The sequence below is a fragment of the Zonotrichia leucophrys genome, chromosome 1 (assembly GCF_028769735.1).
Source record: "Zonotrichia leucophrys gambelii isolate GWCS_2022_RI chromosome 1, RI_Zleu_2.0, whole genome shotgun sequence".
Lineage (NCBI taxonomy): Eukaryota > Metazoa > Chordata > Aves > Passeriformes > Passerellidae > Zonotrichia > Zonotrichia leucophrys.
In genome coordinates, this window is record NC_088169.1 from 17994709 (window position 1) to 18066217 (window position 71509).

Sequence of the window (71509 nt, forward strand, 5' to 3'; positions counted from 1 at the left end):
CATAGAGAACCTTTAGTAGTGCAGTCAGAGGAGTTACATGAATTTCCAAAACCCCTTTCTGTTTTCTAAAAAATCCCACAAAACTCAGCAAACAATAGATGAAAGATACTGTTGGGGAAAGAGTCTGGGAAGGTATTTGGAATCTGTGGATTGTTAAAGCCCTATCACAGCCGTGTTGTATGGACTGAATTATTTCATGCCCTAAACATAGGCAACCTCTTCTGTAAAACAGAGTGATGTTGCTACCTGAAGCCCATACCTGCTCTCTGTGATAAGAGCATGCAGTTTGGCTCTGTGTTTCTTAATAGTGGCTAAATTTAAGGGAGTCTTTGAACATTTCATGTAAGTGTAATAAAATAAACTAGGATAAATAGCTGGGATTTTTCTAGCTAAAATAATCACTTGTGCTTCATATCATGCTGAAAGACAGGATTTCCCCCTGTATTTTCAAAATAATTCAGCTGAGCTTGAGCAGTTCCCCTCAATATGGTGCAAGCTGCATGCTCTTATCATCACATTGCCATTAATATGGCTTGTTGCTGCCTGCCTGTGCTCACTTGTCACTCTCTGTCTCATGCTCTTGTCCTTTTAGTTGCTATGATTTTTCCACTTCTCCCTCTGTTTCCCTACTCTACCATTACATAAAACCTTTCCTCAGAGCAGGCTCATCTGTGTCTGAACTGTGACCCTCCTTCACATCAATAACAATTGCAGGCAGGGGTGGGGAATTAAGAGAGAGGGTAAACCAAGCATATATTTCCTCTATCTGCTGTTTCAAGGACTGGAGAGGTAAAAGGGATTGTCTGGCTTATTTGGCTTCTTGGAAAAAAAAAATCAGAGAAAAGGATTTCAAAAGAACTAATCTCTGTCAGACAGTGAAGTGACCAGGTTTTCAGAGGCTTCAGCATGTTCAATAATTTGTTTTCTTAGAAGTCTGTCCAGAGCTTACATAATGGGAACCCTGTTGCCTAGTAAGCTGTGTTGGAAATCTGACCCCTAGGATGGTGTCATCTTCTCATAAATCTGGCATTTTGTCTTTAAAGGCCTTTAAAATGCCATGTAAATACCTCAGTTCAGATAAAACCAAAAGCACGTGCTCCAGGCTGTCCATGCTCAGGGTGTCAGGGAAGGGGAGTTGGCTTACAGAGGAGATTGAGTACTGAGTTAGACTCATGCATCATTTATTGAAGTGAGAGATGTGCTGAATTCAGTGCCTGCAGTGAGCTGGCTCAGACACACTGTCTCCCAACCTTGTGTTTGCTCTTCTACCCTTGCAGCAATAGGACACCTCCCCCTACAGCAATAGATTTGCCACCTGCCCAGGGCAGGATCATCCTCTGCAGTCTATCCTGAACTCGCCCAAAGTCTCCCCTTATCCCCCTGCAGCAGGGGCCATAAAAATTGCCTTGGGAAGAGTGAAAACAGAGCCAGCACAAGGTCTTTTCCTGTATTAATTCCCTCAGGAATTAATTTGTAGCTGTGGGCCTTCCTGAGCTGGATTTGGTATTCTTGTATGTTTTCTCTTCCTTTAACTTTCTCTTCCCTTAACTTCCTTTAACTTAAGGTGTTGAGTCACCCCTTGGATTCATGGAAATTTTTAGCTGAATTCTCTGAATTCCTCTGGTAATGAGTTTCACATATCTTCTACTCCTCTCATTTCTTTTGAACCTCCTTAGTAACTTTTATGTTCTGTCCCCACAGTTTTATGTTAAAGAACATTCCTTTTTATCAGTGTGAGAGTAGCCAGAGGTCAGAGGTTTCCGCTACTACACCCCAAGTTTATTTTAACAAGTCTGTAATGTGAAGAATCTCCCAAAGGCCTATAAAATTTTATTATTGTTAATATCTCTGTCATTAGCAGTTACTCTGAATCAGACTTTTACTGTTGTCCTGAGTCAGATTGTTACAGTGCACGTTGTGAGATAGGAAGAAGCAGTGCACCTGACCTTTGAGTTGCTTGTCCTCTGAAACCGCTGATGCTGCAGGCCATAAAGTACAGCAGGTTTTTCAACTATGAACTAATTGTTCCCAAGGTCAGAATAAATCTGGAATTAAAGGAACATCGTGACCTCATATTTGTTTATTACATCTTCTAATGATTGTATTTTAGATAATATTTTTTAGGGTTTTTTTTAATGTAAAGAATGTTATTCAACCACTGTTATGTTTTTGGGACAGCTGGAGTCTGGAAAATTGAAAGCCATGCAATTGTTTGATCTAGAAAACAAAAGTATAAAATACTGGGTAGGAAGGTGGCTGCTAATGAAGTTTGAAGAAAAAAAAATGCAGATTTGCAGCATTGAGATTACCTAAGGAAGTAATCATGAATATTCTGAGGAAGGTAATAATGGATGTTATGAATGTCTCCACATTTGGAGGCTATAGTTAATCTAAGACTGATCTGTTTCTAAAAATATGTTTTATTTTGTACAGATCATGGGGTGTGATCTATAACATACATTGCAGGGTCAGATTACATGCTTAGTGTAGACCTTTCTGATGTAAAAAAACCCAAACAGATTTAGAGATTTTTTCAAATTTTGTTTTGCTCCAGCTTTTCTTTTGTACCTTCTAGTCATGTTGCAGAATAAGAAGGTGAAACAGTATTTAAAATATACTTAGAATATGTCTACTTAAGGTTTTCTGGTCTCCAATTCTGAGCTCAAACTGCTAAACTAGGGGTTCCAATCTGTGGGTTCCCCAGCTATTTAGATACACTCATCTGGTGTATTTACTACAGCAAGGAAATACACCAGACTGTGCCTTTACGAGCATAACCTATGACAAACTTCTAACTAAATATGCAGTTTTCTTTCTATGGAATCTTTGTGAAGTGCTGCAGGTCAACAGAATAAGATGATCTTTTCTTTCTTGTTTTTAGAAAGAATAAAGAGTCAACAGAGAGAGAAAATTTAGAAGAGAAAGTTGAAGTGACACTAGAAAATGGGATTCCTTGTGAAGCACTGGATTTAAAAGCAGGCCACATTAATGGAGTCTTTGCAGCAGATGATGACCGGTTCACATCCCTATGAAATGCTGCCACTGCTCTCTGGTGGTTTTCTGAAAGACTCCTGTGCCTGCCTTTGCTCATCACTACTCCTGAATGTCAGACATGAAGACAAGAAAAATGTCCTTTCACGTGATTTTCCTTGAGGGAACCTTTTGCTTGGGTCATCCTCCATTACAGTTCTTTTTCATGAGCAACACAAATAAGAAGGCCTCAGATAATATCCAGAAAAGATTTCCTGGAGATGTGTGGCAGAACAGGGTTGGAACCTGCCTTGTGCCAGGCATCTCATTTTTAATGATTATTTAAATATGTCCATTGTTTGTTTTTCCTGACATAAATGTGGAACTGCTTTATTCCTGAATGTCACTGGGGAGATCATCTGTCATTGTTAATTCTTGATGGGTTTTTTTTCAAGCCATATGGAAAAGTTTCTCTGTAAAATTACTTCTGTTTGCTGCTATGTAGTATGCCTTTAGATGGAACAGTCATCAGTGCATGAAAGTTTTCAGTTATTGAGACACATAAAAGCTTTCACAGCCTCTGTAAGACCAGGTCAGAATACCTGGTTCTTGTATAGCTCTGGGGCTAGCAAAAATCTGGTACTAGAAGTGTTTTTCACTTAACTGTCAAGGTTACAGATTATGTGAGCTGGAAATTTGCAAAACTCTGAAATTTGGTGAAATTAAAAAGGGCAGATTTTCCACAGATGCAATCAGTGTTTTGTGGCCCAGCTCTCATTAAATCATAGAATCACAGGCCAGCCTGGGTTGGAATGGATTTGCAGACCATCTTGTTCCAATCCCCCTGTCATGGGCAGGGACACCTTCCACTAGACCAAGTTACTCAGAGCCCCCATCCAGCCCAGCCTTGAGCACTTTCAGGGGTGGGGCATCCACAGCTTCTCTGGGCAACCTGTTCCAATGCCTCAATAACCTCACAGGAAAGGATTTTTTCCAAATATCTAATCTAAACCTGCCTCTTTCAGTTTGAAGCCATTCCCCCTTTTCATGTTACTACATGCCTTTGTAAATAGTCTTTCACAGCTCTCTGGAAATGTCTTGCTTACGGTTTTTAGTAATAAAACTAGAGTAGATTTCCAGCATAGCCAGCCTGGGGTCAGATGAGCCTTCATGATCATGTGATAGGTAGACAACTTTTGAAAGGATTCAAAAGGTTTTGAAACACCAATTGCTGAGTTTGGTGCACCTGATCTGGATAAGTGATAAAATTCTGGCTGTCTTCAGAAGCATTGGTCAACAGAAAAGGGGAGTTTTGTGTGTGGGTAACTGTAAAAAGATAAAGGAAATGTGTTGTAGCAAAATATGATATCTGCAGTCACTATATACCTGCCCACATCACTGGAGGCAGGATTTGACCATTAACCATCCTGTTTCCAGTGTCATGTCTAGAAGCATATTAGAAAACATCTTTTCTTATTAGGATTGTTTCATCAGACTCCTCACCAACAGGAACAGGCTTAAACAAAGTAAAAGGTGCTTGTAAAGGACCATCCAGTGTTCTGAAGGGTACAAAGGTTTCTTGTTTCCCAGGGTGGAAATCCTTCAGCCCTTTGTCTGTACTGAGCACCTTTGACTTGTCTCAGTACTGGCTCTTAGGACCAGTGTCAGCAGAAAGGAAGGAATGGGAAGGAGAAGGGGAAGCAGCAGGGTGAAAGGGGCAAGCTGAGCAAGGGAAGCCCAAAGCTAGTGGAGGCAGGAGAGAGGAAGGCAAAATACAAAATAAAGCCATGGAACCCACTAATCATTTGCATAATGTGGTCTCATTTGTCACAGCTGTCTTTGATGTCCGGCTGGTGTGTCCCTCTGGACAAGGACTGCATCATCTCTGTGTCCACGTGTGGGCTGCTCCCTTCTGGAAAGGATTCATAAAGTTGGTTATTAGTGATAATATCTCATTGCTTCAAAATTACTATCCGCAACATGTGGATGTATTTCTCACAGGAATGTTGAAGATGAAGCTTGCCAGGGTTGGAGGGGAAATATAGAGTACAGTGTTATTATTACTGTTGTTGCTCCAAGGTCTCTTGTGCAGACAAAGTTTTATTCAGGTAATTCAGATCCCATCATTTCTAAACATTTTTCCATTCTTTGCATGACAGATAGCTACACCTCAGTGTGACCACAATGGATTGCTGTGTGTGCAGCAACTTTGCAAGAACCTGTGAAAGATTTTGGTGAGAACAGCTTAGTAGTGCAAGAGCAACATCAAGCTACAGATTAAGAATTGCTGTTTTCCTGTATTGTACTATATGATACTGAAATAAAATTCTCTTGAGATGAAAAAGGGCCAAGCTTATCTGAGCATACTTCTCAAGGCCTGAGAGAAGGTTCAGTTTAGCCTATGGCACTGGCCACCAATTTGAAAACAGATTGAAATCCTCTAAACAAGATATTATGCAATGTGGGCTGACTGTGGTGGTATTTAATCAGTGTCTTCCTGACAGCTCACCTTTTACAGCAGTTTGGCTTAATTTTCTGCTAATGATAATATGGGAATCACCCAGAGCATACACCTAGCTTGCCTCTCTGCTGACAGAAAATGGCTTGAGAGAAGCAAATGATACATGATCAGCCATATACTACATTTAGCAACATTTTGAAGTCAGTGTAGGTATTAGCTCTTTCACTGAAATAGACACTCCAAATGAGGTTAATCAAGGTCACAGTGCTACAGAAGAAATAAATCTCTTTTCTAGTCTGTGCAGTAGGATCTTATTAGAAAACAAAGGAGACTTTTATTTGGTACAGCCTGTCCTCCAGAGCCTGTAAATAGTACAACAGTTTATATCCCTTGAGGATCTGGCCCACATGTTTTATGTAACTTCCACTTTTTTTTTTTTTCTTTAAACCACCTGTATCCAACCCATGATAATAAACAGGAAAGTGAGTAACAAATAATATAGACTGTATAGTGAACTGCTTCCCAAAACAATGAGTTGGTTCTGATTTCAGTTACATTGTACTGTGCCAATGAATCTTGGAAAAAGGTACATGATGTGCCCAAGACTGAATTGTTTCATTTTCAAGAGCTGTATTTAAGAAAAGAGACAAAAAAAGGAAAATTCAATTAAATGAAGGAATAAACCCAGAGTAGTTCTGTTTGAAGAAAATCTGTAGTGTTTACCACTAGCTTCACATCCTCAGCAAGTTGACATTTCAGAAAGGACTTTCACAATTCTGTTCAGCTTACTTGAGAGAGAGCATTGATGCCTACACCAGAATGAGCACAAATCATGCACGAGTAAGTTGTTTACACTGGCAGTCATTAGCCAGATATTTGGAGTGCTGAAGAGCATTGGTGTAAAGAGTCTGTCTGTGGTACTCAGCCCTGAACATCTCTATCAGCTCACCTTGCAGCCTGATAGTCCCAACTGGACCTGGTATTCCCTTGGGGCTCAGCCAGTGCTGAGGAGCCTGCAGGGATGAGCTCAGGGGCCCCGTGCACACTGTCTGCTCCTGTTGTCCAGGTACAACATTTGCTTCTGGTCATACTGATCTTCTTGGACAACTCTTTCCTAGCTGAGCCTTCATAAAGTAGCACCTTTATTCCACATTTTGAGGGAAGTCAGTCCATTGTTTCTGCTTTTATTCACTAAAAGGATGTGTGAAATGGGCTCAAGAAATCTCAGGGCAGTCTCAAGCCCTGTTCCTTCATCACTGTGAGTATGAAATAATTCCCAAATTAATACAAATCACAGTATTAGCACAAGAGCTTTTGGTTTGATAATTTCTTTCAATAACTGGATTCCAGTTTTGACCAACCAAGGAGAGTTACCACATCTTGACAGAAAGAGTTTTTCATGTGTAAACTCCCACCTTTGGGAAAACAAAAAAATTTACTTTTGAGGTCAGGGAAGAAGTGCAACAAAGACATGAAACAATTCAGTGAAAAGTGAGAGTTTATGATTCTAGATACTCTTAAAACATGGCTCAGATGCTCTCAGAAATTTGGTCGGTTCATCAGTGCGGTAACCTGTGACTCATGAAATAAGCTGCTTTAAATATGCTGGGTTTTTAGAGAAATGCATGACCAACTGTCCACTAGCAATGAACAATCTGTGCTTGGCTTTCTATGCGCGGCTCCTTTTGGCCTCTCATGGTTTTTTTTCCTTTTAATGTGGCATGCAAGAAGGGAGGTGTGCAGTGGAGTGACACCACAGCTTCCTACAAACAGACAATTGCTAATGAAAAATTTGCACAGATAGATATGCCTAATTGGATGGACTGAACTTGCTATTTTTCAAACCACATTAAACTAAAGTACCTCGACAGTGATTTGTGGGTCATTCTTGCCAGCACAAACACATCAGTACGTTCAGTTTCGTAAATACATTAAGCACTGTGGATGCACTTCACATGGAAGCCTTGTGTTTTAACTGGATGTTTTGTGTCTGCATTGATGTTTGCATCAGTCCAGAGTAATTCTGCCCTTATAGCCCAGATCCAGCTTTGTTCTGAGTAAAGTAAGCAGGTTCAGTAGGAACTGAATTTGATCTAAGATGAAAAAGTAAAATTTGATTTTGTTAGTCTGTCCTCTTCCTTCCTACCATATTTCCCTTTCCCTTAGAGGTGGCAATTTGAAGCTGTCAAAGCATCTTGCTAGCTACAGCAATGACTAAATGGAAAGCATTTAATTTTGGAAAAACTGCAAGAGGTTCTTGCATTATTTCTCCATCATCTTTGCTTTTCTCCTATAATTTGAATTATACTTACTACAAATGACAGTATGTAGCTTTTATCAGTTGTGGACCAACAGGAATTTTAGACTTTGGACTAACATTCTTGATGATATTGTATCTAAACAACTTTGCAGGTGCTGATGTGTGAGCACATGCTGACTGTAAAATGAACTGGGACCACTTGCTTAGTAAAACTGAAGTGAGAAACACACGTTACCTGGATGCAAAGCCGTGGGCAATGTGTAAGGGATGTAGAGTATTGTGCACCTGAGTGGTTGCCTCTCCTCTGCCTTTATAATGTATGGGTTTGATTTTTACTGTAACCTTCAAAGTAACACTTTATGATACCCTGATTTATCCTGACAGTTTGTACACTCATCTTCCTAAAAATCATTCAGCTTCTAAGCTTTCTCCTAAACTTTGCAAACCTACTTTGGTTTCCTGATGCTTCAGGAAACTGACAGCATCTTTACACAGCTCCTGATGTCCTCAGATCTCAGGCTGGTCCCTGTGCACAGGGCACTGTCCTTTGGTAATGCTGAACACTCTGACTTGGGAAACAGCCATCAGCCTGTGGCAACCTGGGAGTGCAATGGAGCTGAGTGAGGGTGACAGCTTTTTTAGGTCCGAAAAAGAAAAGCAGAGAGCAAATGGGACAGGAGGTTATGGAGAGGTATGCATTAGTTGTCCAAGGCATTAGTCCCAGGCTCGGAGCAGTGGGGTGCAAAGCCCCCTGTGCCCCAGGAGGTCACTGGGGGGTGGCTGGCAGTCAAACCAGGTGGGTACTCTGCAGGTAGCAGCCTCCCCTGGCTTCCTGCCCTCACAGACAGAGCTCCTGAGTGTGGTGCAGCAGGTGGGGAGTCTCTGGCTGCCTTTACCTCCATTGCTGCTGGGCAACAGGGAATTAATCCAGCCAGCCACTCATCTGCCCTTCCTCGTTCCTGCAGAGGACGAGCCAGCTAAGCCCAAACTGCTGATGCTCGAGCTGAGGTTTGGTGCTGGGATGTGCCCTTGATGGCATGGATGGAGCTGGACAGGCAGTGTGTGCCTGCAGAGGGGGAGAGGTGTCCCCATCCCTGTCACACAGCTCCGGTCCCCTGAGACAGCGGACACGGGGATCTCATGAAAGCCTCCTTTTGCAGACAGGGATGTGTCCCTGTGTGGGGACACATCCCTGTGTGGGCAAAGCCACTGTGGCATGGGCTGAAGCTCGCAGCTGGAGAACAGGGAGTCGGGGAGTTGGGGAGCCAGAGAGTCAGGAAGCAGGGAGCAGGGGAGTCAGGGAACAAGGGAGTCAGGGAGCCAGGGAACCAGGGAGCAGGGAGCTGGGGAGTCAGGCAGTCAGGGAATTAGAGAGTCAGAGAGCAGGGAGCAGGGAGCTTGGGAACAAGGGAGCCAGGAAGCAGGGAGCCAGGGAGTCAGGGAGCCAGGGAGCAGGGAGCCTGGGAACAAGGGAGACAGGGAGTCAGGGAGACAGGGAGTCAGGAAGCCAGCATCCCAGTGCCAGCACTTTCATCTGAGAGAAGGCGGATGGCAGGCATGCAGAAGGGTTAGTCATGTGGGAAGAAGGCTGCCCAGGGGATTAAAAGGACAATTTGCCCAGCCCCCCGTTCAAAGCCTCCCCCCACGAGGAGGAGGAGAGGACGGGGGATTGGTGCCCAGGTGCAGCTGGGGCAGCACGGCTCCTCGCCAGGCGCTGCTGCAGGGACATGTGCGGAGGGGCTGAAGCCACCCCTGGGCCGTTCACTGCCTCCCCAAAGCCACTTTACAGGAGTCCTCGGAGCAAGGATCTGCCAGGTGTTCCACTGAAGCGAGCTGCTCTTTGGCAGAGGAGCTGCACAGAGGGGCAGCCACAGCCTTGTGCAGGCAGTGAGGGGGCCCTGCCACGGCAGCTCGGTCTCCCTGGGGATGCTCCAGGACAGGCAATCCCTGCGCAGCCACAGCCTTTCAGAGCCCTTCTGCACAAAGTGGCCGCTGAGTAACGCTTCTGTGCATCTTTTATGCACTAGGCAGAACGACAAAGTGTAACAGAGAGCTTAAACAGTGCTCCTGTGTGGAAAAAATTGCCCTGATAATGGCATTTAAAGCCATTTTAAGGGTGTGTGGTGCCCAATACACAACACAAGGGTTTTTATTGAGGCATGTCCTAACTGCAATTCTCTGTTATTGCAGTCCTAGTTTCATAGCACAGCTCAGCCAACAACATGAGTGGTGAGGCAGAAAACTGCTCTAACAGAGCCAGAGCACAGATGAACATTGGTGGGCAGCTCTCTCAGCAGATGTCAGCCTGCTCGAACCCTGGGGACAGGACTGGGAGCACCAGGTAGGAGCTGGGAGCCACAGCTCTGCTGCAGACGGGAGGGCTGGAGGGGAGAATGGCACTGGGAGGAGAAGGAGCCTGTGCCAGCATGCCAGGCTACAGCAGCCTTTGTGCTGTGGCAGTGGCAAACTCACTCAGCCCTTTGCTCCTGCCAAGCAGGCTGGCTGCCATCACACAGAGCAGGATTCCACTGAGACACGGTTTAAACCTCCAGCTGCTCCTCTCTCACCCAAACCCATGGCTGCTGCCCTTGGAGGTTTGAATTTCCTGAAAAGGCTCCAGGTACTTCCCTTCCTCAGCTGTTTACTGTGTCCTTTTTGCTGTGCTACAGCTGTCTTCCTGCTCTCAGCAGCCTTCCACAACAGCATGAAGGTCCACCACAAGAAATGCTCCTCATCCAAGTGTGGATGTCCATCCCCATCTCTGGCTATATAAATCACTCCCAGCTGAGAGCCTGGCCACTCTGCAGAAAGCCTGCTGTGCTAGTAAGGCTGACACGATCGAGTCTCCATCACCCCAGGGGTGGCTGGGCACTGGAACAGGCTCTCCAGGGAAATGATCACAGTACCAACCCTGCCAGAGTTCACAAAGGACTCAGACAGCACTCTCAGGCACATGATGTGAGCCTTGGAGCTGTCCTGTGCAGAGCCAGGAGTTGGACTTTGATGATCCTTGTGAATCCCTTCCAACTCAGGATATTCTAGGATTCATAGATTCTATGAATCTAGTGTCTCCCATATGTCTTCTCAATGGGAGCAAATCCATCCATGAAGGTTTGATGTGCTTGAGGCTCAGTGACTCCTCACTGTTCCAACACAGTTTTTCAAAATGTAGCTTTGTGCTAATTCATCTCACAGTTTATTTTTTCTCTTGTGCAAAGGCAATGGCAAGAAAGGTGGAGCGTAATTATTTTATTGTTCCTCATATATGATATCAAAGTTTGCATTTAGGTATGCAATAGAAAAGAACTTAGAACTAGGGCTGAGAATTTGCAGCATAACTCAGTGTGACTCTGCCTGCTCCATTTCCAGCTCACTACAGTGTTTGCACACACATTTAAATGCAGGTGCAGAGGCAAAACCTATATAGCCCTGCCCTGGGGTATCCCCCAGAATTACTCCTGCTATCTGGGGGCTCCTGGGTCGTGCATGTATCCCTTGGGGCTCCAGGCTGTGCATGGACAGGTGGCTGCAGCACGTGGGAGTGAGGAGCAGAGGTGACTCCTGCACCATATCAGGGAGGTGACAGCTACCAGAGCTGCCTCTGGACAGGCAGAGCACTGTAAAGGGGGGAAAATGACACTTGCATGTAAAAATGGAGTTTTGAATCAGCCAGCCCTGTTTCAGGACCCTAAAAATACCCAGTTCACTGATTGTGCAATTAACTTGCCAGCACAGAAGAGAAAATAGGAGAGTTGAAGTGAAGGGTCAACATAGTTCCTGTTCTCTGCTGAAGAAGAAGAAATCAAGGTAATAATAGGCATAATTCTCTGCTCTGACAGGCAGCAGCTGAAACAACAGCACAAAAACCTTTCATCATTTCACCATGTGACAGTCTCACTGGCAAATTGAGAAGCGATGAGCAAGACAAGAATCACAAAAGGCACATAATTACTTAGAAAACAGGCTTTGTGGTTCTCAGTCAAGAATAGGGGCATTTTAATACCTCTCCTGGGCCTTACTGCATCCCATATCATCTGGATGTGGGAAGAGAAAATCCATCTATTAACAGGTTTTTGGGCATTGCCAAGCACTGCCAAGGGAGTCCTTCAAAGGATTACAATTCCAAATGATCATAAAATTTTGAAAAATGGACTGAAATCACTGTGATGCGCTCCAGCCCAGACAAATTGACAATGCAGTAATTGGTGCCATCCTGGAGCCAGATGTACAGAGACAAAAAGGAATGGCTGAGCAAGTAGCACTACCAGGAAGGTCTCAGCTGGAATATGAATTGATGTTGGCTGATGTCACGAGAAGGAAAGTGTGTATCAGAGAGGCCCTGTGTGTAAAGTGTCCCAGTGATTGGGTTCCTGGTCACTGACACAGTTTCAGTTGTTTGCAGATATGGACATCATCATCACTAAGGAAGCACAAAACTTGTCAAGTCTGGATGGCACCAATAAGAGCAACATGAAATTCAGGGAACATGACCTCTGGGAAAGTGTTGAGTGAATGTTGTTAACTTTCACCCAAAAAAACCAATTGTTAGGGGATTGCACATGAACAAGAGAGATCAGTCACCCCTGGCCCACAGGATGTGGCTACCACAGGATATTGAAGCTGGCTGTTCCCTCAAGCTCCCTGGTTTCGGGCTGTGCTTGCCAGGGGCTTGTTGCTGGTGTTCCTGCTGAGGCTGTGCTGGGCTCCCAAGGGCTCCTGGGGGCTGCACCTCCTCCCCAGGGTTGGGCAATGAAGGGCCAATTCCTGCTGCTCCCGTGGAGGCAGACTCGTGGTGGTTTCAGAGAACTCTGCTGGGAATGGGAAACGAAGCCTGTGGATGTGGCTTCAGAGTTCCATCTCAAAACAAGCCCTGACAAGACCCAAAACAAAACCATCCAAGTGATCCTGAGCAGAAATAGGCTAATTTAAAAAATACTAAGGCATTGTCTGATCGATAACACTCAACCCAAGCTGCATTTCCAGAGCTAATTCACACATTGATTTTCCCATTGATTTGCAGTAACTGCTGGGTTCCTAGCTAAGATTAGCAAAGGTATTTAAATATTAAGATGGAGTCATTTCAGTAGCCTTAGTCACCTTACTACTTAAATCCAGTTGATTTATAGCTCATATTAGGTCTCTACACAAGATGCTGTGATCCCACAGTCTCTTGCTGCTTTTTGATGGCTCAGTGAACACATTTAAAATTCAGGTTTTATATGCCCCAATTTCTTTGAAAATGAAAATGAGCCCCAAATCACCTGGGCTTTCAAAGCCTTTAAAAACATGTCCCTAAACACCCAACCAGGTACCCTATCTCAGACTCACTGAGGTTTCTTCCTGCCTGGGAGTTAAGGTTCTTGGCTTGGTGTTTCAGTGAAGTTTCTAAATATTTTTACAGTTTATCACCAACCTGTTAAAGGATTGACAGATTCTGAGCTACCAGAGAATCGGGTAGGCTATAGATAAAGTGACCAGCTGTATCATTGACAGCACATTTGGGAAACATTAACCAAAAGTAAAAGCCTTTTATAAGAAGGCCATAAAATGGCAGGAGTAATTATGTTTTTCCAAAGTTAATCATTGACTTTTGTTTATTTGGCTTTTTATAAAAAACTTTTTCCTTTCTCTCCTATAATGAATAAAACCTATAAAAGGTCCAGGAAATTGGATTCAGCCTTTCCTCTTCACGGTGGCCATGCTTGAAGGCTGATGAGGCAGAGACCAACAGAGAAGCTTGCCAGAGGAAACCTACTTCACTGAGAGGTTCTCATCCTGAACATGAATATGTTGGTTCACTTCTGGCTTCTTTGCAGCCTGAGCGCTGTTGTGACCCCTCAGGATGTCACTCAACAAGCCCAAACGTTTTTAGTAGAGTTTAACAGGAGGGCAGAAGATATCAGCTATGAGAACTCCATTGCCTCATGGAACTACAACACCAACATCACTGAGGAGAATGCCAATAAAATGGTGAGTGCTCCATCCTGCATCCTTACTGTCCTCTTAGGAATCTCACACTTTCTGGTTTGCTTTGGTTCCACCAAGCTTGTCTGAAATTTGAGTTACTTCTCTGGTAGCTGTGCTTCATTTTTGGGAGGGTAGAGGAGCTTGCTTTAGTGTAGCAATTCTCACTGGATGTGCCGGGGCCCCTTCCAGCTCTACAGCCTTGGGTTAGCAGCTGGAGTGCCTGCACTGCAGAGGGATGTCCAGAAGCTGGACTGTCCCTAGCCACCCCTTCAGGTCACTCCAGTGAGTGGAGGGAAAAGGCAGGGGAGCACTGCGTGTTCATCCTGAGAATCTGTGTTGGATGGAGAGAGATGCTTTCTTCTGCTGAGTGCAACACCACCAGTGCCTCCTGGTGTAGTTTCCCTGTGGGGTTTCCCTTTCCAAGAGCAAAGCATTTCCCTTTCCTCTGGGAGAGGGCATATCCTGGGGGTGAAGATCCTCTCCAAGGGCCTGGAGTAGAAGCTGTCTGTGGTGCAAGGAAACAGGATCTGAACCTTGCACGCACATGAGCTCAGGTCTCCCACTTTCCCTAAGAGCAGACAAGCACTGGGCTTTTTACTGACACAGGCAGTTGTTTCACTTCTCAGTGAGTATGCAAATATTTCCTGGATGCAGGCATTCTGCTAAATGTTTGCTGATGGGTTTATAGGCCCACACCAGTTACTCAGTGGTGGACATTTTCCCCCGTCCCCATCACTTTTCTCATGGTCGGGGATGTTGGTGGATTGCCTGGAGGTATTAGACCAGGAAAAATGAAGTGAGATCACAGACTAGCAAATGCCAGCAGTGGAGTTTCTATTACAGTGGTCTTGTGTGTTGGTTTGAAAGCCCATTTCTATCTCTGAACACTTTTATTTATGCTGTTTTCCAACACAGTTCTTGCTTCTCAACACCAGCCTCTGTCTGCTCCAGCCCTGGGGGGGTCTCAAGCAGGAGCTTGTCAAGAGCAGGCTGCTATGGTCTGGCTGGTTACTGGTATTGCCATGCCTCAGCTCAGTATCTTGTAAGCTCAAAGCCTTTCAAAATGAACAAAAGCACCTTGAATTTTGCTTTGTTTTGAAGCATCACAATTTTTAAAGTTAACTCAAGCCTTAGAGAAAACAATTCAGAGCATAAAAATGAAGCTGAACATCCTACATCTATTTTGCCTAATGGCTGGTCTTTCACTTTGTGGTCATATAACTTAATTAAAACATGTTTTAATTATCATATTTCTTAATTAAAGCAAGGAGACTGGTTGCTGGAAAAAATCCTAATGACTAATCATTGTCAATCTGGAATTTTTTCTGAGGCACCAGACACTTAAACTGTAATGCTTCCAAATACATAAAATGAAAGCCCTATATAGTATTTTCAGCATTAATGAGATGATAATAAAATACATGAGGAGATACCAGTAATAAAACCAATTATCCAGTGTTCAGAGAGAACTTTTTCTCTCTCTTGATCTCTTCAGCAGCGCTGGCAATAAACCCACTGGTTCCCCTCCTCCCATTCTGCTGGAGAAGAGTTAATGAATACTGTCCCTTCTGACTCCTTCACATCCATTTGCCTTCTAAATTGTGTCACAAACTCTACAACTATTTCTCTGACTTACCAACCAATTCCTCTAATTGTGGAAATATCAGACAGCAAGATAACTGCTTTCCCCTAGCTTTTGTGGCCAGCGAGCCCCCTCTTCTGCCCTGCCCCTCCTGAGGCCCCTCTCTGTTCCTGCTCAGGACAGGGAGCTCAGGAGCACGCTGGCACAGCAATGCTCTTCTCTGGGTGCTTATCAGGCTCTTTCCCACTGGGCTCTGCAAGCTGCTGAGGAGAGTCAGGAGAGTCCCATGAAGGGGAGAGTTTGGAAAGCTGTCACAGACATCTTTTATGAGAAATCCTTTCCTTAGGATTTTTTCCTCCTGAGAAATTCAGAGGCCTCAGGAACAAAATGTAAACAATGGCTATCTTCTGCTGTGGACAGGTGCACCTGTGATTGGCCCATGTTGGTTATTTCTAATTAATGGGCAATCACAGTCAGCTGGCTCGGACTCTGTCTGAGACGCAAGCCTTTGTTATCATTCTTTCTTTTTCTATTCTTAGCTAGCCTTCAGATGAAATCCTTTCTTCTATTCTTTTAGTATAGTTTTAATGTAATATATATCATAGAATAATAAATCAAGCCTTCTGAAACATGGAGTCAGATCCTCGTCTCTTCCCTCATCCTAAGACCCCTGTGAACACGGTCAGAGAAAGCCTCCCAGTGATGGCTGCCCTCCTGCAGCTATGATGGAGGAGATGTGGGGATGGGATTACCATGGGTTTACAGCTGCCAGCACCCCTCTGTGCTGGAGCCTGGAGCAGTGGGTGCTGTGCCCCTGTCACACATGGGGCTGAGCAACTTGGGCACAGCCCTGCAGAGAGTGTTGGTCCTGCTGTGTGTCTGCCAGGGGTGAAGGGTGCCTGAGAGAGCTCCCCAGGCACAATATGGCATTGGAGTTCCCTGGTGCCTCAGCACCAGAGATGGGTGTTACAGGTGCCCTATCCACAACCTGGGAAGCTCTGCTGTAAGCACAATTAAATAAACTCTCGCAAGGACCCAGGTTAATTAGTACTGTTCTTGTTGCCATTTGGAGTTGCTGCTGATGTGTTAAACTTTGTACAAACACATTAGAAAAAGGTGAATAAGACCGTCCCAACTCTGAACTGTGCTCTAATGCTGCTACTTTGTGAACTGAAATTAGGGGGTTTCACATATCATGGTCTGTAATTGCAGAAGTGTTAAAAGCAATCTCATGCAAAACGTTGAGATTTTGCACACCCAATTTGGGCACCAGTTTAGACCCTCCTTTGCCCAAGTATAATTTTTTATTTGCCAACATTTCAGAAGAAAGTGATATTTGCCTTAAAAATAGACTCAGTATCACTATCTTGGCAGCTGAGTGTTCCTGCTACTGCAGCAGAAATGGGGACTGACATCTGGGTCACAGATCTCTTTGTGCCCTGGCTTATTTCTTCACAGGTGGGTGAAGAAAAGCACTAAGGGAAGAAAACGTGATTTAGAATAGCAGGAGACACAGCAAAGTGATGCTGGATCAATTATAACAACCAAGGTGTGAGTAGACAGTCATGCTTTTTCCTGTTCCCAAAGAAAAGTGGTTATCTGGATGTGTGAATAAAACAAAGCCAAAAAGCTCTCTAGCCATTTCACCAGGTGCTTTAAGTGCTCAGCCCTCAGTCCAGGGCTTTTCACAAATGAAGTTCTCATTGTGTTTTTCACAAATGAAGTTCTTCCCAGAAGTGATGTTTTTGTTCACTGAGTGCATCAGGCCACTCCAGTGCCCTGGAGGGACTAACTGAGGGTTTTGTGACCCCTTGCAGAGCGAGGCGGGTGCCAGGTGGGCCGCGTTTTACGATGAGGCCTCCAGGAATGCCAGCAAATTCCCAGTGGACAGCATCACGGATGAACTCACCAAGCTCCAGATCCAGATTCTCCAGGACAAAGGATCATCTGTGCTCTCACCAGAAAAGTATAACAGAGTAAGTTGTTGAACCTAGCTCATCACTTTTGGGGGTGAGTTCAGCTGCCTCTCACAACACCCCCGAGCCAGGGCATGGTGCTGTCACCACCCTGCTTGCTGTGGGATGATGCAGTGGATGGTATGGGAGTGTACCTGTTCTAGCTGCTCACAGCAGTACAGGACTGGGGGTAGTCTGGGCTAGGAAGCTGTTGCCACTTCTGTCAGCAGTTTTGCCATGGAATAAATTTCAAACACGCCTCAGAGCAGTCCTTGCACTTATAGCTGGATTAGCCATAAAACCAAGAAAGAACATGTGGTAAGTGCTTGGTGAAGTCCAGACCTAGGGCAATGAGCAGAAAGAGATGGGTACAAGGACATTCAATGAGTCAAAAAGGTGGAGATGGAGGAAGTCTTTCTTTCTCTGAACATGGTACCTTATCACACTGGGAAAAAGAAGGAATGTTTCATTGCACTGGGCACCCTGGGATGCCTGAAAATGGGGAGGGCTCCACAGAAACCTGCTGAAGGCCAGCAAGATATGGCAAGAACCACAATGAGATTTGACATTTGCACTGACAAGCTCACCTGAGAGGCAGACATGAATAATGACTATATGTGAAATTGGAGTGAGCAGCTATGCAGACTCAAAAGGGATTTATATCCAAACACCTGAGAGGTAAATTACTTTCCTTTGGCTGAAGATCAGATTGAAACATAGCACTGAGTCATGGGTACCTACAGTCCAGGACCCTACAGTCTTAATTACAGAAGAATCCTGAGGTTTTTCTGCTAAGGTCAGTAGTGCTAATCACCATGCAAGGGAAGCAGCAGATTGGCTGGATCTCTTGTCTGATCCAAATCAGATGCATTTCTGAAAAACAGATTGTGTTGGTGGGAATGCTGGCAGTTCATACAAACAAATATTTATTTTGGATCACAACAGTGCGCTAATGGTATTGTTGTCTTTGTTGAGGAGATATGTTCTTCAGTACCCTCCTTGTTTAGACACTTAGAATTTCCTAGATAATGGCCTTTGGGGCTGAAGTTGTTGATTCATATTTGAAAAGTGACTTTTTTATACATCCTGATGGGGTTCCATAGGAATATCCAAGTATTCTTCACTGGCATAAAAATTTGCCTGGGCACTGATTGATTTTAATGCTGACAGAGGTAAAGTTAGAGGTACTCACTAATTACCCCTCCCACTGACAGCTCTTCAGAGTTCTGATTTAAAGCTCTAAGAGAGAACTTGCATGGTCCTGAAGGGACAGATAAAAGTGGTACATGTTATCCTTGAGGCATGAAGATGTGGAAATATTAAAAAATATTTAAAACAAAGCCATGTAGCATAGGTTCTGAGATGCAGCTGAATTATTTCAGGTGCATTTTGCCTTTCAGCTGGCCCAAGGCATGAGCCATGGCTTCTCTGTGGTGGAGTCCAAGCAAATCCATGGCGTCAGTATGATGTGAGCACCCACAGGCAGCAGTCAGCCTGGCAGAACCTGCCAGAGGGCTTTTTGTGCTGCCACTCAAAGCCACAGCCTCCCGGCAAAGTTTGTGTGGGTTCATGCTTTTGGAAGCACATTGATAAACTTTTTGTTTTTATTGCTGCTGTGTAGCGACAGCTCTCTCATGGCAGTCAGTGCTCACTGAATCCAGAGCTCTGTCTCACTGGATATTATGAACCTGTATGTTATAATCATATATTTGGGAGATTATCTGTCTTTTCCAGCTAGATCTGGTTCAGTAATGCATTTAGACAAATTCTTTAATTAATCTCTCCTGAGCTCAAACATATGCTTAAATATTAAGCTGGTGGGTGAAGTGTTGATTCTAGCTTTTAAGGAATTAGCATAATTGGCTGTTATTTTGCCCAGAGTGGGTTTCTAACAGGCTGTCTTGCATCTAACTTGCAGCTGGGCACTGTGCTCAATACAATGAGTACCATCTACAGCACTGGGACCGTCTGTAAAATCAACAATCCATCGGAGTGCTTGGTGCTGGAGCCAGGTATGACACGAACCACTGCCCTACCGTGTTCTTTACCCTGAGGATGCAGAAAGAGAAAGCCAAAGGGTGGCCCCTGACTGCAAAAGAACAGGCTGTAATTTCAACAGATACTTCCTGCTATCTAAAGCTTAGTCATAATTTAATTGCACCTTGCAGTTCAGGCACCTCCATTGGACCTTCTGCCCACGAGACATACTGTCTCGTTTGCAGAAAAAAAAAAAAAAAAAAAAATTGGGGAGGGCTGCTCAGCTTGTTTGGCAGCCTGCCTGTCACCTGGGGTTTGCCTACATCACAGAAAATCTATTTTTTATTCCCTGCCTTCTGTGATGTTGAACTTAATGTTGCATTGAGGCCCGTCCTGAGAATTCTACCAACTTAAGGGAAGATAATGTGGAGAGGGCATTTGAGAGACTATGATTCTATGAGACTATGGATGTGCTCCATGCTTCTTAAAGACAAGGGGGAAACCTTAAATTAGGAAAGGATGCACTGAAATAATGGGATCTTTATATACTTTCAGTATATCAAGTACAAAGTGTTTTCTTCTCTGTCCATGTATTTCTTTCACCTTGGTTTGTTTGCCTGTTATGAAAGAAAAATTCTGCTTTTTCAAAGGCTAGCACCTAGTTTTTTGTTCTGACAGGTCTGGATGCTATTATGGCTGACAGCACTGATTATAATGAGAGACTGTGGGCCTGGGAAGGCTGGAGAGCTGATGTTGGCAAAATGATGAGACCATTATATGAAGAGTATGTTGAACTTGAAAATGAGGTTGCAAGGCTTAATGGTAAGTAAATTTTTGTTTTCTTTCTGTTTCTTTTTATTTTCCCCTTTTGGCTTCCAGAAACTAGTAAATATACTGCAGTATACCAAATCTTCCCAGGAATTCAAAACACATACATAATTTGCACATAATTTTCTCTTAGTGTGCATGTCTCAAAGTAAGAGGCAATGCAGACAGCTGCCATTGACCAGTTCTTCCCAGCCTGGAACAAGAGGCACCTTTTTGGCCAAGTTGGTCCCCTTCTTGGTTGGCACTTTTCCCAAAGGCCATAATGCATCAGTGCCCCTCATTACATAGCACCCAGAACTGCACCATTTGTGATTTATGGACAAGCACACTCCATCTAAACAGCTTCTGAGTGTTGCTGAGTTTTGGCAACATCTCTTTCCTATGGGCATTGACCTTCTTGCAGCAGCCACAGTACATCTATAAGCATTTTTCCCTAGCTGGAATGATCAGATTTGGTAGGCCTGGGACAGCAGGTGCAGCTGGGTGTTCAAAAAGGATTTTGTACTAAGGGAACTGTGCTTCCAGTCTGAGATCTCCACACAAATCATATGGAACTCTTTTCAAGGAACAGTAGCAGCTGCCTTCTGATTTTCTTTTGGTGTCTTCTAAGGTAGCTTCTGAAGTAGCTTCTGTCTCTTGGCCAGACTGCAGCTCTATCATCTGCCTTCCCATCCTCCTTGTTTTGCAAAAACTGTCAGGCTGCAGCTGGATAAGAAAATATGGCCCAAATAGTAAGACAGGGAAAAAAGCCAAACATTAAGAAATGGTCATTATGGCCTTCCTCTGTAGCACTAAGGAAGAGATTTCAGCTAGGAGCCATTTTTACTCCAGGTTTGATGGAGCTCAGTGGACTGGAAGATGTACTGGAAGTGGGAGCTGAATTTCCCTGCTGGTGTCTGCATCTGTCCTGGTGGTTTAGTTTCTGGGAGAGGGGGCCCATATTCAATGTCCACAAGTTTATTCATTTTGTGAGAACCTGTTAGTGTCCAGCCTGAGCAGAGGCTGCTGTCTCTCATAGCCCAGGAGCTCCAGTAAGGATTCCTGGTTTGCTTTGACCTCCATCTCTGGACTGAATGACCCTAACTAGCAGATAACCATGACATCAATTTCTGAATTTCTTGGAAAACTCCCATACCTGCATGTTCTTGAGGGAGACTTCAGGGAGACTTTTTCCTCTCTGCTAAACGCAAACTATCTAGAATTTTGCTGCTTTGCTTTGGGGAAAGGCTGCAGATCTGCATGGGATCTGCAGGGAGCTGCATTTCTCCTGCAGACCTAAGCAGTACCACTTGTGGGGTCCTCATGTGATGCATCCGTGCTTTACAGGTTATTCTGACTACGGAGACTACTGGAGAGCAAATTATGAAGCAACATCTCCAGAAAATTACAAATACAGCCGTGACCAGCTGATTGACGATGTGGAGAAGACATTTGAACAGGTAGAGGCAGGAAGAGCTCTCATCTGGGTTGCAGGGTTGTGTTTTGAAATGGGCTCATGTGCTGATGTTATGAATGAAGATGAAACCTGCTTTAAACTGGCTGATCTCAGTCTTTGTGGGTTTAACCGAAACAGATGTGAGGAGACACACATGACTTTTCTACCTCTGCATCTGTTCAAGGACCAGCTTGGTCCCCAAAGGCTGGGAAAGAGGGAGCTCTGCAGGTCCATGGGATAGATGGCATCCTTGATACTCCAGCTCGAAAGTTAGCAATGCTCCCTCCCTCATACCTGATCAGAACTTTTGTGGCTGGAATCTGGATTCAGTCCCTGAGCCCTGAGGCAGGGGGCAAAGCTAAGCTGCAGGTTTGGGGTGCAGTTACCTGCCAGGAGCTTTTTGTCAGAGAGAGCTTCAAGGCTCTCTGTTTAAGAGTAATGAGCAGAATAGAGCAAAGTGAAAAATAAAATGGTTTCCTTTTCCTCCTCTGCCTCCAGATAAAACCTCTGTATGAGCAGCTGCATGCCTATGTGAGACACAAGCTGAGGCAAGTGTATGGCCCTGAGCACATCAGCTCCACTGGAGGCCTCCCTGCTCACTTGCTGGGTATGTCAATGCATCTGTGGCGTGCAAGCCTGGCTTTATACAAAGGACTGTCACCTACAAGGCACATGGGTGGAGAGCAACCTGACTGTTTAATCAAGATATTAACAAAAAGGTTACAGATAAAAGAAGGGTAGAGGAGAAATGGATATATTCCTAGCAGAGATGACACAAGTGCTCAGCAGCAGTGGCAGGAAGGGAGGGCAGGTATTCTCATCCTCACCAAACCTCACATAGCACAAAACTCTGGCACTTGGCTGGGACATTTCCCTCCCCTCTGCAGTACTTGTCTTCCTTAGAAATGAGCGTTTCAGAGAGACATGTGTTTCCTTTCAGATTTTACTCTAAGATCCCACATTTCATAACTTGGCTTTCATTGGCAGCATTAAGCTGCCATAAGTGTTGTGTACCTGAACATGGCACAATGATCATGTAGACTAAGAAAAGGATGTTCAGTTTTCATACACCTTTAGGAATGTCATCAGTCCTGAAACCATATTATCCAAGAATTGCTGATATTGGGTAATAAAAGGATCCTTGATCTGAGTTTATCCTATGCATGATCTTCCAGAACTGTTCCCCTTCACATCACGCCCCTGATGTTCCCCCTTCTGGATCAGGCCTGGTTAGATGAATAGGAGTCCCTATTTTTGACACTGCACGATTTATAGACCTGTCTGGCACCTTTGAGCAATACATAATGAATAATTTAAAGTATTTCTTTGTTTCTCTCTTTTTCTGAAGGGGATATGTGGGGTAGATTCTGGACCAATCTGTATGCCTTGACTGTTCCCTATCCAGCCAAACCAAACATTGATGTAACTTCTGCAATGGTTGAAAAGGTAAGACATGCCTTTATGCAGTATGCATTATGTAACAAATCTAGAAGGTATAAAAATTACATACATTCATAAAAATTATGTACCACATATCAGCTGCTCTCTAGAAATCCATGGCTGCCCTCAGGCAGACACACTGCCAACAAAGTGTTTCTTTTTGCATCGTTTTTTTTGCTGTTCACTTTTAAGCATTTATGCATTTTTCACTGTACTCTTGGCTGTTCTCTGTTTTCCTCCACGCTCTTTGACCCCCTTAATCTTGTCTCCAAGTCTATTTTCCTCAGAGACTCTTATCCATTAAGAGTTATATTTTGTACTTATAAATATTTCAGGACTCCTGGAGTGGGCTGGTATCAAATATGACCTTTGCCAGTCATTACCATAATCAAATAGTTTGTATATCACAGTTTGTTTTATTTTTGTCAGCCTTGTTTATTTGGATACAGCTGGAGAAACTGAAATGCCACCTGTTATCTTTTGATAACTGCATAGCAGCAGAAGGTCTGTGTTTGGGATCTGTAGAGATAACAGCTGTGACACCACCTTTACCAGACCAAGAACATGGGTGAAGATAATTCCCTGTAGTCTTGCCAAAGCCTTACTCCTTTTTTAAACTAAAGGCAGTTTGATGGAACTAGATGAAATTTGATTTCTGAAATGCAATTATTCACCTGAAATCTACTCTCCTCTCGTAGGCAGCATTCAATGAAAATGTTATGCTGATAAGAGAAGGAAGAGTTGAATTTGATTCCTTAGCAGTTTGCACAAGTCTGCATTAGTCTCACCTCTGTTTTACACTACTGACCCACTTGTAGTCATAAATTTGTGTCTGTTGAAGTACCACTGCAAGAAGGGAATCATTATTTACAAAACCTTTGAGCAGTGGGAGGGCTCATCCTTGTTGGTGGGTGTGCCCCATTTGGGATTTTCATCCAAATGAGCTGTTTGCCACCCAGGTGTCTGTGAGAGCTCATTTTGGTAAATGCAGAGCTCCTGCTGGGCAGAACAATAAAACTGCTAATTGGCAAAATTGTCCTGAACACAACTATGCACTCCTAATCTGATAAGCAGCTCCCATAGATACATTTGCCAGGTTTTATGGTTCTGGCTGAAGTCTCTCATGCTCATCTGCTGGGAATGTGGCTCCACTTCCTCAAATGTGTTGTCACCAGGTTGAATGAAGTGACTGAAGGGTCAGATCACAGATCTGATGTACAGGAATGCATTTTTTATCTTACTTTATCTTTTATTGAGAACTTCTCTAGCCTGGGTCAGGTGCTATCTGCTGAACCTCTGGGTGCAGAAACCTATTTTGTTTGCAGGGAAAACACAATTCCAGTTCCCAGCAGAATTCACAGAAGTGCCAAAGGCAGACACTACTGACTTGCTCTCGATAGGCCAGGTGCAGGTGGGAAGCTCCTGGGAAATATTTTAAGTCAGCTGCCCTGCATCAAGCAGAGCATTGGGAAACAGGCTGCATGCAGAAGCAGAGGTTAATGGTGGCATTGTCTCTTTCAGAAATGGGATGCAATTAAAATATTCAAATCTGCTGAGGCCTTCTTTGTTTCCATTGGCCTTCATAGCATGACTGAGGGCTTCTGGAATAACTCCATGCTCACAGAGCCGACCGATGGCAGGAAGGTTGTATGCCATCCTACAGCATGGGACATGGGCAAAAATGATTACAGGTACTGGAATTTCCATGACCCCTTTTTGTACTGCCTCCTAGAACAAACATATCTTCACTACAGGTGCATCATGCTGTCTTAAGTTATAATTTCCCCTTTATTTTTTTTTTCTGGCTCAAAAGAGGGGGAAAGATGACAAGAGAGCAGGGATCCTGTGGGACTGTAAACCTTTCTGCATAACTTTTCCTGTGAAGATCTACTCAAACTTACTCATAGATCTACTCTCAAATTTTAGCTGAGAAGTGACTAATATTTTTATGAATTGGAGAAATAATGGCTGTGTTCTGGGGCTTAAGAGATAAGTAGAAATGCAGGTGGATACCAGTGATATTTATGAACAACTACACATTTTGCAGCAATGGCAGTGGGTCCCTGGGTAGCAAGGGAAAATCTCCTGACAGTCCAATGTCTGTCTTCAGCAGAGTTATCCTGTTTCATGAAAATCCATCAGTCTCTTCCATACTTGGGAAAGAAGTGGGACAGCAAGTTCCCACATAATGAATACTTCTCACAGAAATTCTGACCCCTCTTGCAGCTCCCACAGTTACCCAGGGAAAGAAGCTGGTGCACAGCAGAGCCTTAGTGAAACACATCAGTGTTCCACCTCAGCACGCTGGGGAAGATGGAAAGAAACCCTTTTTGGAAGACATTCCTTTAGTAAACGCTACACGAGGATGAAGTAGCAGGAGTCATCAACACGCAGGGTTGTAAGTAAGACAGTAAGACATTACTGTCTTACTAAGACTGGTGGTGGTTACTCACTCCCACACATACAGTGAGTTTATTGCCAGGTTTTAGGGAACAGCTGTTCTCACAAAACAGCAGTTTTCTTTTACTCCCTGGACAATTTCAAGGTGGCTGAAGGTGTTTTGCTGAGCTCCCCATGAAGTATTGCTGTAGCAGGAGGATCTGCACTGCATACCAGGATGTAGCTGCCCGGGTTTTGCAAAGGGCATTTGCAAACTGTGGAGGGGCTTTGCCCCATGGCTGGGGCACACAGGGCTCAGCCAGCCTTTCTCTGGGCCACTCTCTGTCTAAGCACAGACACTTTATTCTGCTGTGTAGGATCAAGATGTGCGCCAAAGTGACCATGGATGACTTCCTGACAGCGCACCACGAGATGGGGCACATCGAGTACGACATGTCCTACGCGGTGCAGCCCTACCTGCTGAGGAGCGGGGCCAACGAGGGCTTCCATGAAGCTGTGGGGGAAATTATGTCACTCTCTGCAGCCACGCCCCAGCACCTGAAATCCCTTGATCTGCTAGAGCCAACTTACCAAGATGATGAAGGTAAATAAATGCAGTAATATTATGCATTTATGTGAAAGCACTTTCTGGCCTTATTTTGTAGCACAAGATCGTGCCTGCAAACTCAGCAATCAACTGACAGGCTTCTTACTCCTCTAATTTACCAGAAATACTATTTTTTCCCAAATTGCATTGTGAAGCAAGGATCACTGCTTTACAGTGCTGTTATATAATTTAAAAAGAAGTAGCTAGCACTTCACTACCTTCAATTCTGAACAACTCATCCTTAAATCTTGATAGTTCATTTAGATGAGTCTCCAAAACTCTTTTTAATCTCTATTGCATGAATCCATACATATCTCTATCAATATATGTATTTAGTACTTCAAATGAAACTGAAACCTTGAGATTTGCATCTCCCACTTAAGTGTACATTCAGTGACAACATAGGTAGGCCCTCATTATAATGCAGTTCACCTGGCTTCTGAGCACTGCCTTAGATGGATGAAGATGCACTTTTAATACATTTTGAGATGTCTTCAGCTCAGAATTTTGCAGAGACTGGAGAGGTTCTCAGTAACTAAATGTAAATGTCAAAGGACTAGGTTATTTAAGAATTTGTGGGAAAGAAACAAAAAAGTTTACAATTCCTAAATGATCTTGTGTTTTTTTCAGTAGTATTCTTCCTTCCATTTTTTCCTTAGTGAAAATCTGTAATTCAAACAAGATGTAAGCATGAGCTGTTGAAGGAAACAACCATTCAAACAGATACTAATTGCTACCATAACCATTACCTTAACTGCTTCTCTCTTCAGAAACTGAAATCAACTTTCTGCTCAAACAAGCACTAACCATTGTTGGAACAATGCCTTTTACTTACATGCTGGAGAAGTGGAGGTGGATGGTGTTTAGGGGTGAGATTACAAAGCAGGAATGGACCAAACAGTGGTGGGAGATGAAGTAAGTTTGAGAACAAAGGGGATTTTTTTTCATATGAACCTGCAAACTCAACCCTAGTTAACGTACTGAGTTGTTTGTTCCCCCATAGGGATCTGTGTCTCTGGGTTTTTCTGTAAATACCAATAGAGTGCTAGATAGAAATACCCAACTGTGGTGCAGACAATGTCTCATAATGCCTCATGTCAGCTTCCTGATAAAGACAGCCCATGGCCTTTGCATGGCCTGTTCCAGATCAACATTGCTGTCTGCCTGACACATTCCCCAAGAAACCTTCACAGCCAAAGTATAGCCCTTCTCTAAGTCCCACTGGTCTCATTGTGCTCTGGTTTGCTCCCCACATCCTTAAGGACAAGTGGAAAGTGAGGTACATTGTACTTGCCAGAGAAGCGTGCAGATCTCAATTCACCAAGTATCTGAGCCCACTTTCCTTCAGACTGTGTAGTGCTTTTGGAGGAAAATTGTCTGAAAGATTTCAGACTGAATCTTTCCTTCCTTGTGTACCAAGATATCACCTTTCTTGGTACAGAAAATACAGTTCCCTTGGCAAGTAACAGCCAGAGGTGCTTTTTCAAATTGTGCCCATCAATCAGTCTATTTTCAGCACCTTGGAGCACAAGATTAAAAATAAATGTGATTCAGACTGGAGTTTGTAATTTCCCAGGTTGGTTTTAATATGAGGGCAAAAAAAATGCAAAGAAACCAAACAAGCCCCGCGCTGAAAATGGAGCCTGAACTCTAACATGAACATGAACAGCAAGCCTCCATCAGCAAACAGAATCTATAATAAAAGTTGATATATGCAAGCCTCCTGACCCACTGTAAAAATCAATCAGCTTCAATGTATTCAAAAGTAGCAGAGATGTCAGAGAAATAGAGAATGACAAATTGTTTAGGGAAGCTTATCACATCTGTTGTAGTGGCACTGCAAAGCTCTCTGCTTGAAATACAGGTTTATGAAAAATATTTCCATGGAAGCTTATTACCATTTTCAGAACTCAAGGCATGGGTTCGTTTCTCAGGAAACACAGTCTCAGGAGAGGAAAATAAAGAGAAATCTTATCTCCAGCACAGTGACACAGGAGACCATCTACCTTTTGGGTTGCCTAGTCTCTGCATACCCTTGCCAGGAAGGTCTTTAAACTTGGGATGGCCCAGGGTATGAGGTGGTTGTGTGAATCTCATGTCTTGGAGATTATTTCACACCATTAATTGATCCCTGCACATCTTGCCATCATACAAGTCCCTTCCTTGCATTATGAGTTTCAAACAGCTTCCTCTCTGTGGTCTCCAGCTGTGGAGCAGAACTCTTGGGGTTACTGGGAGCTGTATGGAATTCTTCTGTTTGCAAGGGAGAGGTTCCATATGTATCAGACAAAACAGAAGAAAAGCTGAGCCAGATTACCTCTGCTTATTGTCTATAAACAGAAACCCCGTGTTATTCCTTCTTCTCCAGGAGAGCCATAGTTGGTGTTGTGGAGCCAGTCCCTCACGATGAAACCTACTGCGACCCTGCCGCGCTGTTTCACGTGGCCAATGACTACTCCTTCATAAGGTAGGGCAGTGTTTAATTCATGACTCAAGTTTTGTCTACAGAACAAGCCCCAGCTACCTAAAACATCTGCTGGATAGTCACAGGACCCAATCTTATTTTGTTTAAAGCCCACACTGAAGGTTGCTGATTTCACTGGGAGTTTCTCTGCACGTCAGGGGGTGTTCCACAATAATCTCTGAGCAGTGAGGAAGCTGCTGACCTTTTTACTGAACAGGAAAGTTTCATGCTGCCATCAAACCTGCAGGAGCACTTCTGTATGAGGTGTTTGCCTCCTGAGGGATCAGTGTTCCCCATGTCATTTGGGCCATGTCATGCAGCTCTGGATGTCCCCTGTGTCCCAGCCACCTCATTTTAGAGGGCTCAGAGCAGAGAGCTGGACCTTAAAAACTTTACTCTCTTCTGATTTGTGTGGCAGCAAACAGATTTGGGGCTCTTCTAGTCCACTTGATCTTGGCATTTGCTAGATTTGCGTTAGCCTAGCCTGTAAGTATCAGCTGCCCTCTGTCCCTGCAGTGCAGGAGTGACAGCTGATGCAACAGAGCTTTACAAAGGCCAAAAGCTTGCAGGTTTCCTTGACAGACAGCTCATAAAACCTGTTCCTCCCTTTTCCTTGCCCTTCCTTTAGGTATTACACCCGCACCATCTATCAGTTCCAGTTTCAGGAGGCACTTTGCAAGGCAGCCAACCATGTTGGCCCTCTTCACAAATGTGACATTACCAACTCCACTGCTGCTGGGCAGAAGCTCAGGTAACAAAGCAAATTTCTCACATGTAATAAATCAGAGTGCAACAAAGCTTCTGGAGTAAATGAGTTTGTATCAAGAATAAGCCTAGCTTGGAAATTTAGCCTATACCTGCTCAATTCATTTTGACAAGTTGACTAAATTTATGTACATTAAGGTTCTAAACATCAAAGGTTTAATTATTTGTTTGTGGGAATAAAATATTTTATTAATAGGAGTAGTGGGAGCAAGGAGTGAATTCAGAAGCAAAGAACACCTTTGTACTGATCACAGAGTGTTTTTCTCATCTAGATGAAGCATGGCAATAACATATTTCTTGTTCCACATATACAGAGAATTGCTGGAATTAGGGAGATCCAAGCCCTGGACTGAAGCACTGAAAAATATAACAGGAGAGAAATACATGAATGCAGCCCCCTTGCTCCGCTACTTTGAACCTTTATATGAGTGGCTGAAAAAAAACAATTCTGGAAGATTCATTGGCTGGAAAACAGACTGGACACCATGTATGTATGGCTTGAGGGTGATTCAAGGACATGAGTTATTCTTCACAACCCTGGGTTAGCAAAGTGCCTCTCTCTTGTAGCTCTTGGAGGCTATTCTCCCTAAAAAAGCAGGGTTATGGGAAATAAACACTGAGCTGTAAGTTTTACTGACAGGAAAACCGACTGTCTTCCTCATGGCCAGAGCTGAAGAAAGTCAGCATGTGTGTTTGTCAGAGCCTCACCCAGTCCTCAGAAATTGAGGTGTCTTTTTTTTCATGATGGCAGCACTCAGAGTGTGGGATGGCTCTACAGAAGGAGAAAGATTCAGAAGCTTGGTCTTGTGTGGCGCTTTCCTGAGAGCAGTGTGCCTGTATTGCAGAGCTGTCCAGGGAGCTAGGTGTAGGGGCAAACCAGTACAAAAATATCACTGCTATGGGTTTGCTGACATGTTAGTCAAAGAGGGGAGCTCAAGGGGAGGAAAAGGAGGAGACTGTAGAAAAATGCATTTTTCAGCTTATTGTGACAGTGAGTGATGAACCAGACAGGTTATATTTGTGTAATCATTGCTGGCACTAGAGAGCATTGTAACTCTTACAGCCCTGTGCCAGTCTGATAGTGGGATTCACCTAACCAGGCACCAGCATCTGCATCTAAGCTGCTCATTCCCAGTGATGGGAGAGAGGAATTTTCCTTCTATCTGAAACAAAACCAGACTTGGGAACTGACAGCTCAGATGAGTGTGTTTGCAGTAGAGGTGACCGAAGGGAAACAAAATCAGTCAGGTCAAGCTCTCCAAGGGGAGCAAAGGAACCTGTAAAGAAGCTTTAGCCACCTCAGCATTTCCCAGGAGCAGACTTTCTGTTGCAGCAGCTCTAACATGGCCCTTGTTTCTTTCTGAACAGATTCCAGCAATGCCATCAAAGTGCGCATCAGCCTGAAGTCAGCTCTGGGGGACGAGGCGGTGAGTGTGTCTGTGCTGTGGCACCCTCCTTACTGCTTGGACAACAGAGGTGGTGTGTGATGGCTCAGAAAATGACTCAGGGCATGGCTGATCTTTGTGTCTGAAGGGTGGCATCAGCTCAGCTGAAAGACAAGACACATATAAGGTGTCTTGCCTAAGTTTGTGGTCAAGGCTGCCTCTAAAATTAGTGGAGGAACTTCTGAGTGAGCCCACCCATTTAAGGAAAGGCATCTCAGCTAGGTGAGTTATTCTGTAGAGATACCAATCATGATTTTCCTCCTCCTACAGAATAGACCTGGAGGACTAACATTGAGGAACTTGTGTACATGAATATTTTCCCCAGATTTGCTGATGTCTCCACTTAAAGCTTCTACCTAATTTCTTCTCATTGCCATTATTGTGGCTATGGTGGCTGCCTTCAGAAATTATTAGAGCAGGTAACTTCACATTTAAAAGCAGGCTGGTGGATCTCACTCTCTGTCTTAAATGCTCTTGATTTCAAACTGAAACACATCTGTTAGCATTTCTCCATAGATTTTTGTTTGGCTGTGTGCAGTAATATTTCCAGGCCCTGATGTGTTCAGCTGCCTCCCTGCCCTCCAACCCTGATGCAGAGACATCTTTGTTATTGAGATTGCAGGGCACAGTGCAGTGCAGCTGCTTCTGTTCCAGATGAGGCGAAGGGCTTTCATTCCCAAGAGCTTGTCTGCTCTGCCCAATTAAACCAGCTGGTCCAATAAAATGTATTACAGCAATGAAAAAATCTCATCAAAGCTGAAGATGGCTTTTATGATTTTAAACAGAGCGTTGGCTTAGCCCATCTGCTTAACCCAGGCTGCAAATTCACTCCTTATTCTAACTCTTCCTCTTTATGCTAATCTCATGGAGGCAGTGTAGAAGGTTTAAGTGCGGACACTTCATTCCCGGTAATAGCCATTTTCACCTTGCAGGACATTAGTAATTTTGCAAGAATGAGTGTGTCATCAGGCAGGCCATTTAGAGCTGCGTGTTGGAGCCTATTGCACTAGCAAGGACACAAAGCACGGGCCCATTTTTCATGAATTGATGCTCTTGCTTCTATCACTCTCTCACACGCAAGCCCCACTGGAGTTTTATTGCTTCCTAGACTGCCTAGTCGAGTTAGATACAATTCAAAACTGATACCAACAGCATAAAAAGGTTCCATATTACAACATGTTTATTAGTCATTATGGTTAATGTTTAGCTTAATATCATTTTTATGCTTGCCTTTAGCCATCATAGTCTTTTGTTGTGCAATTGAGCAGCTGTAAAACAATCTCATACAGATTACTTGATTTGAATTATTGCATGGACAGTAGGTTCCTAAGCTCTGAAGAGCAAGCCATACATTTTCCTCTCAAAACCAGTTCACATCACCAGTTCACTGACTTGCAAGAAACCTTTTCTGTTTGGTTGCTCTCTGCCTCCCCACAAATGTGCCTTTTGCTGAGCTGAATGCTGGTATGGCAGCAGCGGTAGTGGTACATGTGTGAGCTGGCATAGAGAAAAAGCAGGGGGAATCTCGGGCAGAATCTCAGCGCAGCTACACACAGTGATGTGTTTTGGGTGCTTTGCACAGCTCACAGTGCACAGAAGCTGTGGGCATTGTTCATTTAAGGTGTATTTTGAGTTGCTTTGCCCTGACAGCACAAAGCAGTCTGAATATGTCAGCAAACAGTTTTGCATTTGTGCTCGCTGGCTCTGGAGAGAGCAGTCAGGGAAAGGTTCCTGCTCTGGGGCTCAGGCAGGGAAGGATTGCTGCTCTGGGGCTCAGGCAGGGAAAGGCTCCTGCTCTGGGGAGAGCAGGCAGGGAAGGATTGCTGCTCTGGGCTCAGGTACAGCTGTGCTGGGGGCCAGGGCGCTGCAGCTCACACAGGCTGTGTCTCAGCCCCAGCAGGGACGGTTCAATAGCCCCCAGTTCTGGCAAATTAAGCATCCAGACTCTGGATGGGCTCAGTGCCAGCTGTAGCAGAGCGTGCTCTGCCGCAATTACCCTGCTAATTGTTCTCAGGCTGATGAGATTAGAGCTGCAGCCGCAGCATTGCTGGATCACCGGCGCAGCTGATGGGGCTGAAACATCCACAGCTTTCCTTCAGCTGGAGCTTTATGGAAGTGCCTGCACAAGGGAAACTGCCACAAGATCCCCACTGAATGCCTTGGGGTCTGTCACATTTAAAATAAATGGTTCCAGGAGTGCCAGCCCCTGACTGCCACTTGAAAACCAGACCCCTCTCCAAAGATTAATTCAGAATTCTCTACCAGGTCAATGCCATATGTGTGATCACATTGTAAAGGGCTGTCACACGAGACAGTGTTAGAGAATGGAGAGCTGTCAGCCTGCAGGCATTTAGATGTATTTGACAATGAAAAATCCTTTTTGAATCAGAGGCCACACTTACACTGTCTTTCAAATCACATACGGGATCTCAGAGTGAACACACTGTAACAGAGCAGAGGTGCCTGGCAGAGTTCATTTCTCTCTGAAAGCAAGGCAGCTTCTGTAAGGCACAGTGTGGGGTGGCTGCCTGGGATGCCTGGGGAGCCATGTGGGTAATAACAACTCAAACACAGATCAGAAACCAGCCAGGTACTTCCCCTCCACACAGTCAGTAATAGTATTTATAAAGGCAATTGAGAGGCACAATGGAAATTAGAATACATTAGACTGAAAAAGACAAAGTCTAAGTTAGAGAAATGAATAAACTATTAAAAAGTTAACATGGTAAATACAGAAAGCATCAGTAGAGGAATCAAGCTCAATTGGATCCTGATAATAATAATAATAATAAAGCATTTCAAGCCTAAAGATGTTGGGCATAAATAGAAAATTGAGAAACCCCAACCATAGCCTCTTAGCTGTGGTAGTGAACAGTGCCAGCTGCTGGAGGCAGCAGCAGTAACAAGAGGAGCTTCGGTGCAGGGCTGTGCCGGCAGGAGAAAGCTGGGAACATCTGCCTCACAAAGGGAACTCAGCCTCAGCCTTTCCTGGCGGGAACAGCCAGGGCTGGCACAGCCCCTGCCCTCCAAGTGCCCTGGGCACTGCTCTGATTGCCGAGGCTTTGGGTAGCTGTGCATTTCCCGGGACCTGGTCCTGAATGGGCTGGCAGCAGTGAGGTCTTTCTGCCCCTCCTGCCCTTTATTAATAGAATCAGAACTCTTTAGGTTGTGAGGCACCTCCAGAGATCAGCTAGCCCAACCCAGCTGCAATGAGAAAGGACATCTTCAACTAGGTCAAGTTGCTGTAAGCCTCACCCAGACTGACCTTGAATGTTTCTAGAAGTATCCACTGAGTATCCACCGCCTCTCTGGGCAACCTGCTCCAATGCCTCACCACAGTAAAGAATTTCTTCCTAGTAACTAATGGAAATCAACTCTCTTTTAGTCTAAAACTATTACTCCTTGTGCTATTGCAACAGACCCAGCTAAACAGTTTATCCCTGTATATCCCTGTCTTCCTCATGGATATTTATACATCTCTCTCATTTTACATCAGTGTCAAGAGGTGGACACATCTGGAAAATGTAGCTAGGTTTTATAAAGCCTGTTAAAACAGAGCTGCCTTCTACCACACCTTCCTGAATAATGCTCAAGAAAGTCAGGAGCTGACTTTCTATCATTGCCAGCATTTATGGACCTTCCTGCCCAGGTACCATAAACACAATCAAATCTATGCCTGAGTGGAATAAAAAGATATTGCCACAGAGTTCAGCTGGGATTTTCCCTTTGTGCACACATGCTATTTCACAACAGACCAGGCTGCTTTATCACCTCCTGTGGTGGTTTTTGCCCCCTGTACAGCTCTTGGTTCCTGCCCAGAGAAGCTGTTTTTGTCTTCCATTGCAAATAACTTTGGACTCATAAGGCAGGCCAGGAGAAGCCTGCACACAGGCAATACATTTTTTTTAATATCACCTATATATTCTCCAGGGGGAAAAACCCCAAATATGTACTGCTGCAGAAGTATTGATGCAAAGAGTTTTTTACCAAAACAGACCACAAACAAAAATCTGAGCTCAAGCAAATAAATTAGCCACTTTCACTCAACAACTCTACCACAAAGGTTCTCCTCCTTAACAGAACAGCTCTGCAAATAAAATTATATGATTAAACAAGACCTAAATCATGAAATCTTTAAAACTCAAAGAGAATGTACAATGTTTAGTAGGAATAGCCTTGCTGTGCCTCTTCTCCCTGTAAGGCAGGGAGGTGTGCTGGGACTGCAGCATCTTCAGCAGCCCCATATAAAGGTGCCAGAGATTGCAGAGGGACAGCATGATGTCTGACAGCAGGGATGCCTGCTTGGTTATTCTCCTGCACAGTGCCCAGATGAACAGACCTAAAGGGTTTGGGTTGGTTTCTGATGTGCTATCACGGCACAAATAAATAATACTGAAGTGCATGCCAAGCATCACAGTTGCTCTTTCTTTTTAGAAGGATTTCTTAATGTCCCTGATTTCTTGCCATCTCTGAGGAATTTCTCTTGTGCTGTTTTGCAGTATGAATGGGATGAAAGTGAGCTCTTCTTGTTCAAGTCATCTGTTGCCTATGCCATGAGGAAATACTTTGCAGAGGAGAAGAAGCAGAAAGTTGCCTTTGAGTGAGTGGCTTGCCCAATGGTGCCAGCTCTGCCTGCCTTGCTCCTGCTCAGCTAATGGCAGGAACTGGTGGGATTAATTGTGCCTCCTGTCAAATGTAAGGTGACAGAAACAATGTCAAACATTGTTTGCAAAAGGCAAGATGACAGCTTGGGTATGTGAGATCTTTTCCCTCAAGAGCCTGAAGTTTAGGAATAATGTGCTTAAGTGAGGTAAGAAGGCTTTGTCTCCTGCAGCTTATCAGTGATGGAGATGAACTTTTACAGTTTGTGCCAAACACACATATAGAAATATCAGGGAAAGTAGACAGATTAGGAATAAACATTTCTAGCAATGTATGTATATCATACTGAATATCCAAGAGGTTTGGGGCCAAGGAAAGATAAACATGTTGACTATAAAGCACTAGAATTTGATACAAGCTTACTAATCTTATCTAGGTTCAGTTACAAGCATAAAATCTTTCACCTGAAAGTGATTTTGGAAAGAAAAACAACTCTTTTGATTAAGTATCTTCAATAATGTCCTGAAGCTGTCTACTAAAGCTATTAGATATTACTTTATAGAACTACAGTCATGTAATATCTAGAATCTACTCTAGAAAAATAAGGAAGAAAACTAATTTTTTCCACTTCGTACTTCATATATCACCTCATTCATGAGATAACCCCAGACACTCCCTGTTCTGCAAGTGATTATATGCTATGGAAAATTACACCAAGACTTGTCTTAGGTCTGAGGGAGACTCTCTCAGCTCAAGTTACAAATTAGCACATAGAAAAAGGGATTCTGGCAGGAAAACAGATTTCATTTCCCAGCTCATTTCACTATGCCCCCAGTGTAAGCTAAACCTCTGGCATTGTCAATCAAACAACTGTTCACTGGCATGATTTTAAAGCTAATGTCATCTCAACAATGAAAATAACCTTTTTCTTCTCCTTCTCCTTCAGCGTTTCAGACATTCATGTTGGGGAATTGACAAAAAGGATCTCCTTCTACATTACTGTCAGCATGCCAGGTAATATCAGTGATATTGTGCCCAAAGCTGACGTGGAAGATGCCATCAGGTGAGATTTTGCTTTCTGGGAAAAAAACCCCAACCAACCAACCAACCAGCCAGATGGAAGGTTGGAAGGGAAAGCAGTGCTTAAATTAGTTGAGGCAGAAGCAGGGACAAAAAAGTAAATTCTGCAGTTAAAATGAAAATAGTGGGATGAGAGATACTAGGATGAAAACCGTTATGGCAGAAAGAAAATAGTCCATCTATCAGATGGTGTCTTGGATAACAGCCAAAGTAAAATGCTCCAGGGTGTTGCCAAAACACATCTCATTTGCCAGCCAACCTAATTGCTCAGACTTTGACAGGAACTATTTTATATCCTGAGATACAGAATACAGTAATGATGTGTGCATGTACACGTGTGTTCTTCCTCTCATTTTTGAAAAGTCAGTGCAAGAATTATTGTTAACAAGGAGTCCAGAATAATGGTGTACTAGAAAGACAGCCAGATGTATTTGATTATATAGGAGAGGTCAGGGCAGGAGCTAGTTCCCACTTACAGGTCAATAAACAGCTCTTTTATAGCATGGTGTGGCAGCACTCTAAGTCATTGCTATAAAAATGATAAGTAAAACTGCAACTCTGCAGAAGATCATGGGTAAAGTGCAGTGGGAAATGAAGAGGGCACAAATCTAAAAGCAGCATCAGCCTGAGATGGGGTTGAAGGAGCAGTGAGATACATTGGTGAGCTAAGGGACAAGAATATGGCTGTGAAAGTGACTCTTGGGTTAGCACTCAGTAGCAGATGTGGAAGTTTAAGGAAAAACAAGGCACAGATGATACACCAGGGAAAGGGGTTTTAGGGCAGTTTTGGTATACAGTATACAAAAAGTATACTGTCCTGGTTTAGGACAAATTAGGGGAAATCTCCAAAAGGGAGCCCCCCAAAACAAAACAAACCTCCAACCACCCCTCCCCCAACACCGGGTTCGGGAAGGAATTTCTTGGAGGAGCAAAGTGGAAAACAAAACCTATTTATTTACAAGTAACAAAAGAACACTCCCCAACACAAGAAAAGAAAAGACACCAGACTGTGTTGTGAAGGGCACTGAGCTTCTCTCGCAAGCTCCGGGTGTCCTGGAGCTCTCAGGTCAGGTCCGGAGCCGGTCCAGTATCTTCAGGGGAGGGTAAGAAAGAGGGAACAAAAGAAAAGGGAAAAAAAAAGCAGCGCAAAAAGCAGAAAGCAAGCAAGCAAGCGGCTAGCCAAGCCAAGCAGCCAAAAAAACACACTAATCTAAATTGTTTAAGATTGTAGGAGGGAAACAGGTAAGATGTCAAAGCTGTGGTTTTATGTGGCATAAATAAGAAACTTTTCAATAGACAAGAAATGGTAAAGAGAATGAAGAGCAAAATACAAAGAGAGAAGGAGATCAGAAGGTTCCTTTAATAAATGTTAAGACTGAGTTTAAGAGTCCATACAGTGTCTGAACAGGTCAGTTAAGCTACAATAGGTTAAGGGTTTAAGTTTCTATGGTTGTTACTCACATGCCAGAAGGAAAATGGGTTTAGCAGCACCTCCTCTGCTGCCTTTTAACTGAGGTGTTCAGGGGAAGCTTGCCATGCTGAAGATTTATAAAAAACTGAAAAGTGTTCCTTTCAATAAATGTGTGAAACCCTTTGAACTTGCATTTGCTGGCAGAATGTCTCGAGGACGAATGAACGAGGCTTTCAGACTCGATGACAGTACCCTGGAGTTTGTGGGAATCCTTCCAACCCTGGCTGCCCCTTATGAACCACCAGTAACCATCTGGTTAATTGTATTTGGGGTGGTCATTGGTCTGGTTGTCGTTGGAGCTATTGCCTTGATCGTCACTGGGCTGAGAGATCGCAAAAAGTGAGTAATAGTTTTGGATACTGTGGTCATGACTACTGGGAGATGTCCCTATAATTAAATAATCAGGATTTTTTTACAGCTTAGGCTTCAGTTAGCCTAAAGCAAGTTAAGGAATGAAAGCCTGTTATCCCTTTCCCATCAACAGTGATAGCTAAACGTTCATCTCCCTGTCTCTCAGTACAGGACAGCTTTGGCAGCTTAATGCAATTTCCCCATCACCATCAGTGTAACCATGCTTTGGCCACAGGGAGCTGCAGAATGGCTGCTGCCAAGGAGGAGGGGATGTCCTGATGGGATCATGGTGCCTTCTGCAACAGCAGAGTTAACCACATTCACCAGCACCTGAGTTTTCTTTAATCTGATTGTAGGCTGTTCAGTAATGATATTTTCCTTAAATATTACTGCATTAACAAGTATAGCTTGGCTGGTTTTCTATGTCCCTTCACTAACAAGGTTACTAAGAACATAGCAGATTTACTACAGTTCTTCTTAAACCTAGCTTGATTTCTTTTATATAAATATTTCCAGTTTACCACAGTATTATTTGCAGTCAGGATTCTGGGGATCCAGAAGGACTTGGAACAGAACAGGGACCTTTTAATATAAATGAATTTTCATTACAGGAGAGCAAGAAAAAGCAGAGGTGAAGCAGAATCAAATCATGAAGAGGTGAACCCTTATGCTGAAGAGGGAAAAAGAAACCTGGGCTTTGAGCCAGCTGAAGAGACACAAACATCATTTTAAAAGGTGTGGGTACACTAAGGGCTTCTGGTTTTTTTAAATTTCACTTTTAACAATAGTGCTTTGCAAAGGAGCAAAACCCTATGGATGTCATCAAACAATGTCTTCTGGTTGACCATTAATCTACTGGTTCATGGCCAATAGCAACTAAATCTGCTGTTTATGTGGTAACTAGAAAACATGCATGGCTTTTCTATGGATTATGTGCATAACATTACACACCATTTGTGCTGCTTTTCATGTGTGTGCTGCATCCAACTTCTGTTCCCTGTGTAATGAGATACAAAAGCTTGGAAGTGTACCGTTGTATACAGACCAAGGCACACAAAACAATAACTCATATACTCCTGAAGAACATCTTGATCTTTCCAGATGGAGACCTCAAAAGTGTTTCTAAAGACAGTGATGAAAAAACCCTTGACTATCAGAAGAACCTTAGTGATAAAGAACTCAATTTGATATAACTGCAATTTTTGCACCTTCAAGAAATCTGTATCAATGTAAAATGGATACTGGATGAAGACTAACAAGCACTGGATGTTTATTAGAAAATTATAACATAAGTTATTTTTCTAACTATTTGCTTGATAAGTATTGTAGAGACGAAATAGCCCATGCTCCCTAAAAAAAAAATCTCTTTTATGTTGACATTAAAAATGGAAACTTCCTTAATACTAAATTATCAAAGTGGTTTTGATTATTTTTCCCTATACCTTTGCCATTGCCTCCTCTATTACAAATGCTGCATTACAAATGCTGCTTACAACAAATACAATTGTACTGTTACATACAAGGGGCAGTAGATTGAGGCTTGGGAAACTCTGGTTTTGTTTTGAAGAACAAAATCCATTCACATGGAGGATAGAGCAGCACTGGACCAGGCTGCCTGTTCTGTGCTCTGGGAGGGGCTGTGGGATCTCCACCTTTAGAAGTGCTCAGAGATCAGGTAGATGAAGGTATGGATGATAGAGCAGTGGAGATAATCCCACTCTGACTGAGAAGTTTGGCTAGATGACCTCCAGCGGATCCTTTCAGCCAGATTTTCTGTGATTCTGAGTCTTTCAGGTCCCCCACTCTACCTGCAACATGCCAGTGTGTTTTTTTCTGTGCACACCCAGTCCCTGAAAACTGCAAGATTTTCTGATACTCAGTCCTGGATTGCCAAAGAGCCAATAACAAACATGATGCTGCATGAAAAATGCTCAGAAAAGGCATGGGCTCTTAAAATCAAGGGCCTCCAGAAATGACCACAATCTGTAGAAAGCAACCAAACATATATCTGAGAAGGACAGCTGGGCTCTACAGGTTCACAAAACACTGTTTTAATTCTGCACATCCATTCCCTGTTTAAGAGACAAGACCCTTAAATGAAGCAGTTCAAAATGGTAAGCAGATGATACTAATTAATGGCAAGCTAGACACTAATGCAAAGGAATGAAAATACTTGTTTTTAAGTTGCTTATCTATACCACATATTCCATGGCCATAACAGCCCCAAACCTTAGTACTTGAGCGGAAATTTAGGATAAATAAATCAGCTCTTTGTGGTCTTCCTACTTTCTTTGCAGTAACACAAAAAAGGAATGGCAATTCTGGAGACAATCAAATAAAGTAATTAGTCATGCTGGCCCTCTTCAGATCTGTTGTTAAGAGTAACTTTTTCATTATGACAAAGCTTTGTTTTCAATACAATTAATTTTAAAAGCTGTGCTATGAATCAAAAAACACCATTCAGAATTGTCAGAGCTGCTACAAGAATATAGCGGGGTGTTGGAAGAACATTAAAAAAATACAATGTTTATATGAAAAAAATCACCTGCATGCATTAGGGCACACCTTCTGTGCTGGGGGAGCCCTCCCTCTCCTACTTTCTCAGGCTCAGTGCTCCTTCCTGACCCATTGTCTGAATCACACTCCTGGCCCAGCTGGGTCCATGGGCATCATCACACCAAGCCCCTCTCTCCCATGCAGCCTCCATGGCCCCCAGGCCTGCACAGGTCCCCAGGGATGCATTTCCCTGACCCCAAATGCAGCTTTCCCCCAAACACACCTGCAGCTCCCCAGTGACAGGGATGTGCTCCCTAAGCCAGCTCCCAGTGCTGGCACCAAGCAGGGCAGGCAAGCACAGCCTGGGAGCCTCTGCCTGGCCAGAAACCTTCATTTCTCTCTGCTCTTTCCCCACATGGCTGCACCCTGCATTCCTTATCCCTCAGGTTCGGGTGAGCTCAGAGCAGAGATGCAGAGAGGTCCCTGGTAGGGCTGGGCCATCTCCATCAGGGAAGGGCAAGCAGACATCACCTGGACTCTGACCAGCATCACTTGCTGAACTAGCACAGATATGGGGAGAGAAAAAAGAATTTATTTCAGAAATTACTTTGTTTTAAAACCTCTTTATACATACTAGATCAGCATCTTACAACTGTTAGTGTCTAAGTTTAGATGCCTCTCTTTTGTAGCTTCAGATGTATCTGTATCTCAAGACTTGCTGAAGTTAGCACTAATTTTTGTAGTGCTGTGCACATTTGAAAGTTGGGTGCTCCTATTTAAGCACTAACATCAGAAGCCAAATTTCAGTGTGTCAGTAGTAAAATATTTGGCTAAGCAGTTATATTATTAGCATTTTCATTTATTTTCAAGTTTTTGTTTCTCAAGTATTATAGAGATCAGCAAATTTACCATTTACTGTTGCAGTGACTATAGAATTCTGCAAAAAACCATTTTCTTTATTTCAACCTATTATTGCAGGAAGCAATAACACTCTACTAGATGCTTCATATGTTGCTAAATTGAAAATATCCTAAATATGCAGCTTAGAATGAATTCCAAATCAAATATACACCCTGAGGGCCAAAACTAGAGTCAATAATACTGCTCAGAAAACAGGTATAATGTTTTACCTGTAGTAATTTCTAAGTAATTGAAAGTGAGACTATATCTATTTATGTTGCTGTCACTTGCAGTAGTTCTAAGTTCGACTTTAGGTGTCAGCTGCAAGTGATTATGAAGAAAAAAACCACATTCAGATGAGTTATGATAATCAGAAAACCCACCAAGCATATTTTTCCCTGTTTACATTTCCAGTTAAGGGCAAATAATGACAGTTTGGAGGCACTGAAGGAGTGCAGATAATTGGTATATATATCTCAATATCTGAGATGCCTTTTGAAAAAATGCTAACAAAATAAATTATATTCTTGCACAGTATTCTTCCAAATTCTGTCACCCACAGAGTGTCAGAAACACTTTCTCCATATGCTCTTGGTCAACCCCCTGATTAAATGAGAAGAACACTAAAATATAGAATAATAAGGGTGGGTAATGCCAGGCAGATTTCAGGTTCAGCTCCTGTATAGCAGACAGGTGATGTGGAGCCAGAATGCACAGTCATCTGTTTGTGAGTCTTATTTTTCAAGCTCTGTTGCCTTCTCTCAATGCCTCAACTGATAAAAAGCAGGGCACTGTTCTGGTAGCTAAATGAAGCCAAGATGATAGGTATAGTTATTTAATTTTGAAATAATTCAGAAATTGTAATTTGCATTCTTTTTTTGATTTTAACATGCAGAAATTCACAGATGCTGATGTCACTACAAATTTCTGCATGCTAAAATAAAGTTGCAGGAGGTAAATAAAATTTAACTTATTTTTTATATCTTAACTTACTTTTTACATCTATCTTACATTGTGATAGGTTAATCTTCTTTCTTTGCATTAATATATCTTCTAAGTCACATAACTCATTTTTCTGGCAATTATACTAAAAAGCCCAAGAGAACATCACAGTCATTTCATGGTGTCATCAATAACGTGCAAAACAATTCTTTGTTACTGGTTAGAAACAAGTCCTAGTCTACAGAAAACTGATCAAAATTTAGGCAAGGAGGAACAATAAATCAGGATAATTTTTGGCACAGAAGATGCAGACCTCAAAATAAAGCCAGCATGAGCAGCATTTGACTTACAGCCCCTAGAAGACTCATGGGTGGGGTATCACATCCTTCTGTTGTAAGGGCAGGGTTATTTCACACAGATTTATCTGTCTGTAAAACTGGAGGTCTCTTCTAAGTCTGCTGTTTGAAATCTCTCTACAGGAAGGCAAAAGTCTTTTATTCTGTGGCTGCTAAGAGAGAAAGGGCAAATTACCATGGGGAGGTAACAATAATAGTCCTGTAGTTGTGGAAGAAATTAGGCAGTTAGTTTAGCTCAGCACACAATTTTTAAACTGTTAAAATTAGGAGAGAGGATTCTCATCCTGTATCTGTTGGGAGGTGTGTCGGAGCGAAGGGAGACAAGCACATCCTAATGATGATCATTGAGTCTCAAATTTATTGATCCGGCTTACATGCTTTTATAGTAGTGGTTATTAAGCTCATACATATTGCAAAAGCTAAGCTCATCATTGGCTACAGATTAAATGTCAGCTCCTTTTTTGTAGCTACATTCTCAGGATGCTTTGTGGATTTCTGTTAAGACTAGTACCTGTTTATACATCCTGTTATTATTGTCTTACTACCTGCTCAAGGACACAGTGTTGATGTTTTCTTGTAATCAGAAGGCTGAGAACTTACTGCTTACAGCTGCATTTTTACTGCTTAACCACCTGTATATGATCATGGCCTTTTCCCTCAAGCCACATCTGCACAAAAACTCTCCACAGAGGTGTTATGCTCAAATAGGTGCTTCTGGAAAGAAAGGAGCCAACCTGCCTTTGTGCCTCCTCTCCTGCATTAACCCTGTCCTGAACTAGGTAATATGGAATGTATTACTTACAAGCAATGGCTTTTATTAAAGGATATTTTCATGTTGAGCATCAGTTCAGCTATCAGCAGGAATTCCTAGTGGCTCCTATTCTTTTGTTTTCTCCAGTTTGTATGTGCAGATGTAAATATATACTTCCTACCAGCAGCTGTCCATTGTCTGGTAGGTGATGTTTGAAACCTGCTGTGCTCTATAAAGTCTGAATCCTTGAGAGATTTTCTGCCATCATCATCAAGCTCATGGGGCTGCTTTCCCAAAGTGAATACCTCCCACATTAAGACATGAAATGTATGTCAATAGATACAAGATAAGTCCTTTTTCACAGAACAAGATACATATGCAACATTCAAATTATCAGACTCTGAGAATATTGTTCAAAAAAGTGACTGACAGGTGTGATTCTGTACCTGAATGTAAAACTCCTACTGCATAAGAAGATTAATTTAGATGATAAAGTTAGTTACAAAATATATTTAATGGAGACAATTAAGTATATTGAGCTGAATTTTCTGCAGAACACATGCAAATATCCTCTTAAGTATGTGTGTGTATACAGAGGGAAGGAAAAACAAAATGACAACTATAGGTATCTATGTCTTTATAAAATAATAAGAAAAAAATTACTGATTTTTCTGACTGGGACATACACTTCTTTGGTATGAGAAAGATTTCCAAATATTTACAGTGTCAGTTGTATATATACCTTTAAAAGCTGGAATACACAGGAGCAATAGAAACACTGAATAATATCATAATTACTAATTCATAATTATGGCCTTGCAAGCCACAATTTTGCTTGTAACTATATATATGTGATAAATATGCCTACCCTGAAGTAAAAAAAAAAAAAAAGAGAAATATTTATTTCACAATGATATATAATATTGGCTGTAATTTTCTTTTTAAAGGAATTTATGGGGTCTTTGATTTCACTCCAGCTTGAAGACTAGAGCATTGTAGTGTCACAGTGACACTAAAATGGCATCCAAATCCCAGCTTTCATAGAATATAAAAAAAACAGGATTCTTTGTTCTCTGACATCTGCTTTTGGGATATGAATACATCAGTTCTGTTCTTTAGCCCTTTAAAGGCTCATTAGTTAAAAACAATCAAACAAGAACTGACTGATCCCACTGTCCCCTTGCTTCCACTGCATCAATGGATAGTGCTAAAGTGAGAAAAATATCTTCTAAGGAAAAATAAAATTTGTCATTGAAGTTAATGCCAATATTGACGTTAATGAAAGTAAAGCCTGGGGCCAGGATTTAATCAATAGGAGCAAAAAGAAAAGTATCACCACACAACCCAACTTCTGATTTAATTGGATATATTATAAACAACTTGTTGAGGGCATGAATGAGTTGTTTCTCTGCCAGAGTGGTTAGCACTGGGAGGCTAACTGAGGTTAAAGATAAGAAGCAACCCAACATTCAGAAAGACTTTTATCTGCTTTATTCACTGTGGTTCTGCGCCGAGAACAGTGGGTTGCCAATCTTTCATCACTTTGACAGCTGCCAAAATTTTCCTTCTGGAGGAGCAGGCCCAGATAAGTGGAATTCAAGCCTGTTCACAAAAGGTTCCCTTTCCTTTGACACCTTTTGCAGACTTTTAGAAACGCTGAACAGACTCCAGGGATTTGGAACCACTGAAGTAGAAGTTGAAATGTTTGAATCTCCTGGTGGGAAGTGATCTGCAAACAGATATACTTTTTTCTGAGATTCAGAGTCCCAGCTCCCAGAGTTTCTTTTTCACAGCAGGGCAACACTGATTTATGGTCTAGACAGACCAAAGACTTGACTTGATCTCCACTGCCAAAGTTTACCATATCAGACACATATGAAGCAAATGTGGAGTGGGCAGAGTTTCTGTTTGCCTAAAAGAAGAATCCTAGTGCTAAAAATCCAACTATGACAGTTTGCATAAAAATATTGAACAAGAACACAAACTATAACTGCTTTTTATAGTCCTTCAGTGTGTTAAATGTCTAACATTTCTGCTTAACAAGTTGATGAAATCCTAATGTAATGGCATATATACATACAAACTCACATGTCAAATTTCATACATACCAAAGGCCCATGCACCTGACCTGCTGCTAAATTTGGTGTGATGAAAAACTTCTGGTGCTGAGGACTTCTGTGGAAACGTGTTTCCTAGAGAACTTATACACAGCTTATCCAGAACATACCTAAAAAGCACAAACCAAACTTGGTTGTGACTGAGCTACAGTGAAATGCTATTTACTCCTTCTTGAACATCATAAGGTTCCTAAAGAAAGCCTAGGCAGAATCTCAGGTTTGCAAAGATACCTGATAGAGGCATTACCTATAATCCAGAACAGATCATTGATATCATCTTAATAGGGAAATAATGCAGAATTACAGGAACTCACCTGTTGTCGGGCCAGTCTAGCCCAGCTTTCTGCTCCAGTAGGGTTATTCCCAACATCACAGCAGGTCAGCCATGGCTCTGTCTTGCTAAGTCTTAAAAGCCCCTAAAGACTGCCATCTCCCTGGACAGCATGTTCCACTGTTCCACCACCCTCCTGGAGAATCACCTTCTCTTGCTGTCCAGCCTGAACTTCCAGAGGCACAGCCTGTGGCCAATGCCTGCTGTTACATGACCTGGCACAGAAAGGATTCCATTGGCTTTGTAACTGTAAATTGTAGGGGGATACAATATAAGTAAATAAAGTGGTATAGAATGTAATCTCACCCCCTAAAGAGTTGCAGCTGAGCCAATTCCTAGAGATTAGGAGCCGGCCTGATGTTAACAGGCCACAGCTGTAGCCAATGAGAAGTGTGTTATAAAAGAGTGGATTGGTTGGTTGAGGGGAATTGGAGTCAGTTGGTTGCTGTGAGGACAAGGAGGAGTCCGTACCTAGAGGAGAAGCGTACAAGAAACATCAAGGAAGTATGAAACTCTGGTGATATAGAACCTTTGCAACGTAGTGACAACAGAACTCCTGCACTATAATAACAGTAAGTGACTTTAGGCAGCTTTTAGATCCCTTCCTATGCCCTCTTCTTCAGGCTAAGCAGCTCTCTCCCTCAGCCTCTCCTCAGAGGACAGGCTCCATGGGCTGCTCATTCTCTCCAGCTTCTCTCCATTGAGGCCACTGATTAAGATGCTTGGTCCCCAAATGAGGTGCAAACCTTGTGCTCAAAGCAAACATTGAGGTTTCTTTACAGACATTACCAGTGAAATCTCTCAGCTGTGATTTGCCTTTAAGCCTTAACTTTTGGACACAGCTGTGTGATTCAATTTTCTCTTTTTTATTCTTATTCCATAATAATTTCTGGTCATTAACGGAAAGAAAACACAAAGTGCTGTATCACACCCCTGGCAGCCAGCTGCAGCTGATCAATGCCGGTAAACTGCATATCCACCACCATCTGAGCTTCTGATTGTCAGGCTCCCAATTCTTTCACCTACCCTGTCATCCCAAGGTCAGATACTTTCACAGTAAGTTTGCTGTCAATCAAACAGTTCCAAGCAGCCTTTAGTGGAGGAATGAAAAGAGATGAGTGGAAAGAACACAAAGAGGACCAAATAACACCAGGAATTTGCTAATAATGTCTTCTAGCATTTCAATGAATGAGATCTTTGATTGATGCAATTAAGTTTGAAACTGTGAGGGAATAGTAAGTTGATCTCTTGTTTCACTTTTTGACTATTGAAACATTCTGTAGCATTATCCCAGCTTAAAAAAATTAAGACAATTGAAGGATGAGAAGCAGAGGTGAGAAACCCACATTCATCTAGAAAAACAGCAACAGAGCAAGAAGCTAAAGCCCATCTTTTAAAAGGCTTCCTACTCCAGGCCCTTTTCAGTAGTCTCAGAATTTACCAAGGCATCAAAAAGTGAAAAGCATTGATTGGATTATTTGCAGTGCACTACAAACAGAGTGAAAGGCAATTTAAATAGCTTGATTTCTGAAAAGTTCCAAAGAAGCCTATTTCTGCAAATGATCACTTGAGAACATTTGTCTAGAGCTGTATTCTCTGTGTGCATTCTCATTAACTTCTGTGATACTATTTGCATCTACAGTTTTCATCCTGAAATCAAGCTCAAGTTTTACTTCTGCTTTCCCACGGTGCACAGCCAGTTATTGGGAAAGTGATTTTATATTTACAGCTTGAATTCTGCTACTCAAGTTGTCTGAAATGTCTGATTTCTGAATCAGTTGTGGAAACTGGTGAAGTATGGATTCAACAACTTTGTTTATACATGGGCAATTCTTTCAAAGCATCAACAGTACAACTGAAATGCTACTTGAGGCAATTGCACCCCTATTGAAAAATGAAGCAAATCTGGAACATAAATTGTCAAAAATCTTCCAGCATGTTTTTTGTTGAAAGTTAGAAGGCAAAATATTGCTACTGACTGAAATGTAATGCAGCAGAAATATGATTGTGTTCGCTATTATTAGGCCAATAAAAGACTATTATATTTCCTCAATGAAGGAAAGCATTTTTGAAAGCTAAGTTTTGCATAAACTTTAGGTACAAGTCCTTGAAAGGACTGATCCCTTCATCAAAAGCAACTTGAAATACATGCTTGCTAACTGGCAGATAAATGTAGGGCATTCCCATCATTAAGGACACACTTTTGTGCTGCTAAATCCTGTTTCAGGTTTTGGCTATAAGACTGTAATTTTATCAATACTGAGTCTTCTTTTGATTGTCATCAATACCAAGTTTCAAAGTACTAAGCAGAAGGACACTCAATCCTTTTGAAATGGAGTATTTGAAGTCGGAGTTATCCAGTTTCAACAATTTCCTTCGGAACACAGTATTGATATTTGAAGAACAAAACTTAGAGAAATGTACAATAATTTCTATTTATTCTTTGATTATTTTATTTATTTTCCTGTAGTTTGGGAAGCTTAATCATCCCACACACTTTGTGCTGTATAGTGTATGCTCAACATTATACTCCATCTATTTATTGACTGAATACTTGTCTAATGGCTGCTTGGTCAGCTACCTAGGGAGTCATGGCAAGGGACCCTTTCTACCCTTTACCTTTCTGGGAGTATTTTAGTATTTGTGCTGAGAAATGGCACATTAATTGCTGAGCCTGAGCCCACAAGGGCAGGCAGCACAGCGTGCAGTGCTGTGGATGTGTCAGCTCCCCTCTGAAGCAGAGCACTGCAGAGTGCAGGGTATCCTGGGCTAGAAGGGACCCACAGGGACCACGGGGACAGTGCTGGTGACAAGTGGCTTTAGTGCTTCCTCCAGAGCTGCCCTGGGCTGAGCCAGCTGGGTGTCAGGGGGCAGCAGAGCCCAGGCTGGTCAGGGTGAGGGCCAGCACGGGCAGTGCAGCTGTGGCTGATCCCAGGGGTGGAACTGGCCAGTGTTGGGTCATGCCCCTGCCTTCTCCTTCTCCTGTGGGATACCTCACAAAATCTCCCTGCCTGAACTGACAGCTCTCCAGAAACAGCACCAAAAACATCCTATCATACTTCCAGAAAGCTAAGTTGTGCTGGTGGTATTGTGTAAGTTTGGGGATTGACTCAAAGCAGTAACTTTCATTGGGGTAGTCAGAGGTTTGTACACATTTAATGCTTAACTGCTTCTTTTTTACTAGTTAAAATGCAGTACATGTCGAAACCTTGCAAAGTGCCTTCCAGCCCTTGTGTTAGTAGATTAGTTAGCTGTTGCATGAGCTGCAATGCTCCAGCTGGCCAAATAACAAAATATGTCATAGATGTCACCAGGAAATCTGTTACATTTGCCTCAGCCTGCTTTTCCCTCCTCAGCACCTGGGATATGCAGCACAGGCTCCCAGCCCATTGGAGGTTCCTGCAGCACACTCTAATGAACTCTGAGGGTTGGTACTTGTCTCCCAGCCGTCACATATGGAGCAAAAGACTTTCACATTCTGCCCTTGCAATGGTTCTACATCCCATTTTAAACACCTTCCTTTCCCCTTTCCCTTCTCCATTCCCCTACTTCCCATTCCAGCTCTCATTCCCATCCTCATTCCCATTCCCTTCCTTCTCTCTCACTCTTGAGACTCCTCTCTTCCCCTGCATTATGTGCCACTGCATGCCATTGTTTAGATGAGGCAGCTCTGGACAGTTCTGTTTTCCCATTCAGGGAGCCACTGTCATGTTCAAACTCAAAAAATGAAAATGACCTGAATGTGCCCCAGGTTCATTTTTAACACAATGTAGGGATTTTGTTGGTGAGCAGTCACACCAAGCATGTCCAGGGCACACTCACAGAAATGCTGCACATTCACTGGATGCTTAATAAGGAACCTTGTTGAATACAGACACTGAACATTCCTGCCTGGCTAGACTGAACCAGGAAAGCACCTTCTTTTCCTTAATTAAAAGAAAAAAATAACTTGCAAGAAACAAAGAAGCAATGAGGTTGAGATTAATTTCAGTCAACTTTAGGCTTTTATAGCATTATGTCCAGAAAGAATGAGACATGAATCATCTGATCTCCTTAAAGGACTACATTAGGACATGATGAATTATGCCTTAGAAATATTTCTTTCCACTAAAGAGAGGGTCTAGGAAAGTGGTTGCGGTATCCCACTATAAATATTTAAAATTAGATAAATTCTACCCCAGCCCAGACATGAAGCAAGTTGTCTGCAATTTTGTTTTTCTGCACAGATACAGATTTATAAGTGGGGAGATGAAGAGTTATTAACCTCATGTCCCCTCCAGAGGCTGCAGAGTTTAAAAGACCCAAACACTGCCACATATAAGAGCCCCATCCACCACATTTAGTTTCTTTACATTAAGAGTAATATATTTTCTATTGTCCAAGTATTTCTGAAATACTGAATAAGTAAAAAAATTCTCACTGTACTCTGTATTTGCACTATTTTTAGTCTTTATGTGGTACTCCAATCCTAACTCGTGCTATCCAGCTTTACTTCTGTTAATGGTTTTCCTGCCATACTGGGCTGGAAATTCTGGTTTTCAGAGTTCATTTAACAGCTCCACCTCTATATTGCAGGGAGGAAAGAAGAAACTCAGAAGTTCATTGCTGTGAAGTTTGAAGGAAATTTCCCGTCCCTAAAGTTAAATAGAGCCAGTGGTATCCAGCCTCTTTGGGGACTGGACCACAAATGCCTTTCCCAACCTTTTGGCCACACCTGAGCTTCATTCTGAACCTCCTGTACAGGTCCAAGGAAAAGAAGAGTGAGCCAAGGCTCCCAAGGGATTGTGTTCCATCCAAGATCTCAGTGGCTGAGTACCACCAAGAGTGAGTGGGAGTAAGTAGCAAGCCTCAAGAGGAAAATGTTTACACAGAGGAGAGCATGGATAAGGCTGTGTCTGCTCCAGAAAGGTCCATGGACATGAATTTCTGCAGTCATCTCCTTGTGCACCTGACTGGTCCTGTGGTGCTGCCCATCCTGCATCAGTCAATGAGAACAGGGCTGAGTTTGCTCAGGGCTGTGTTCTTGTCTGGGTGAGCTGCTTTTCTCCACGTTTTTATATTGTAAAACTGTCTCAGAGGATTCCTCTAAACTGACCTGCAGAAAAAGCCACACTGAGAGCAAACAACACAGAAAAAGAGGTGAAAACAAGAAAAACAGAGCTTGAGGGGAAATGCACTCAGTGTGGGTTTGTTCCAAGCCTATTTTAGAGGTGCAAATTTTGTTCATTTCTGTAGAAGAAGCATTTTTTTTTTTGAAATGTGACTATTAATACCAAGTCAGCACAAGAATTTCTAGCACTTCATAACACTACAGCTATTTGAAGAGCATCAGCATCCTCTAGCTACACAGCAGAGCAAAGACTACACAGAAACTGTTCCATGGTTGCTCATATAGAAGCAATAAAGGATATTTAGGACCTTCTGACACAGCAGCTGTTCAGACTGGCCATGGGAGATATTACCTGCATACCAACTACAAAGAGAAATACTTGGCTTTTTATTCACTGGCTGGTTTCTGAATAAAGTGCAGCAGACACACAAAAAATGCCAGACATTTTAAATATTTTCAAAACTGCTTTTAAAAGTCAGAGGGTAGATCTGGGACTTCTCCTGCATATGTGATTATTTGCCATGAGATTACAGGGAAACCACTGGTTCCCATCTGCTTCCCCTCATCAGGGGCTCTCCTTACCCTAAATATCTGAGTTCATTCTGTGACATTTTCTTAGGGTAACTCCTTAGAGGAGGATCCTGCTGCCCTGAAGTTCTGCCCAGAGCTCTATCAGGAGCTGTTTGCTCTGTCTCCTGCAGACCATGACACAGCTGTCTGCCTTAAACCTGGAAGGTTCATAGTTCTCCTCTAACCTTATTATTATTATTATTATTATGTAACCCTCTGGTTACATAATATTTAAGTAAACTAAATAAACTGAGAGTTGCCAAAGGGAGAAACAACCCAAACACGCTCTGTCAGATCAATTCAGGGAGCACCAATGAAAGTCTTTTTAATAGCAGCTCCCTTTCATGAAGCATCACTTTAGTCTACAACCTCATTTATTTAAATGACTTTTTCTTTCCCTGAAAATAAATACCTTCATGCCTTCAGAAATCTGTGGGCAGTGAGGTTCCCAATGACAATATCTGTATTTATTGTCATTATTATGACAGCCATACATAGGATACCACTGCTGTAGGTATAGTGGACATGTAAAGTGGAAATGCAAGCTCTCTCCAAAGAATCTTCTGCTTCTTATGAAGATGGGTTCTATAAATCCACTCATGCTTAGCAATACTCTGCTTTTCTGGCAGTTTGCTGACATTGGAGTTTTCTCTGCAATGAAAAAACAATATGAATAGTGTATAATAGTTAAAATAGTGAAAAACTTGTGGCCTTTCAATACCTAAAATGGCTTATCAGGAGGATGGAGACAGACCTTGTGCTAAGGCCCATAGTAATGAGGCCAGGAGTGGTGGTGTTAAATGGAATGAGGGTAAATTTAGACTGATTGTAAGGAAGATATTTTTCATGAGGAGGGTGGTGAGATGCTGGAACTGTTTGCCCAGAGAAGCTGTGAATGCCCCATCCCTACAGGTGTTTGAAGTCATGTTAGGTGAGGCTTTGAGCAACCTGATCTAGTGAAAAGCATCCCACGGCAGGGACTAGATGATCTTTAAAAGTCCCTTCCCTTGTCCCTAAAACACAAACCATTATAAGATTCAATGACTCTATGAAGAATTCCTTTCTTGGGTTAAAAGTAATGCTACATATACATTTTTTGAGTAGTTATGCCATGGTCTAAGGTGAATATTTGAAAAAAATGGCACATATGTAATTGTCTGGATGTTTTATCACTTGAACACTTAAACAGCCTCACTCCTCCTCTGTGCAGGATATTGGAAAGTCAAATATCCTCAGTGCAAGCCCTAACAGGCAATGACACCACATATCCCTTGAGTGACCTTAGGAGGAGATTGCATCTACCTTTTCAAACATTACACAGAAGCTTTCCAAAATTGCACAATCCTAGACCTCCCAAACAAATGTCCTTAGCCTGACAGATGACAGGAATTCATTTGACAGAGGAAGAAGCCTCTTAAATTACCTCTTCTACGCAAACAATAAAGATTGTTATTGAAGATTCCTTTCACAGGATAATAGAAGAGATTTTTCAAGGAAAACTCTGAATTTTTTCCAGTATGGTTTATTATAAGAAACCTTGTTCTGTTTCATTCAAATATTTTGGCATGCATCTAATGCTTTAAATATCATATCATCTTATTGAAAAGGGAAAGATGGATCTGATCTGGGCACCCTTTGTGCTGCACTGGACTACTCACATACATACATGCAAAAGCACAGGACTCCTAGCAAGGCAGATTTAATGTTGGAATAAGAGTACAAAGATTGAAATCCCAGCATCATTGAAGTCAGTGACAAAACTCTACTGATTTAAATGAAACCAGGATGGTTTTTATTAATGTTTGAGTCAAGCAGATAAACTTTATCCGATTCTAAGCATTTCGGGAAACTTTATGCTTAATATCCAGAAGGTTATTTAAAAAGAAAAATATTGAAGTGAAGGGAGACGACCATCCGATTGATGAGCATCGACTCCAGTTTATTGATCAAATCAGACACCTTTTATAACAGTGTTAATTCACTTCATGCATATTGCAAAATCCGAGGTCACGATAGGCTACAGAGAAAACTTGAACTCCTCCTTTTGTTTACAATACCTGAGGTTTGTTTATTGAAACCAAAATTAGTGTTCTCACCGTGATATGAAAAGTTCTCAAAACCTTCATATCTGTTCCCAGAGCAGCCAAGGACAGAATGTTTACCTGTTATTGAGAAGACGGTCTGAGGATCTTGTTAATATAAAAGGTGGCTGAGAACCTAATTATTAACAGAATCAAGCCTGGGAACTGCTGCTTTACAGCTGCCTTTTATTTTTCCATTAGCTGAATACCTTCATGGCCTCTTTCTTTAAGCCATGTTTGAACCAGGCTCTCCACAGAAAAATATTCAAGAAATGTTGCTTAATCTTTACTAGACTGGTGTGGAAAACATTTAAGCAGTAGATGGCTGCATATTGATTACCCTTGGCTTATCATCATTCCAAGGCAGCTTTCTCAAGTAAGCACTTGGTACAAATCCTTCATTCCCACAAGATAAGCAGTTCCTGGTTTAGATATCGTACATGACTGAATCTTAAATTGGTCACTTAACACAGGAAAAGAGATTAATCAGAGAGCCACTTCTTAGAACATTACAGAAATGCTCATGGTTAAAACATTTCTGCTTTTACCATGCATAAAAATACAGAAGTAATTTGTTTTAGAAAATTGCACTTCAATGAAGAACTCTTTTTGCCAGTCATGGAATGGTTTCCTCCTCCGTGGTTGGTTTCATCGAGTGGGAGGTTGGAGCAGCTGCTCTGGGATGTCCTTGTGTGCCACCTCAGGCGCTGTGATGGACACCAGTGACTGATGCTGCCTGCAAACTACCCAGGGTTGAGCACAGGGGCAGTAGGCAGGCTCAGCTCTCTTCCCTGCACAATGCCAGGTTAAATTGAGAAGCTGAGTGAACTTGGGCAGCTCAGATACACTCAGACCAGCTGGCATGACAGCTCTATGTCACAGGGGCTGGCAGGCATCTATAAAGTTAAGGTGGTGGGCTGGATGTCGTGTCCATCAGAAAAATAAATTGTATATTTGAGTATGAGTAGGCACAGAGGAATAAGTTCTTTTTTCACTGATCTCAGTAGCACAAGAAAACTGATAATTCATAAAAACAGGTGAAACAGGTAACTCCTGATGTTTATTCTGACTGCATTCAAGAAATTGAGATCCTAATTCCTTTTTTCAAGCAGAATTTAAATTTTTTCAATGGTGTATATGTGACTTTTCCTTATACAATCAAGACTGCAAAAGTGTCAGTTTCTCTACCCAAAGGAAAAAACCTTTAAATGTTCTGCCTTTCTCTGGATGTCTGTCTGCTCCTTCATCCATCTTAGAGCCCTCTAACCAGGCTCCATAAGCAAAGCTGCCTGTATCATATATTTTTACATAAGCATAAATGAAGGTGTTTAGGAGCACATGTCAGCTTACCAATTTATCATTTCTTTGAGTTGGTGGGGTCATGTGCTGCTTTTTTCATCCACAACTGTTTGCAATCCTGCGATTTACCTCAACCTAAGTGGCTTTTTAATTGGTTTTCTTGTAATTGTAAACCTAATCAGGGAATTATGAGTAGATCAAGTAATTTCAGTCTGTTCCAAAGCAATTTGAGCATCCCCTAGCTCAAAAATTCTTGTCTTCCACATTTCTATCAAGCACACAAAATTAAACTCAGCTATTATCCATCATGAGACACACCAGGTACCTTCTCTCTTCTAGGCATCTCCTGCTTGTTGTACTGCCTTGGTTTCCAGTGAACTTCTAAAGCTATTTCTCATTTAACAGCTTAGAAAATGTGCTCTTTCCTGCCCATGATGGATATTAAACAAAAATATCTTATTTTAATTTGCTGAAGGGAATTTCTCCATTTGTGAACCCCTAAAAGAATAATGAATCCTGTGCAGGGTAGGTATGCCCTGCCTTTGGGGAGAAGTATTGCTAAAGCTGAGTTGAGCCTGAAGTGACAGAGGATTAATGGCTCAGCAGCTCTCACTGGTCTCCCATGCTATCTGTGCTACTGCAATTGCAATGGTGCTGATCCTTGGCTTGCACACACACACGAGGCAACATTTGTTAGGAGAGATTTTATATTTTTATTCACATGAGCTAAATAATTGGAAAAAATGTGTATGTTCTGCATAAACAAGTCCTCCTTTAGGCACATATGAAGAATAAGGCCATTGGACAGCTTAGCTATTGCACTAGGCAGTGACTGCTGTAAATTTTATTCAACCTGCCAGCCAAGGATGGTAATGAAAACGGAGTTGTACAGAAGATAACAAGACTTGTAGAGCAATGTTTAAATCTACTGAGGTAATTCTAACATAGATCCTGAAAGGTGCCAGGACTGTCTGCAGTCCTGTCTTTGAAGATGAGATATGTGGAAGACTTTGGTCATGGAACAAAAGCATTCTGCAGGGCATATCTACCCTTCCAAATCCCTGACTTTCCACCAGCCAGGATGGTTTTCTTGTGATACACAGTATTTATTGCTTCTGACAAGCTGGATAGCTGAATTTCCTCTGTGTTGATTGCTGCATGGAGCCACAGCCATATTCAGGGCTGGCTTGTCTGGTGGCAGCCCCTGGGCAGGACAGGCTTCTGCCACTTCTGATTCTGAGGACAGATGACATAAATGATAAGGTGATGCAGCACAGGCTGCAATAAGAATTAATACATGACATGTACATGTTCACTTGTATCTTCAACATATATAATGATTAATCAAATTAATCAAAGCCCTGAAGACAGGCACAGACATGCAGTTTTTTCTTTTATCCAGTTAGAATGGATGAGGAAAACAGCCCAGCCTCTGTTGTCCCCATGTGAGAGACAGGTGAGGACAGGACCAAGTTTCATGATAATGACAGCAGAAACAATTAACTCTGAGTGGGGATTGCCACTGCTGTAATAGGGAGCCCTCATTACCAGGGTTATGGGATAGACCTGACTTGTGTCACAATCCTGCCACCTCTCTGAACTGCTGCATTTCCTGCAGTCCAAACACCACTTGACCAATTTTTGCTGTACTGTAACTGCGATGGGGAACTGTTGTATCAAAAGATACCATCAGAGTATTTTAAATACAACCTTGGGATTATTTTTAATTGCTTTTGATCAATAGCAATGTTATTTATCATCAAGCACAATAAGCATTAATCAACTGTTTATTACTAATCACTGAAAGAAAAATCTCTGCCAATTCTAAATCACTTCCTTTACATGCTTTTTTGATGTTTGTCTGCCAAGCATGTTGGATATAAGGAATGTCACTCCTTGGTGCCCAACATTGCCTGGGCAGAGCTGAATGTAATTGGTGTGTGACTATGGGATTCATCTTATGAGACTTTGGCCCATGTCTTCACATGAAATATGTCATCCTACAGAAGGGTCTGCCTCTCATCAGGGATTGTTGAGGATGTCTGCACAAATGGCTTGGATGAGAAGCCTGGCATTAAAGTTAGGTGACATCAATCAAGTCATGGGCAAAAGCCTATCTAAAATGAGATGCATTTAGAAATCAGGGAAATGTCAGACATCACAATTCTTTAATTAAGAGCAGAGAAAACTACACTTGAAACACTGACAGCTAAGGATGAGAGAAAATAAGAAGGACTTAGGAGAAAAGGCTGCAAATGCCATCCATTTATTTATTTATCACTAAAAAAATCACTGTAATACATTGTCAGGAAATAATGTTGAATGTCCTTCAGCAGGCTGTGATTCCTTTAAATCAAGTCCAAGTGATCATGGCATTGTATGTATGCTTGTTTTCTATTTATTGACATTTCTTAATTTAACCAAGAAGAAAACAGAGAACTGGGTTGAATCCACTGAGCCAGAAGAAGACACACACAATCTCTTCTGCAAACAACAAATCTCAATCTCATCTCACCCACCTCCAATGAGATACTCATTCTTTACAGAGGTATCACTCACAGAAGATCCTCTTCTCTTGAAAGTAGATCTGTCACTCAGTGAATAATGCTACTCCTGTTGGTCATATCTGACTTTGGTGGAAAGGACCTTATAGCTGACCGCCTGAGTTGTGCAGGACTCAGATTTTAAACTGCCTCTGTGGCTTTGTGGAATAATGACTGAGTTGTCTCCAGTTGTCAGAAAGATGGGAAAAATATAGTACAGGGATTAAACTGTTGTCTCTTTAGAGCACCTAGTGGCATTAGAGCAAAGTGATATTCAGTAATCGTATTTATGAACTGATATGCACCTCTGATATTAGGCCTTTGTAATATTTGACGAGTTTTGAAGATTAAATTGCTCCTTCAATTTCCTGTGGGTTTTTTTGGACCTGATCAGAGTGTCATCATATGATGGAATTTTCATCTTGTTTGAGCACAAGAAACTAGAAAGCATTGGGAAAAGTAAATGGTGTACAGAATATTATAATGGAAATAAATTTTTCTTTGTCCAACCTGCCAGGGAAAAGAACCAGTCCAAGATGAGCACATCTGTGTTTCACTGCTGGATGTATATTTGACTGTTGCAATATTCTGGACAGACCCCATCTGTAATCTGGTAGAGATTAATGTCCTGATTTGTGTCCATATATAAACTTTCCGTGTCCAAAACTGGCTGAAAGCCCCAGAGCATTTCCTGAGTAACTGAGTGGATCTTGTAATTTCCTTTATGCTTGCAGTGGTGTCATTGTGGTTTTCATAATGATGACTGTGCCACTGCCATCTACAAAGAGCCAGAGGTGACAGCCTGAGATTCAGCTCTGATGTGAATATAAGCAATTATTATTCTCTGCATTCCTATTGTACATCTGGAGGTGTGTGCTGGATCATTTCAGCTTCCATAGGGCTTGTCCCTTACATAACAAAGGGAAGATGTGTGTGTGTGTGTGTGTCTTCACTCAGTGAACTTCCCTCTGCTCTGCTGCAGCATTGGTCTGACCTACACAAACCACTGTCCGTGGCAAAGGCAGTGGATGCCAGGCACCAGCAGAGGTGAAAGTGTTCCTCCTGCTCCCTGTGGTTATCAAAGCACAGAGAAAGTGTCCTCTGTCCCCCATGAAGGGACCTTTTGTTCCCAACTTTCTCTGTAATGGCATCACTGTTTAGGCACCAGCTGCTCTGTGGGAGATGAGAGGAATAATGCTGAACTGGGGAAAGAAATGGAGCCATCAAAGGTGCAGGATGTGAGCGTGCAAAAGTCATGCCTTGTACAAAACAACACCTTGGGTCAGCTGGGAATAAAGCAAGGGAGGAAGGCTTGCAGAGGCTGGAGAGGTGAGAGACATGAGATGGGAGGTCGAAAGAAGGCTGGGGATGGTGACGCCTCTGATGATCAAACTGAAGAGATGAAAGGACAAAGTGAAAATGTGCTGAGAGCTTATGGAAGTATCTCTGTGTCTAAATATAGACTGTTCCTCACTATGAAAAGTCAGTATTAGCCTTCTTAACCTGATATATCATATGGCTTTGGAAAATTTGTCAATTTGTTCTACCCAGATGTGGTAATTATTATAGCTTAATTTACTGAACCTGTTTTACAAGTATCCATCAGAAAAATGTTATGTCCCTGCTTTTTAAATTTTGCTTTCAAAATATCTTCTCTGAACTCAAGCAGGTAGTGGAAATGAATTACAAAGGCTTAGCAGAATCCAGAATGTTCAGCAGCAGATTTGCTTGGCTGATGATCTCTCCAGATAGACAAAGCATCTCCTGATGGAACCCAGGCATAACAGACCACAATATTCAAAAGAAGTTATGCTGCTACATGTTCACAATGCTATTGCTTTCAAATCTATTAGAAAAAAATGTCAAAAGCTTCTTTGTTCATAGCTTCTCTCTAAGGCTTTATTATTATTTCTTCTCAAAGCTCTATTTTACAGCTCTTGTGATTTTTATCTCCTGTCTCTTGACAATCTATGTGTCTCTTAAAGCCCTGGCTGTTCATATCAACTGCATAAATAAAAATTCCAGCTCTCTTTTTTCTTTACATTTCTCTTTGATTAACAGAGAGAATCTGGGAAATATACCCAAACCCAAATATTCAGAAGAGAAGACAAATTCTAAAAAGTGCAGGAAATACAGATTTTAAGATCCATGATTGAAACACAACCTGGTAAAATTTGTTGGAGGCTTTGTAGTGATGTATGAATACACAGTCAGACCCTACTGTTAGTCCTACTGTTTAGGAGATGAAAACATCATAACTTAAGACTTTTGTCTCTTCTCTTGGTATTGGTACCTCCTTCCCACCTACAAATGTCAATAATTAAGTTGGGAAGTTAAACTAAGGTCAAAGATATCACTATTGCTGTAGCTTTTGTCCAGGAGGAAGAGATGTGGAAATAAACAGAGAAGAAAATCTTCAAATTTATTTCTGTTCTTAACTCTGTCAGCTCTTGATCAAGCAACTGCTGGGCTGTAGGGCTCAGGTCAAATTGAGAGTGAGCAGTGCTTTTTGGCATCCCAGTGTCCTGTTTGTCTCTGGCTCTGTAAAATCCAAATTCAGCCTTTCTCAGATGGACAGCACTGCCCATCTGGGCAAGGGAGGGTGGTGGAGAGGAGATTTTGGAATCTCTAGGAATGGAGACTCCCTACACACTAGAGAGCTAATTTTGATGGTATTCCCCGATCCCTCTGGAATAAGCCTTTGATTTAATACACATTTTGGCTGTAGCCAGTATTGCTACCATCATTGGCCTTCTCATCCAGTTGGGCACACAGTGGCTCATGTTCAGCTGGCTTCAATTTTGTTGAAGTTTGTTTTCATTGACTCTTTTACTCCATGAATCAGTGATTAAGAAATACTGCTTTGAATCATCCACAGGTCACAAGCTGAAGGCTTGGAGCCATCCCTACACAGACAGTCTCCTTGTGCTCCACACATCTCTGTTAGCAACACCAGGAGCTCATTTAGGAACAAATTTGGAGTAGACACAGCACATAATCATGCATGCATTGTTATCTGACATAACTGAAGTGTTCAATAAGCAAAAATTCTCTTTTTACTTCTTCTCTTGGGTAAGCCAGCCATGACTGGTAATGGAGTATTTTCTAGCCCTTGCAGCTGACTGGGGGTTTCATGGCCTTATTTGCTTTTGTAACAAGTGATTTTGAATTAGATTCAGATTTTGAAGCTACATGAAGCTCTTCAAACTACTATTACAAATCAATTGACAACTATGTACATTATTAAGTATTCTATAATGATAAAATCTGTGGTAATAGCAAATAAGCTAGTATCATTAATTTCAATTTTCAAAATGGATACAGGCAGTCTTACAATCATAAATCAAGTTCCCAACTGCTCACATCTACATTTTTGGATTAATTTTTAATTTTGGGCTCATGCTTTTTTTATTTTTGACTGTAAATGCTTAAGACTAATCAATCTACCAGTGTCCTACAATTTCAAATAATCAAACTTTAGAAGGATGAAGCCAAAATATCCATTAACTACTGTTCCCTCTACCAAACATGTCTTTCACTGTTAAGCATGTACACAGACATGAGAGAATTCCCTTCTGAAAATGGAGCACCTATGGGGGTACTGTTGTACAAATGTTCCTCTCTAGGTCTATGCAGATAAAAACTAAAATCCTGAAATAGCTGCAACTAAATTGTACAGAAAATATGTCAGAAAGCCATGTTAAAATAAATTATGCAAATGAAATCACATTGTTTAGAAAATAAAATATTAATATAAGAGTTTACCTTCTAATACCTTATTGTTTTACACTCACCCATATACTCTTTTTTGCTCAATTTCTATTGCTCCTACCTGTCCAGCTTATGGGACATTATGACTAGAAGGGTCTTACAGCCAAAGACTTGAATTTAACTAGAGATATTAAGAATAAAGACAAAAATAATTACATCTGGTTTATTTCATAGCTAGAAATGTCACTAACTTTTTGATCAAACATGGCAGATATAATGTAGTGTTCTATTTCCCCTTGTTATACTAAAAGCTACATTTTATAGCATCTATGATGTTAAAAAAAGCTTAGCACATTCATGAAAAGATATAAATTTAAATAATATAAATGCGTACTTTCTTAGCCAAAGTGTCCTAAAGAACAATTGCAGAAAAAGGATGGCAAAATTTCCTGGATATTCCCATCATCTGTGTACAAAACACCTTATAGTCCACATGCAAACTCTTTCTTTCTTTCCACTTCAGTTTTCCCACATTCATCCTCCAGTTTCTGGCTTGTGTTACACTCGGCCAGATCAAACACTCATTGAGTCCAGGAGCCTGTGATCCAGTAACAAATATTGAGGGGAAATAACTGCTCCAGGCAGCTGTAAAGCATCAGAGAATCCTGATCCAAAGCTGGTGCAGTTATACCTGATACCAATTGAGGGGTAGATTTCTGCTCTGAATTCATTGTTACCTTTTAAAGCAAATAACTAGAATCTATAACATCCTTCAGTAAGTATTCCTACAGCTTAAGTATTACTAACAATATGAACAATCAGCGTTTTTGGCCTGTTTTCAGCCTATCTTCCTTCAATTCCTACCTGATAATTACTAACATCTGCTTTGCTTTTAGATCATGTTTAGTACTGGCCTGTCTCTGTGTGTCTGTGTTGGGTCAGGGTTTCATTTCCCTTGTGTACATTGCTTTTCAGTCATCTGCACAGCATTTCCAATGCCTCTTTACTGCTTTTGTGTGGTGGCCCAAAGAGCTGTTGTTAAATGTTCAGTGCCTCTGGTGAGTGCACACCCATTGATCAATGGGCTCCCTGTCTCCTCATGGAGCACCTTTTCCATCCAATCCATTACTCATTGCCAAGCCTCTCCTTTGACATCTGCTCAGCTCTCAACATCTTTCTTCAGCTACAGCCACCAGAACTAGACACAATATTCTTCTCTTGGTGATCACAGCAGTGTCAAAACATGCCCAGTGCTTTCACTCAGAATGTGCCTTCTTCCGTGTCCAAGAAGGCATTAACTGCTTTGGCCACAGCATCACTGTAGGAATTTATGTTCAGCTCTCAGGATCCTAAAGTCTTTTTAAGAAACACTGTTCTTCCAGTTCCCCATCCTGAAACTATAGCATACACTTTCCCCCACTTTACTGAATAATGCTCTCCTGAGATAAATACACTGATTTTACATAAATGTGTTGTTTGGTGTCACACCATTGTGGGAGGGAGAAGGAAAAAGAAAAGTTGGAATGACACCTAGGATCAACCACACAGTTAAATGTTAAGTATCTGTCATGGGCTTAGTCTTGGGCAAGGGAATTATTGCAGGGTCAAGAATTAATGCACTATTCAGTATCCTGTGGCAGCCTGCTGCTTGTGGTGGGGCAGGCTGTCCCTGGCACTCCAGCAAGGAATCTGTGACCACCTCCACATCTGCTTGTCCCACTGGCCTTAGAATTGGCATTGAGGGAGGCTCCAGGAGGAACTTGTCAGGCATCAGAAACTGATGAAAGGCAGCAAATTTGAAATTATGCTTTTCTCCTGACATTTAGTTTTTGAACAAATATGCTTTGTGCGGCTGCATCTTCTGATACAAGGCTCAGCCTTGGATTTCCTGAATGTGGCACGTATGAATGGTAATCAGGAGGTCAGGGGGCAGATCATGCTCTTGGCATTGAGGCCAAAAAAGAGGAGTGGAATTAGACAGAGAGAATCTAAATAAGATTTTTATATGCTCAAATATGCTTTAAAATAAATGATAATCACACAGATATATTCCAGATAAAATCAAAGCAAGTATCTGATAGATTTGTGAACATGAAAGAAACAAGACTTGATTTAAATTCCATTACAGTCAATTAAAATATTTCAGGAAAGTTGCACCTTCACTAATAGGGACTGGTTCTTTCTTTCCTGTAAATATCTTAGAATAACAGAATTGTTTAGGTTGGAAAAGAGCTTTAAAACCATTGTGTCCAATCAGAAAGTATCAGTGTCAGCAGCACTCAGCAATATCAGGTCAGGAGAGGGACACAAAGGGTAACCTTAGGATAACTGGTATATTTCACAAGAAGCATAAATGAAACAAATTCCATCGCTAACCTAAAAAAAAAAAAAAAAAAAAAAAAAAAAAAAAAAAAAAAAATCTTGCATTGGAGGCATTGTTTCCTTGATATTCACTATCTTAACAAATTGGATTTTCTCTATCCTAATTGACCCCCCTGCACTTCCTTCTTCCTAAGGGTGACAACCACAGCAAACTGTGAACTAATGTTAACACAATATAAGGTATTACAGTTGGAAGATTTTGTACAATTTTGTGCTTCAAGATGTATAAGCCATAGCTTCAGGTTTGTCAAATTTAAAGAGGAAGGTAATAAGAAATCTCCTTGTTACCCTACTTGCACCTAATATGTGGATCCAACTCCTTTCTAAGTCAGTGACAAGACTCAGCCTTCCACCTGAGAGAGGATCTGCTGTAGCTGCAGGAGGGCAGGGTAGAAGTAGGGAAACAGGAGGAAAACAAGGAGGAATTAAGGGGGAAACTCCTCAAGTACAAGCCAGAAGCCTACCTGGGGCATTCCTAATTTTGGCAAGGTAATGGAGTTTATTGTCAGTGAGCTTCCCTGCAGTTATGTAATGGGATGTAACTCACAGCAGGAGCTCAAATGTATGAAAAGGAGCAAAACAAAAATTAAAACAAGTTGCCTGGAACACATATTCCCAATGAGAGATCTTTTGAGTGAAAAGCCTCCTTTTTGTGATATAGAGTCTTTCCTTAAGAAACAAGGATAGTTTAACCATCTGCTTTGTGCAGCTGAGTATGAGATTCTACATTAATTAGACCACATACAGGTAAATTCTGAAGCCAGTTATTTACATCAGTTGAGAGCAAAGCCTCAACAAGGAAAACATCCCTATCCAAGGCAGTGTGTAAACATATGCCAATGTTAATTACTTGCTGAAGTCCTCCTTGGAAGGACACAAACAGATGCTCAATGGTAAGCACAACTGTAGGGGTTCTTTGGAATATAAACATTCTTAAGCCTGGGAATAAGTGTTTTCCTGAAATGAAACTAGGATTTGATACCTGTCATGGTTTGAGCCTGGCACAGAGCCAGTGCCCCCCATGAAAATGCCCTCACCCTGGTGTCTGCTGTGAGATGTGACCAGGAATAAGCAAAACAGGCTTTAGCTTAAACATAAAGAACACTTTATTACCTAAACTACAGGGAAATAGGGAAAAACTATAAGGAAAAGAAAAAAAATTGAAAACCTTACAAAAACCACTTTCCTCCTCCCCACTACCTGACTTTCCCAATCCGATACATTCTCCCAAATCACCAACTGCCCAGCCTTGGCACCACACTTTAGTATACTCAAACTGCAGTTCATGAAGAGGAAAGGAGTCCTTCTTGTTCAATAGGCTTCCCCTGGAAACACACTGAAACCTCGTGTGCTTCCCTGTCACTTCGGCACCGCCCGGAAAAAAAGTCCTTTTGCCGCTTGTGACATCTTCCTTCCATGCCCAGTGCTCTCACCACTGACGCATGGACCAGAGCTGCTTTTAGGGTTGTCTTTCAAGGATGCCTTGTCTCACTCCAAAAAGGCACAGTCTCTGCTTTGGGACATCTGTCCCCCCCATATTTTTCCAACCCCCTGGGGCCGGGGGGTCCTCACGATGAACCCTCCTGGTTCTGAGCCACTGCTTCCCCCTAAGTGCAGTCTCTGTGTCACAGGAACAGAGTCCATGGCCACAAGAAAAGTCCAGCCAAAAGGCCACTCCAAATCATCTCTCCCCATTCAATCATCTCCACGTTCTTCGGGCCAGGTCCTTGTCTCATCTCATCTCTTATCTCCCTTCTTATTCAGCTTCGAGGAGGATTAGCATTTTTGCAAAGGCCCCAATCATGAAAGAAAGGGGTTAAAACTTTCAGTCTCTGTCTGTCCGGGAGCTGCGGCACTCCCACACACGCTGCCGCTCCGGCCGGGCACTCTCCCCCCCCCCCCTTCTCCTCCTGGGCCGGCTGCTATCACATTCGGTGTCGCCGGCTCTCTCTCTCCCTCCTGGGGGGGGGAATGGCTGCCCGAGGGCTGACTCCCTGGGATCTTCCACCCTTCCATCCTCGAAGCCTCCTCACCTCCCATCTCTGTCCAGGCCCAGGGCCTACCATGTGGCTGCCCCTCCCCCGCCCAGCAGCAGCGACTGGACAGGGGAGGGTGATCTGACCTCTTCGCCACGACGTCCCAAGAGAGCCTGCCAGGGGCAGTGCCCTGCTTTTTAACCCCTGTGTATTCTCGGAGGTGTGTCCAAACCCCACTGGCTACACCAGGTGCCAGTCTCAAACTCAAAACCTTCATTGGTTTGACCACAGCTTCCCAGAATTCCCACTTCTTCCTGGTCAAACCACCACAATACCTTATAATTCAACTCAAAACAAGGTACACCTGTTGTTCTAACACATAATATCTAATCAAGTTTCAAAGGAGAAAATGAGAGTAGCACTGGAAAATCTTAAAATAGGTTCTTTAAAAAATATATTTCATATGCTTTTGTCATATTCATAATCAGAAATACTGGATTATGTCAGAACAAAGAACCTTTCCTTGTAATTGATTGGTGTTATTTTACTTCTGTTGTGACTTCTTTAAAAAGTTCTTCCAGAATTGTTTTCTTGTCCATTATATTCCCTAAAATAAGATCACAATTACTTTTATTGTCATTATTAACCAACACTATTTAATACTACTATTCTGTTACCACTATTAACATAAAAAACCTACAGCTATAGAAACTGTAATAATGAACATATAATAATTTTCTTCTATATGTTTTTTTTGTGGGCAAAGGAGGAATAGCCATTCCAGGAAATTTCTCAGCCATTACAGGACAGGTACTTGCCCTGACTGGCTGCACCAGTAAATGGTATGAAGTTAGAAGTTAGTTCATCATAGCTTAGAGAAGCTGTCTTTGCAATTAAAATATCAGGTTTGATAGAAAATGTAAAAAACCTTGTCATTCCCACTGAAGTTCATGGGGCTCACAGGGGTGTAGGGGTGCATTTGTTACTGGATCCAGGAAAAAGGATGGGGGAGATGGAACTTCAGCTACTTTTATTTTAAAGCACTACTTGCAGGTCCTTTTCCTGAGGTTGTCACAGTGTGATCTTTACAAAACTTCCTAACCTACTGGTGCTTGGATTAATCAGATCAATTGCTTGAGCTGTCTGGGCTGATAACATTGAGCATGAGACCAGGTGCCAAATTCACATCAGCTCTAACTCTGTGACCACTGAGACAGAATCAGCTGAAGCCACATGGAATCACTATAACCTACGCTTAGTGGGTAGGTTATACTTAGAAAATAGGCCAAGTACTTCCATTACTACTAGTGGAAACACTAGCAAGACAATCTCTGGGTTTGACAAAGCTGAGTAGAAAGAAATTAGTAGAGACAAAAGGATTTATCATAATATGTAATTTCATTTAAATATTAGAATCTTATGTTCTTTAAACTGTACCTTGCAGAATTTATTTATTGATAAATCGCATTAAAACGCAGGGATATGTGCTAAATATATCAAATACAAGTTATGAAACAGTAAAATCCTACAATATTTATTAAATATATTTATATAATAAATTATAAGTACAGTTAAATATAATAGTTAAATTTGTGTTTTCTTGATAAAAGATACATGCTCTTCATTCTAAGGTTATTAGCTGAAAAAAAATATTCTGTTCCATTTAGGTACCTGGTGTCTGTGGATGTGCCCTTGCACAGTAAGTGACACGCTGGATCACCCTGTGATCTAAAAGCATCTTTGTCTGTGAGCCTGTGGCAAGCACATGACCTGGTTCTAAGGATGCAGTAGAAGGTTAAAAGTACAGGTTAAAAGAAACACCTAAAAGACTTAAAAAGCCTATACATCCCTTGTTTTTCTGAAAGAGAATACAGAGTATTCAGCCTTTGAAGGAGCAGCTGCTTACTCTGCAGCATGTATAAGCCACTCCATTACTGCACTGCTCTGGCTGAAGTTTAAAAAAAATGTTACCCAGATTTCAACTTCTCATTACAATTCAAGAAAGAAAACAATTTCAGTCTCAAAAAAAAAAAATCTTGACAGAGAAACTAAACTATTTCCTGTCCAGATCCGCTGCACAATGGTCTTCTTTTTTCACTTCTGGAAAAGAAACCACAACAGCAGAAATTATGCCAGATGAAATGTTCAACTTTTCTTTCTCTTTCATCTTTTTTGCTTTTTCTAACAAGGTGACAGGTCCAGGAATAAAATATGTCTGTGTTGCACTGCCTTTTTTCCTGCTCAAGCTGCCCTTCCTCTGTGAGCAGCCTCCTGTGCTGAGTCAGGTCATGCTTGCATGGTTGTGCTGAAGGGGATGGATGATTCTGCAGGGCAGAAAGTGCAAAGAGTGGCTTGTGCTGTGTACAAATTTCTGCCAGGTATGATAACCTCTCTTTTTTCTGGATGTAGCTCAATTCCTTCAGCTGTGAAATCTAATTTCTCCCTGGAAGAAAATAAAAAGCCATGTGGAATCAGCTGTGAACATTCGTTCTCTATGATTTGAAGAAACATGAAAGATCTAAGGATCTCTGATTATTTTTCCAAACTTGAAATTGTACTTGTACTGAGGAGAGATGCATTTTCTCTGCCTTCTGTAAAACAGGGAAAAATATCAAAGGTTTGTTCCCACAACAAAGCTGGGCTTGGAAACTTTTCATGTCCTTCAGAAAGAGGTGGTAGTGAGACAATTTCATGGAGTCACAGAATCATAGAATATCCTGAGTTGGAAGGAGCACACAAGAATCACTGAGCCAGCCCCTGGAAACTGGCAGGAGGGCCTAGGACATCCTGGAGGTTAGAGATATTTCCTTGGCACTCTCTAGCGGCTGCTCCTGTTTCCTTTTCTGGCACAGTGCTTTGGGTATGGTGGCCACCTACCCGCATTTTCTGGTGGCAGGGTGCTCTGGCTCCTTCCCTCCTGGTAACCTCCTGCTGCAGGAGAGTGGGCAGCTGGGAAACAGATGGACAGGGACAGCAGTCATAGCAGGGGAAGGCTGGAGAAGAATCTGACTAATCTAGGGTGGCTGGAGAAATAGCCATGTCAGCAGCTCAGAAATGGTGAGCTCAGGGTGAAGCTCCTGACTCCCAAACACATGGAAAAGTGTCCTCCAGCCAGAGGAAGGGAACAAACTGAACAAGGAGGTGCCTGTCCTTGTGGCTTGGCTCTACATCCCCAACAGCCCCAGCAGCAGGGCTGGACTGGGGAGGGGTGTGTGATGGTGGGGTGGGACAGGGCAGGGACAGTGGCAGAGCTGGTGGGACAGGGCAGGGACAATGACAGAGCTGGTGAGGCAGGCTGGGCAGCAGGAGCAGAGCAGGATGTGGGATGGCACAGAGGAACAGGCAGCGATGGAGCACAGGCTGCAGCAGGCAGGGCTGGGCAGGGCCTGGGGCAGCTGTGGGGAGGTGACAGGGCAGGGACAATGGCAGGGCACAAGGTGGGCTCAGGGCAGGCAGGAGAGGTGCCAGGCAAGGGCAGGGGCTGGGCATGTGTCAGGCAGGGTAAGCTGTTGGAAAACTGGAGTTCTCCCATTCTGCTGCTTGGGTATCTCTGAGGACAGACTCCATCACCTCCCACCCCTGCCCCCAGGAGCATGCCTGGGGTTTAAGGACACTGCAGCAAGCTCTGCTGGCATTCCCTGTGCTAAAGAAGGCCAAAGACCCCCTTTGTTTCACAGAAATACCTTTTATTTTTATTATACCTTTAATTAAAAAAAAAGCCTTTTAAAGGTGTTCTTTCACTCAGGTTGAGAGAGAGCTTTTTCCTTAATTTCAGATGAACTATTCCATCTAACTGAGCTGTTTATTCAGACCTCTGAAACAACACAGCATTTGGAATATTACAAATTTTCTTTTTAATTCCAAATAAAGTAGATGTAGAGGGCAAGAGCTACCAATTCTATGACTTCCAAGTTGTGGATAGACCTGCAAAACCAATCATCTCACATTATTTACAAATTCTATACACCTTCCTGATGAGACATAACATTTTTAAATTTGAATGTTTTGATAAACTGACCTTTTTCAATCCACCACACCTGAAGAACATTTTAGTTAATTAAACCAGTCGCAAAACACTTGGTGTTTTTAATTCATGATTAAGGTGATTCTAACACAAACAGTGCGTAAAAAGTGATCTGAAATGAGGCAGGTTATTTATTTTAGTATGATAAAAATGTAAACATAAAAAATGCATCTTTTTGGTATTCATTTTAGCAAATCATATTTAGGCTTAGGGATGGAAAAGGTTTCTGATCCTGGTGTAATGGAAAGCAGTGAAAGAGACAATTCAAGCACACATGGAAAATAGTCCTAATAATCTTAATGTTTTCTGCCTTCTAATTTTAGAACATAATTTTAAATGGTGTTTTAAATTATCCTGTATTTCAGCCCTCACTTTTCAGTAAAAAGGGGATAATGTATTTTTCCTCACATGATGAGACATGCAAAATCTTTGTAATATTATACTTACTGGTTTGTATGTTAAGTGGCAGTCTAATTTCACTCCATGCAGCAAACTCATCTGCCCCCTGCCCCTGAAATTCTTTTGTTCCATCAATCTTTTGTTCTGTGCAATTAAAAAATTGCTGAGGGACATAACTTATTATACAGGATATAAAACCAGAAGTACTTCATGGGGACCTGCCACAATAATTATTTATGAAGGGGTATTAGTGGGATCTAGCCTCAAATCCCTTAAAATATGATCACTGAAGTGTGTTTAAACATGCATTTTACTCTGGTTTAGGATTAGCCATTTGTTTACAGTGTGCCAGATGAGTTCTATGAGAAATGGGATATTGCTGCATGGGGTGACCAACTGCAATGCCTCTTGTTTGTGTCGTGGTGCAGCTGCCCAGAGCTGGACCTGTGCTCTGGGAGGAGGCTGAATTCAATGACCCCTGGGAGTCTCTTTCAAACTGGGCTGTTCTGAGCTGCTTTTGATGTTGCTAACACTGTGTAAGCAGTACAGGAATAGGTGAGAACCTATCCTACATCTTGCAGGAATAGGTGAGAACCTCTTTTCTGGTTTGAAGGTCTCATCAGTCCTGCACTTGGTGGCAAAGGCTGCAGCTGAGGGCCAGGCTTGCCTTACAGACATGTAGGAGGCAGGAATACTCTGGTACTCTCATGTGAGCACTATTCTATTGTTTTGTGACCCAAACTCCCTCTGAAAGCATGATGGACTTAACATACTTGTTATCCTGTTAACCTGCCTTTAAAATCACTGAGATTTTGCAAAATTTCTTAAGCAGTCATCTAGACAGGTAAAGCTAACAATGTAAATGATATACATTTGTACATATCAGGTGTGAAATAACATCTTCATGTTATTGCCAAGCAATCAAAGTAACAGATGTCAAATGACTGTAAGATTGAAACAAAAAATCATTGTAAGGCTTTTTTTTTCAGAACACTTAAATTTTTTACACAAACTTGAAAGCTGGTTTTAACATTAATGAGAGCAGGTTATTTTTACATAATTGCCTGGTTTTAGCAGCAGGAGATAAAGCAAACCATGAAATGCCTTGGAATTGCTTTATCAAGGTTTTAAATAAGGTATTTCTGACAGACCTATGCATGTGTGCAGCCACCAGCACTGGCTCTGTGCTGAGGAGCAGGGCTGGAACAGTGCACCACCAATAGTAGTGTCAAGTTGATTGTGGATTGCCTGTACAAAATAGAGATAAATATAGAAGAAAAAGATCAGTGGGCCCTGCTTGGGTATATTTCAGAGTGCTGAGAATTTGCTAATATCATTGCAAAGATATGTTATCCTTTTTGAGAAGGAAACCAGAGGGTTGTGGGGAGGGAAGGGAAGGGAAGGGAAGGGAAGGGAAGGGAAGGGAAGGGAAGGGAAGGGAAGGGAAGGGAAGGGAAGGGAAGGGAAGGGAAGGGAAGGGAA

General features: G+C 42.3%; 2 protein-coding genes and 2 long non-coding RNA genes across 5 annotated transcripts in view; 3 read left to right on the forward strand and 1 right to left on the reverse strand.

Moving 5' to 3' along the window:
- The window catches only part of CLTRN (collectrin, amino acid transport regulator), a 23677-nt gene extending 18027 nt beyond the window's left edge, over window positions 1-5650 (forward strand). The window contains exon 6 of the mRNA XM_064707783.1: window positions 2882-5650. Coding sequence (XP_064563853.1) covers window positions 2882-3032 — 151 coding nt within the window. The 3' untranslated portion in view covers window positions 3033-5650. The remainder of the gene's footprint in view (window positions 1-2881) is intronic.
- Window positions 5651-13478: 7828 nt separating this feature from the next.
- ACE2 (angiotensin converting enzyme 2) lies at window positions 13479-39367 on the forward strand. 2 transcript variants are annotated; one of them, XM_064707915.1, is made up of 18 exons: window positions 13479-13661; window positions 17058-17216; window positions 19114-19207; window positions 19851-19994; window positions 21327-21439; window positions 21934-22042; window positions 22784-22881; window positions 24397-24566; window positions 25632-25858; window positions 26632-26776; window positions 28230-28328; window positions 28954-29076; window positions 29405-29577; window positions 30459-30517; window positions 35035-35135; window positions 36084-36200; window positions 37833-38027; window positions 38651-39367. In XM_064707915.1, exons 1-18 carry the CDS (start codon window positions 13479-13481, stop codon window positions 38769-38771), a joined length of 2430 nt encoding a protein of 809 aa, XP_064563985.1. In that variant the 3' UTR covers window positions 38772-39367. The 2 variants fall into 2 exon arrangements, with proteins under 2 accessions (XP_064563985.1, XP_064564068.1); XM_064707998.1 differs by lacking the exons at window positions 13479-13661; window positions 17058-17216; window positions 19114-19207; ... (2 more) ...; window positions 21934-22042; window positions 22784-22881 and adding an exon at window positions 24201-24286.
- Window positions 39368-45000: 5633 nt separating this feature from the next.
- Window positions 45001-46146, reverse strand: LOC135445522 (uncharacterized). Its single transcript, XR_010439552.1, has 3 exons — window positions 45916-46146; window positions 45593-45711; window positions 45001-45396 (listed from the first exon to the last, which is right to left on the reverse strand). It is a non-coding gene; the product is annotated as an uncharacterized LOC135445522 (long non-coding RNA).
- A 209-nt stretch (window positions 46147-46355) lies between these two features.
- On the forward strand, window positions 46356-52053 carry LOC135445558 (uncharacterized). Its single transcript, XR_010439555.1, has 2 exons — window positions 46356-46504; window positions 50508-52053. It is a non-coding gene; the product is annotated as an uncharacterized LOC135445558 (long non-coding RNA).
- Window positions 52054-71509: the final 19456 nt, after the last annotated feature.

Excerpts from the sequence above, each read along its gene's own strand:
- ACE2 (XM_064707915.1), top strand. The coding sequence starts at position 13,479 with ATGTTGGTTCACTTCTGGCTTCTTTGCAGCCTGAGCGCTGTTGTGACC. Across the intron at positions 28,329-28,953 it reads AATGACTACTCCTTCATAAG|GTATTACACCCGCACCATCT; the intron begins GTAGGGCAGTGT and ends CCCTTCCTTTAG. Across the intron at positions 38,028-38,650 it reads GGGCTGAGAGATCGCAAAAA|GAGAGCAAGAAAAAGCAGAG; the intron begins GTGAGTAATAGT and ends TTTTCATTACAG.